Genomic DNA, 72,089 nt, shown 5'->3' on the forward strand with positions numbered 1-72,089 from the left:
TGGAGAAATATGTCATGGGGGAACAGAAATTCTATGAAAAGGGCGCAGAATTTTCTAAAATTACTAAAAAAAAACAATGAAAAAAAACATGGAAAAGTTTTTTCAATTGAAAGCAAGGAGTAGCATTGAAACTTAAAAGAAACAGAGATTATTACGCATATGAGGGGTTCTAAAAAACTTTAGCATAAAGAGCGAGGTATTTAGGAGGAGATAAATACCTCGCTCTTTATGCTATAGTATTTTTAGTAATTTCAACTATTTATTCTACGGCCGTTCGGATTCAGTGGTCATTCTTAAAGAATTGGGACAAAACTTAAGATTTAGTGTAAAGAGCGAGGTATTAACGAGGGGACAAACCCCCTAATATACACAATAAAAATTTAAGAATATAAACGTTTGTTACGTAAGCTAATTCTTAAGTTACGTATATTTTTTACTAATAAAAACATTCGTTAAAAATTAAAATTTATAGTTGCCTTTTTATGTAACCGAAAAATTGCTGGGCATCTAGACTTTCCCCACCTCTTATTTCTCAAAATCGTCTGATCAAAACTAAGAGAAAGCCATTTAGCCAAAAAAAAGAATTAATATACAAGTTTCATTTTAATAATTTATGTGTGGAGAGCCAAAATCAAACATGCATTAATTCAAAAACGTTCAGAAATTACATAAAAAAACTAGTTTTTTTAACTGAAAGTAAGGAGCGACATTAAAAATTAAAACGAACAGAAATTACTCCGTATATGAAATGGGTTGTCCCCTCCGCAATCCCTCGCTCTTTACGCTAAAGTTTGACTCTTTGCCACAATTCTGCTTTTTAAAACAATTAAAAGCTTTAGCGTAAAGAGAGAGGGATTGCGGAGGGGACAACCCATTTCATATACGGAGTAATTTCTGTTCGTTTTAAGTTTTAATGCCGCTCCTTACTTTCAATTAAAAAAACAAGTTTTTTTATGTAACAAACAGTTCGTGGTAACGAACTGTAGTAAGGAGCGACCCGGCTCAATAGTAAACGAAACTCTAAATTAAGGAATTTTGATGCTAAAATATACATCAAAAGAATCGGATTTTCATGCTGATTTTAAATATATAAGTTTAATCAAATTTGGTCTTTGTCATCAAAAGTTACGAGCCTGAGAAAATTTGTCTTATTTTAGAAAATAGGGGGAAACACCCCCTAAAAGTCACAGAATCTTAACGAAAATCACACCATCGTATTCAGCGTATCAGAGAATCGTATAGAAAAATTTTCAAGCTCCTATCTATAAAAATGCGGAATTTCGTATTTTTTGCCAGAAGACAAATCATGGGTGCGTGTTTATTTGTTTTTTTTTTGTTTTTTTTTTCTTTTCCCCAGGGGTCATCGTATCGACCAAGTGGTCCTAGAATATTGCAAGAGGGCTCATTCTGACGGAAATGAAAAGTTCTAGTGCCCTTTTTAAGTGACCAAAAAAATTGGAGGGCACCTAGGCCCCCTCCCACGCTCATTTTTCTCCAAAGTCAACAAATCAAAATTTTGAGATAGCCATTTTGTTTCGCATAGTCAAAAACCATAATAACTATGTCTTTGGGAATGACTTAATCCCCCACAGTCCCTGGGGGAAGGGCTGCAAGTTACAAACTTCGACCAGTGTTTACATATAATAATGGTTATTGGGAAGTGTACTTTCGTTTTCAGGGGATTTGTTTTGGTTTTGGGGGTGGGGTTGAGGGGAGGGGCCTATGTGGGAGGATTTTTCCTTGGAGAAATATGTCATGGGGGAACAGAAATTCAATGAAAAAGGCGCAGGATTTTCGAAGATTACTATAAAAAAACAATGAAAAAATAAACACGGAAAAGTTTTTTCAATTGAAAGTAAGGAGTAGCATTGAAACTTAAAAACGAACAGAGATTATTACGCATATGAGGGGTTCTAAAAATACTTTAGCATAAAGAGCGAGGTATTTAGGAGGAGATAAATACCTCGCTCTTTATGCTAAAGTATTTTTAGTAATTTCAACTATTTATTCTACGGCCTTTCTGATTCAGGGGTCATTCTTAAAGAACCGGCACAAAACTTACGATTTAGTGTAAAGAGCGAGGTATTAACGAGGGTAAAAACCCCCTCATATACATAATAAAAATTTAAGAATATAAAAGTTTGTTACGTAAGTTAATTCTTAAGTTACGTATATTTTTTACTAATAAAAAAATTCGTTAAAAATTAAAATTTATAGTTGCCTTTTTGTGTAACCGAAAAATTGCATGGCAACTAGGCCTCCTTCCCCATCCCTTATTTCTCAAAATCGTCTGATCAGAACTAAGAGAAAGCCATTTAGCCAAAAAAGGAATTAAAATGTAAATTTCATTTTAATAATTTATGTGTGGAGAGCCAAAATCAAACATGCATTAATTCAAAAACGTTCAGAAATTACATAAAAAAAAACTAGTTTTTCTAACTGAAAGCAAGGAGCGACATTAAAACTTAAAACGAACAGAAATTACTCCGTATATGAAATGGGTTGTCCCCTCCGCAATCCCTCGCTCTTTACGCTAAAGTTTGACTCTTTACCACAATTCTGCTTTTTAAAACAATTAATAGCTTTAGCATAAAGAGCGAGGGATTGCGGAGGGGACAATCGATTTCATATACGGAGTAATTTCTGTTCGTTTTAAGTTTTAATGTCGCTCCTTGCTTTCAGTTAGAAAAACTAGTTTCTTTTATGTAATCTAGCAAAGAGATGAATTGGACTATTTCTTTTTTGTACACTTCACTAATTTGAAAAAAAAAGTTCAGTGTAAATATTGGTTTGACCTTACTTTCTCAACTTTGAAAAATTTAATTTAAACAGCCGCATCATTTTTAAACTTCTTATTGAGACCATTTGAGCTAGAAGCTTGATTTTTCTTCTTTATTTTGTACTGCTACTAAAGGAGTTACAGCTAAAGGGATTAGAAAGATATAGAAACCGAAGAGTTTTTTCCACGTTATAAGACTTGAAGTAATGTTGCAAAAAATAAAGAAACCGTAGTTTATTCATCTTTCATATGAAGCTCATCTATTGATATTTACGTTTTAACGCAGTGGTGGGTATATTACCTTTTGTTGAAATAAGAATCAGGCAAGGATTTGGAATGTGTATTACCGGACCTCCTGTCAGTGAAATCCCTCTTCATAGGCTCTGAGGGAGGAGGGAGGCAATACCTGTGGTAAACAAAAAGACATAAAAATATAAATAAAAACAGGAAAATAAGATATTTCCATTGAAATTTCTTTTTTTTGTTTTATTTTTCCTTGGAGTCAACCCAAAAATAGAAGCAAGTTTTGCAAAATAAAAAACAAAATATGAATCCTGGATTTATTATAGATAGCAAATTCTCAACCTTTGTTTTCAAATGTTTGTTTCATTATCTAAGTAAACAAGACAAAAAGTATAAACTGATTTTTTCCATTAATTTAGCATATTATTGCTTTGATCGACTTGCAATGTACAGGTTCTATTTGCTAACAATTCTTAACTTGGCGTTATCTCTCCCATTTGGTAAGCCTTTCAGTTACTTTTAGAACCTCAGGTGACTTGAATTCTAGTTTTACTTTTGAGAGCTCTTTTCTTTTTACGATACCACTTCAAATGCCGCCACTAGTGGCAGTTATAATACTGCTATTTGTAAGATAAAAGAAAAAATACAACAACTTCCTAGTTGTAGTTCAGGCAAGATAACTCTATATAGATAGCTATATAGTTCTACTAGGAATCAATACTTATTATTATTATGTCAGTGGCCATCCAATCAAGAAGTGATATTCTAGCCACTAGCCACATAATAGGAGCTAGTGGCATAGTTGGAGATGTTTCCCTACCCCTAGTCTAACATTTAAAATACACATTTGTTGATAAACAAATGTAGTAAATAATTCAAACACCTAAGGAGCCTTTTGAGCCACGCAACAATCCGAAATACCCAGTTTTATTTTGCAATTTAAATGCTTTGTATTTATCGTGTTGTAACTTTATTAATTAAACGACTCGTCATGAGAACTTGTCTTGGTGACATATTAGCTTGGAAACCAACTTTCATGGACGAGTTAGTCTTAACACATTGATAGAACAAAGGCCGTGAGGAATTTACTTCTTTGGACAAAGTTTTGTAGATAAGTTTTGGTGACTAGAATGATGATGATAGCATAGAAAAATCAGAAAGATGATTATTGCAATGATAACTATTTTAACGGTATTATTTTTCACGTTATTGAAGCGAAAGATCAATATGAGAAGGTATTACTTAGTATAAGTAAAGTAGATCTACGTTGCTTGGGCAACATGAGGTGTTGCGGCAACCTTTGTTCGGCTTCGCCGAGTAAAGTGTTGCGAGAGCAACACTTTGGTTTTGTTTCCTCGCTTCGATTAGACGCTGAAGTTGTTAATCCGTAAGGATCTTAAAATAAACTAGCAAAAGTTCCAAACCCCTCATCGCTGAAGATGATTGTAGCCTAACAGCCGATTATTACTTACAAGTCCCCTACATGTCTTACCACTGGAACCAAATTGGTCTTACCATCAAATACAACGGAAACAAAAAATAGGTACACCAACTAGTAAGAGTTGCGAACCCCTCATTGCCGAGGATGATTATGAGCTAACAGCCGACTGTTGCTTACAACTCCCCTATATGTCTCACAATTGGTATCGGCCTATTTTTGGTTTCAGTGTGTACCTTACTACTGAAGTTGTCAACCCCTTTAAACTTTCAAACTGGTATATCTCATGAAGGAATTTTTGTACAAAAAAATGGATTACATATACTTTAATCAGCTCATCAAAAGCTTTCGACTGCCGTCGAAAAAAAAATCTATCTGTCTTAGTTCAAAAGTTGACTTTTTTGCCGTAGGCCAACTTTCTAACGTCATCACTTAGAAAGGAGCAAAGGATAAACTCTAATTTCTTTAGCAATGAGAGAACTTTTAAGGTTTAAGAGGCACATCTGATACCATTTCTCTACCGCAATCCCAAGTGCGAAAAACTGAATGATAAACTCAGCCGAAATCACGGCAGCACTTTCGGACCCGTGGGAAAATGCCGCTTTTTTGCTTCTCTAAATTTTTCTATTTATCACTCAAAGAAGATATATTGGCTGTGGGGCAGGGTAACTGTCGCATATATTTAACACTTATAGATTTTAGTCCATCTTCAATTTGAAACTGGTGCCTGCCTGCTTGCCTGCTAGAACGGAGCTTTCCACTCGAAAGCAGAAACATGGTTTGATGAAACGAAAGCTTGGCTGCATAACTTCAGATAGTCCTCTCTGACATAGGCTATACAACTCCTCTTCACTTCACACACTATAGGCTCTGGCTCAAGGACAAGCAAAAACCATCCTTTTTGGCCCCAGGCAAGAGTTCTACGAAGCTTTCCAAAATGTAAAGTCATATTCATCAATCCGGCCTAAGGTCCACACTTTCCGTAAAAACCGCAGAGGTTAGACCCTTACCACTTTCTAGGAATAAGCTGAAATCGGGGTGCTAGGAACAAAAAAAAAAAAAAAACCACGACAAAACCAAAGTGTTGCTCTCGCAACACAAATACTAACACAAAAAATATCTATTAATCACAACAGTGGTTTGACTATTCGTCGCCATCCTCAATGGGACGATCTGGTAGACTAGAACCAATTCAGGACGATGAAGAGAAGTGTCTTACTAGTATACATGAGCTAGAAGCAATCGTGACATGTAATTGAAAAACGTTTCAGTTGGTCTTTCTTAAAATTAATTAAAAAACGTTTTTCAAAAAGAGCTTTTCCGAGAAACGTAAGGAGCCGTATTAAACTTGAAATCAGCAGAAACTAGACCTACGTTGCCTGGGCAACGTGAAGTGTTGCGGCAACCTTTGTCCGGCTTTGCCGATTAAAGTTTTGCGAGAGCAACACTTTGGTTTTGTTTCTTCGCTATCGGTTAAATGCTGAAGTTGTCAAAACTATCAAAGCTTTCAAAACGGCATATTCAGAGAAGAACACAATCAGTAATCACATGATCAAATTCTTCAGCGTTGAAAAAACAACAGCAAAAGAATATCGGAAAAAGGGACTAAATTGAGTCTGCAGCCAGTTGAACTTTATCCTTTTCAATCGTAGACATCGTGACGGATGGAAACTTGGAACATTATCTTATATAATCTAGTTGGTATTATAAAGCTATCGGTAACTTTTCAGGATCAAATACCATAGATGTGCACCAATTTGCACAAATTTGTAGCCCCTCATGAACCTCCTCTAGCAACCCATTCTTGCTTACAAGTCCCTCTTCCGTGAGAGACAAAGAATAACACAATCAGTAATCAGATGATCAAAGGCTATTCCTCAGGGTTGAAAAAAAAAAAATATTGGAAGAAGGGACTAAATTGACTTTGCAGCCAGTTGAACTTTATCCTTTTCAATTGTAGACATCGTGACGGATGGAAACTTGGAACATTATCTTATGTAATCTAGTTGGTATTATAAAGCTATCTGTAACTTTTCAGGATCAAAATACCATCAGGGACCCATAAATTTCCTGTAATGACTCGCCATCCAGGATTGCTTATTATTGGATGGCGAGTCATTACAGGAAATTTATGGATCCCTGATTCCATAGATGTGTACCAATTTGCACAAATTTGTAGCCCCTCGTGAGCCTCCTCTAGCAACCGATTCTTACTTACAAGTCCCTCTCCCGGGATATACATCCAAGTTCACCGGAAACAAATAATGGGTACACCAACTAGCAAAAGTTCCAAACCCCTTGTCGCTGAAGTCATTGTAGCCTAACAGCCGATTATTACTTACAACTCCCCTACATGTCTTACAATCGGGAACCAAGTTGTTCTTACCATCAATTACACCAGAAACAGATAATAGGTACACCAATCAGCAAAAGTTGCAAATCCCTCATTGCCAAAGATGATTATAAGCTAATAATCGACTGTTGCTTGGAAGTCCCCTACATATCTCACAATTGGTATCGGCCTATTTTTGGTTCAAGTGTGTACCTTACCACTGAAGTTGTCAACCCCTTGAAACTTTCAAACTGGTGTATGTCATGAAGGAATTTTTGTAACAAAAAATGGATGACATATACTTTGATCAGCTCATCAAGATCTATCGATTGTCATTGAAAAAAAAATTCTATCTGTCTTAGTTCAAAAGTTGACTTTTTTGCCGGAGGCCAACTTTCTAACACCACCACTTAGAAAGGAGCAAAGGTTAAGCTCTATTTTCTTTAGCAATGAGAGAACTTTTAAAGTTTAAGAGGTATATCTGATACCACTTCTCTATTGCAATCCCAAGTAGAAAAAAAAGAATGGTAAAGTCAGCTGAAATCACGAACAGAAATGGCTAGAAACAATAGATGGCAGCACTTTCGGACCCGTGGGAAAATCGCACTTTTTTGTTCCGTAAAAACCGCACAGGTTAGACCCTTACCAGTTTCCAGGAATAAGCTGAGATCAGCGGCAAAGGAAAAAAAAAAAAAAAAAAAAAAAAAAAAACCTGGACAAAACCAAAGTGTTGCTCTCGCAACACAATAAATTTATATAATAATTTAAACAAAGAACGTTCTGATATTACTGCTAAGAAACAAATCAAACACAAAACGGAAAGAAATCAAATTAAATGATTATAGCAAAAATAAAGATAACAGGTACCAATACAGATTAATAAATACATCTTGAAACCAGTAATAATTGAATTGAATATTCAAGTCAAACTTAAACGAAGAAATATCACAACAAACAGGAGATTGGCTACTGCCCTACCCTAACCGTAAGAGTCTAAAGCCTGTTGCGTCATTTGTGTTTTATTGGAAACTATATGTGTCTTGAACAGCGTGCTTTTGTTTTTTAAAATATCGACAACAAACAAACAAAATATCACTATAATAATCAAGATGACTGGTCAGAACTAATGAACATACACTGAAAATTTATAATTTAGCTTGCTTCACCCTATTTCTGAGATGCAAGAATCCAGTTATTTAAAAATTTCTTTGTTTATTTAGGAGGAAAGTTCAATTCGAAGCAGTATCCTTGGGAACAGGGACCATATCTACAAGGAGATATCAAATTGACTGAAGAGCAGGCAAAGAACGGACTCATTAATGAACGTTACAGATGGGTTGATGCTACGGTTCCTTATGTCATAAGTGGTGACTTTAGTAAGTCCTTTAATCTCAAATACATCTAGAGATAGCATCGCTTTTAAAGTAAATACTTTTCAAATGATCTTAAGGGCCTATATAAACATGACAAGCGTGTACATATATTTTTTTTCGAGCGGGGAGGGGGGGGCTGTGAGTCAAATCAAAAAAATTATTTACTAGGTAATATGAAAAATAGTGCTTAAGGATTTGGGGGGTTTTCAGAACTTGGGGGTTCAGGCCACTATCTCCCGCGTCTCTACGCACGTCTTTGGCACATAGATAATACCAAAACGTAAAATACCTTATGTATTAATTGTAATAGACATATTGATGCAAAAACTTCTTGTAACAATCTGCTTTTCTAAATAAAGTATAATTATTAACAATTAACTATAGTCACCTAATATGTTGAGCCATTTTTTGATAAAAAATTTTGGTATTAATAGATACCAAACAGTTTGCGGATGCGAACAGTAAGTAAGGAGTGAACCGGCTCAATAGTAACCGAAACTCTAAAATACAGAATTTTGATACCAATAGATATGTCAAAAGTTTTATGTTCAACATAAAACGGGGTTTTATGTTGTTTTCAAATATGTAAGTTTCAATAAGTTTAATGCTACCCGTCAAAGGTTACAAGGCTGAGAAATATTGCCTGATTTTTGAACAAGAGGAAAACCCCCACAAAAAGTAATAGAATCTTACAGAAAATAACATCATAAGATTCAAGGTAAGAAAGATCACAACAGAAGAAAGATCACGGGCGGTGTTTAATTGTTTATTTTTTTGCTTGTTTTTCCCAGGGGTAGTCGTATCGACCCCGTGATCCTAGAATATCGTGATAGGGCTCATTTGAACGGAAATCAAAAGTTCTAGCGTCCTTTTTAAGTGACCGAAAAATTGGAGGGCAGCTAGGCTCCCTCCAAAGCTCTTTTTTCTCAAATTCGTCCCATCAAAATTTTGAGATAACCATTTCGTTTAGCATAATTAAAAGGCCCAATAACTGTGCCTTTGGGGATATCATGACCCTCCCACAGCCCCTTGGGAAAGGTCTTCAAGTTAAAAAGTTTTAGTATTGTTTACGTATAGTATTTGTTATTGGGAAGTATGCATATATTTTTCAGGGTGGGGGGAATTATCCGCTGGTGGGATTTTTCACGGGGATAATTTTCCATTGGGAGGGAGGTTTCCAGAGGTGAATATTTCACGGGAAATTTTTACACCGGGGGAATTTGTCAGAATTCCTATACGAAATCCTGCTTATGTCTTGTTTTTTCTTTCCGTCTCAATTTTACACGTGGAGATGTTAAGGGTAATTGTACGTGGTGATTTTTTGCCAGGATTGAATTGTCTAGAGAATAAACCCTTTGGAATCAGGGATTTTTCTGTGGAGGAGTAGCCATACCTCCTGGCAATATTTAAAAACGATCAGAAATTAAATTCAAAAAACAAGTTTTTTCAACTAAAAGTAAGGAGCACAACTAAAGCTTAAAATGAACAGAAATTAATACGCAAATGATGGGGTTACTCCTCCACAACACCTCTTTCGATACACCTCTGTCCCGATCCTTGCATATTAGTTAAATGTATTTGATTCATAAATAAAGTGAACTGAACTGAACTGAATCCTTTAATAACGACTCCTGTCCCCTCCGCAATCCCTCGCTCTTTATGCTAAAGTTCGACTCTTTGCCACAATTCTACTTTTTAAAACAATTAAAAGCTTTAGCGTAAAGAGTGAGGGATTGTGGAGGGGACAACCCATTTCACATACGGAGTAATTTCTGTTCGTTTTAAGATCTAATGTCGCTCCTTACTTTCAGTTAAAAAAACTAGTTTTTTTTTATTTAATCGTAGTAAGGAGTGACCCGGCTCTATAGTAAACGAAGCTCTAAAAATGGAATTTTGATACTAATAGATACATCAAAAGAATCAAATTTTTATGCTGATTTTAAAAATATAAGCTTCATCAAATTTTATCTTAACTATCAAAAGTTACGAGCCTGAGAAAATTTGCCTTTTTTTGAAGAATATGGGGAAACACCCCCTAAAAGTCACAGAATCTTAACAAAAATCACTCCATCGCATTCAGCGTATCAGAAAACCCTACTGTAGAAGTTTCAAGCTCCTTTATACAAAAATACGGAATTTCGTAATTTTTGCCAGAAGGCCGATCACTGGTGTGTCTTTATTTGTTTGTTTGTTTGTTTGTTTGTTTTTTCCTTTTCCCAGGGGTGATCGTATCAACCCATTGGTCCTGGAATGTCACAAGAGGGCTCATTCTAACGGAAATTAAAAGTTTTAGTGCCCTTTTTAAGTGACCAAAAAAATTAGAGGGCGTCTATCCCCCTCCCACGCTCATTTTTTTCCAAAAGTCGACCGATCAAAACTTCGAGATAGGCATTTCGTTCAACATAGTTGAAAAACCTAATAAATATGTCTTTGGGGACGACTTACTCCCTCACAGTCCCCGGGGGAGTGGCTGCAAGTTACAGACTTTGACAAGTGTTTACATATAGTAATGGTTTTGGGAAGTGTACATACATTTCAGGGGGAGTTTTTTTTTTGGGGGGGGGGAGATGGGTTTTCAGGGGAGGTGGTTACGTGGGAAGATCTTTCCATGGGGGAATTTGTCTTGGGAGAAGAGAATTTCCATAAATGGGGTGCAGGATTTTCTAGCATTATGTAAAAAAAAAACAATGAAAAAATAAATATGAAAAAGTTTTTTCAACTGAAAGTAAGGACCAGCATTAAAACTTAAAACAAACAGAAATTATTTTGCATATGAGTTGTTCGTCTTTTCCTGAATACCTCGCTCTTTACGGTGAAGTAATTTTAGTAATTTCAACTATTTAATCTACTGCCTTTGTGATTCAGGGGTCATTCTTAAAGAATTGGGACAAAATTTAAACTTTAGTGTAAACAGCAAGGTATTAACGAGGGGCAAACCCTCTCATATGCGTAATAAAAATATACGAATATAGAAGTTCGTTACGCAAGTTAATTCGTAAGTTACGTACACTCTTTACTAATAAAAACGTTAAAAATTAGAAGTTCTAGTTGCCTTTTTAAGTAACCAAAATATTGGAGGGTAACTAGGCCTCCTTCCCCACCCCTTTTTTCTCAAAATCGTCAGATAAAAACTAAGAGGAAGCCATTGAGCCAAAAAAAATTAAAAAATATCCAAATTTCGTTTTAATTATTCATTTGCGGAGAGCCAAAATCAAAATATACATTAATTCAAAAATGTTCAGAAATTAAATAAAAAAAAAGTTTTTTTTAACTGAAAGTTAGGAGCGACATTAAAACTTAAAACGAACAAAAATAAAATCAAAGTAGAAAGGACACTAGTCCTTCAAATCAAAATGAAGGAATTTGACCTTTTCCTTAGATTCTTAGACCCAACCTTTCTAATTTCTTAGACATGTCAATAGCTACCACACACAATCAATGTTCACATTCTGAACCTTGAACCTACACCATGCATTTATTGAAGAGTCAGGTGGGACACAACTATTTCAAACTTTGGTGTGAAGGAGAACTTGATCACAGAGGTAGAGCTATCAATGAGGTAGAACTACCAATGACCTATCAATGAAGAAACAAGACAGCCATGACGTTCCTTGGCATTGTTGCATGTTTTGAATTGACTAGAATTTGTAGAAATAATACAGGAGGATCTGCACCGAAAACTGATTACCGACAAGAATCCTCAAGTAGTCAGGAGGATATTCATGCAAATCCCAGCAGATATTTTCGACCCAAATATTTCCAAAGATCTGTCACCAGATTCTTGGATGGCTTTTCTAATATATCCGTCACTAAAATAAGATAGAAAGGACGACCTGTAGGGGTTTAATTGGCTGTACGGGTGTCAATATTAAAGTTTCACCAAACAGCACTGTTTTTCGAATTTGAATAGTGACAAATTAAATAGATAAATTTAAATAGTGACAAAGATTTCTTTTCACTGTAACTATAATCATGTAAGGTTTATTGAGTAAAGGACTGTGACTCGAAAGAAATGTACTTGTCTGGGAAAACCATTTAAATATACTTTCAAGTAAAAAATTGGCTGTAATAGGGACTAAGGTTCAATAAAGATCTGTTTGCAGAATCAAACCACAAGTTAGATATTTTCCAAATAAAGCAGACAAAATTTGAGAAATTGTTTTTATTATAAATCAATAACTTTAAAATGAATATAAAAACTTGCAAACTAAATCCACAGAATTTAAACTGTCTATTTTATAGTTATCTGGGAAGTGAAGAAATAGCAAAACTTGGGAAAGATATTTATTCTTTTGTTTTCTCATTAAGAAAAAACATTTTCTGACATCCCGACTCACTGTGCAGCGACTTCAAATTTTTTCTTTCTTAAATATCAAAAAGGAAAAAAGAGTAGTATCGGAGCACGACTTCTTATACAGTATTCTTCATAAGCTAAGTCTCATAATAAATTTTGAATTTGAAGGCTTGTCAACTGGAATGACACTTGCGGCATCATAAAGTAAACACGGATGGTTAAGAAAAGAGTAAAGATGCATAGACAGGCTTTTTGTTTCAAAATGCATTATTGAATACTATACGACTTAGGAATTCTGGGTATGTGGTGGTAAGCTCTGGAAGACCACTCAGGGATTGGCGTGCCTACCCGCAGAGTTTAAGAGTGATAGGTACGCCAAGGTGTCAACTTCTTCCCCTATTGGGGTCTCCACCACCCTTGCTGAGGTTAATCATGAATCTTATGAAGGCTCCTTATCTGATGAGGCAAATTCTGTCTTTGGATTTATTTTGTCCGCTGTTTGGACCAACTACCCATTGAGTCGGTATTTACGTAGTTTTCAAACAGAAAAACAGCTTCGAATCGGACTTCATTCCAGTAGACGACCAAACACGACCATTCTTGCGGATACGTTTACTGTTACCCACTGCAATGTACTTGGTTTCTGGTCCAAGTTGGATCACCTTCTGGATATGATGAATGAGATCTACACTTCTGTAATGTGTGCTCCCAAGACCAACTGAATTCTGGTGTCATTGATAGTGCAGTCAACATTCCTGGTTACACTCTGCTATGACTGTATTACAAAAACCAGATACACTCGACTTTTAGTGGAGGTGGGTTTGCTATATACCTTAAAATAACATCCCATTTTTGTCACTATCGATTCCTACAAATAAGGAGGTACTTTGGGTGAAAGTAAACCTACCAAAAAATTGTTTGTTATTGGTATAAGTCTATAAGTCTATTAGTACAGTTAGTAACCCGCCAAAGATGAAAATCACCAAAAATCTGGAAGATTGATTGGCATTTGTGAAGCAAAACTTCCCTAAATCAGGTGTAATAATCCAAGGGGATCTTTGCATTCATCATAGACACTTGCGGATAAGTTTTACGACTGATACAGAAGGCGTAGCTCGGCTAGATCTGGGTCTAGCTTATTGCCTAGAGCAGCTTGTTGAATTTGACACTTATATTGGCCCTAATGGATCATCCCGGCTTGATTTCTTCTTAAGTCATTATTCAGATTCCTTTGGTGTCGAAAGCTATCCTTTTGCCAGCAATCATGTGGCAGTTATGGCTCATGGAAATCTCAAAATACCTCCACCTGTAAAGGACGAGTGGATCATCAGGCAGTATAACTGCACAGACTTGGATGGTCTGCAAAAGATAAAGAAGGGGCAATTTACTAAAAAAGGATTAAAGAGGCCATTGAATAATTCGTCCCATCAAAAACGGTAAAAGTCCTCTCTCGAGATAAGCCTTGGTTCAATGCTGATTGTGGAATGGCAACACCAGAAAGTAGGCTCATAGAAATGGCGTTTGACTGAATCCGAAGAGGACATGGCTGTTTTGTTAGCGCTTGGAACGAGTCTGTTAAAGCTGCACGTCAAGCTAGAGCTGATTACAAACACAAGCTTGTAGAAAAACTGAAAAGTTCCCTGCAAAACGGTGATAGAGGGTTGTCAAAGAAGCTCTACCGTTATCTGAACGAACATCCATCCCTCGCTTCATTTTGAAGGGAGAATGCCCAGTCAGGCCAAGAAAAGGCAAATGCTCCTGCACAACCTTTTCAAAGGTCTCCTAACTTAATGATGCCAGAGCCTCCCCTCCCCCTTTCCACCACAAACAGATACGAAATTCACCGTTGTTAACATAACTATTAGTAAGATGCTCTAAACACTAAGCCAGCTGGATGTCACTAAAACTTAATGACCTGATACGATTCCCAGTCTTACCCTCAAAAGATGTGCCCCTAAACTCGCTGGTCCTCTTTCCTCTCTGTATAGAAAATGCTTTGCAGCAGGATCGATCATGAAAGCCTGGAAAATTGCTCATGAGGTCCCTGTTCCAAAGGCTGAGTACTACCTCACTAATGTAGGATCATATCGTCCAATAAGTCTGCTGTCCTGTGTAGGTAAAGCTTATGAAAACATCATTAATAAGATCCTTTACCAATACCTTGAGTCACATTTGTGGTCGGCAGATACTCAATAAAGTTTTCACAGAAAACGGTTTACACTGGACTGTTTGACTGCGCAGTATCAAGAGTGAGTTGAGCTCCTTTCTTAGGGTCACAATATTCGCCTTCTCTCCTTGTACATCGTCAAATCCTTTGATCGTGTATGGTACAAGGGACTTTTTTGTAAACTGAAAGCCTATTGACTTGATGGTCGACTATTTGAGGTGCTTGCTGACTTTCCTCGTCAATGTTCATTGCGAGTTATCTTCGGGGGCTTCATACATAAAAAAAACACCCAGTCTTATCAGGAGTACCCCAAGGAACTATTCTTGGGCAAACTCTTTTCTTGGTGTTCATAAGCAACCTAGAGTATAACCCTGTGAAGAAACCACGATAACACAACAACGAAAACATCAGTTGCAAAGGAAAAAGATCCCAGTGAGCCCTACAAGGAGATTCAGACTGACCTGGAGAGAATTGAGGCGTGTGTAGATTTATTGCTTGTCAATTTTAACGTATCGAAAATGAAAGAGCTCCTAATTTCTAGGGCGTGTAATATGAGGGCTCATCATGATTTCGTCTTCAAAAGAGTGTGGTTATAACACGAGTTGATACACTACGCCTACTTGGAGTTAAATTCTCTATCTCTAATGGACTGAGTATCTCAGTAAATTTAGATCCTCTTACTCAAAGAAGCTAGGAGTTATTCTAAGATGCAAAAGTCTCATTCCTGATGAGTCTATTCGGGCACTATTCATTTCGTGCATCAGACCAGTCATGGAGTATGCATGTCTTTTCTTTGCTGGTGCACCAAAAAGCCATATCGCTCCACTCCAGCGGATTCAAAATCGAGCAGTTCGTACAGCAGCATCTGGCAACAAGAAAGCTAAAACCTTATAGTTTATCCAGGAACGCTTCGACGTGGCGTTCATGTCGGTTTTAGACAAATACATGTATAACCTCCATCAGAGGAGCTACCGAGGCTTGTTTCCTGATAGAACAAAGTCCTTACGATCAACTCGCCTAAGTAAAGCTGGTCAGGTCTCCCTTGAGCAGGGATCTCCACGGAAGGAATATCGTATACAAATTTCACCCGGCGGTTGGTCACCACATGGAAGAGCTTGCCGGCAGAGTTAATCCCGGAAAATCCTTCCCTTGGCGCGTTCAAGAGAAGGTATAACAAACACATCAGTGTTGAAAAATGAGGTAAGTACCAGAACTAGCGGCATATCATCAGGTCTGTGATGGAGCTTTTTTTACTTAGCTAGAACTTAGCTCTGTAATGAATTACTGATGTGTTACTGGTGTAATGTATCCCTTGATGTGTAAGGTGGGAGAATCCTTAAGACGGTTGAATTTAATAAAAAAAAGAACACAAGAGTGGGATGGTAAAGGTTTACAAAATACCGTTTTGGCCATAAAATGAAAGGTATCCATCAGATGGTTACAACCAGACTGCTTACCATTATTAATCATCAGATTTCTTGCTGCTTACCAGACTACTTAGCAAACAAGCACAGCTGCTTACCGTTATTGCCCAAGAATATAGAAAGATGTTCTAGTGCTGCAATTATAATGGTTTTAGAATTAGTAAAATTAAATTAAATAAGTATAAGTGACCCCGTGGAATTTCGCTATGTCTCTATGTAAATTCAAAAACAACCATACCCCTAGGAGCCTGGATAATCATGAAACTCTTAATCAAAGGAGTACTATGACAATTTCCTGCAGTAAGCTATTTAAAACGAGGAATCAATATTTCATCAGGGTTGTTCGTTCTGTACACGAACTATTGGAAAAATTCTATCGAAGACACTGGAGCAGCTCCAACTTGCTTGAAAAATTGAAACTTACCTTTCCTTTTGATCGCTGATGACAATTTTCTTGCGGTCTTAACTATGGATTTTCTTATATCAAACCTTTCAAAATATGTCAAGTACTCTTGAAAACTATCTCGTTAACAGCGAAACTTTTCTCTGAATAATGTCTTATCCACATAAGAGTATAATCTTGAGTTCAAAACAAACAAATTGAATAATGTTGTTACTGGTTTTTAAAACTATTTTGGCTTTTAAACTTTTTATCAGCTTTTACAATTATAAAATTGAAATTAAGTTTATGAATGTTCCGAATTTTTTTCTCAGTTGCTATGATGTTCTCATTGAAGTAATTCTAATAGCTTCTTTTCCCTACGTGGATCTATTGCGACAATTTTATTTTATTAATATTGGTGGCGGTTTTGTTTGTTTTTAGTTTAGCATTTTTTTTTTGCTTCTCTTGTGCTGAGGAAGCAGTTTGAATACAGGCGAAATATCCGTGTTGTTTTAGTCTTCCATCTCTTCTCTCTACTGGCCGCAATCTCGTTTGTTGTATTTTCATTGAGTTTTACCTCTCTTTGTTGTTTCTTGTCAGGGTTTGTCATTTCGGCTTAAGAACTTTCAGCCTAGCAAAAAACTAGTTTTACAGTGTCACTATAAAGTTATGATTTGGAGAAATAATCCCTAAGACATATTAGCAGCCATCATCGTACTTTAAAGGTTGAGATCAGCAGCAATGACTCGTTTTAACCATCTCTGCTGGGTTTTTTTCTTAGTGCCGCTCTTTGCAGATGGCTAGATAAGTTCTGTCATAGGAAAAATCCCCCAAACTCATTGGCACTTGGATCAGATGTGCAGATGGCATCGCAAGCCATAGCCATTGGCTAAGTTAAAAAAAAGAGAAACACTATTGATCGTGACCAGCGTTAGCATACGTAAACTTCATCATAAAAGCAGTAGAATTTATTGTTTGATAATAATAGGAATAAGATGGAAATTAAACAAAAAAAAGGATAAAGTCAAAAGACAAACAAACCCATTCAAATAGCTCTTAAGACTTGCCTTCGAAAGTAGAATACAAGAGAATAAAGGGAAATATAAAGAAAAATGACAAGGGGAAATGAAAAACAGATTCTAAAAACTAAGTATCCTCATTAAAAATACAATCGGTGTTAAGGTATGATAAAGTAACCTATTTGAGAATAGACTGGGGAAGAAAAAAAAAAGAAAAGAAAAGAAACTTGGTTGCAGATAATGAAGCTAATCAAATAGAAGCAGTAATACAAAAAACTTTACCTTTTTTAGCATCTGAACAACTGGCCATAATTGAGGCATCATTTTTCAATTTTTTTTTTGTTCCAATACTCTCTCTTTGTGCTATTTTGATGGGGTGACTTTGGAAAAAATGAGCGTAGGAGGGGCCCTTGGTGCCCTCCAATTTATTTGGTTACTTATAAAGGGCACTAGAACTTTTAATTTTCGTTAGAATGACAGCCTAGGACCACTGGGTCGGTACGATCACCCCTTGAAAAAAAAACACACACACACAGGCATCATTTTTCAAAAATTAATTAAAAAATACAAAAATTGTCTTATTTAGCCCCTCAGCAGCTGGCCATAATTGAGGCGTCATTTGAAGAATACCACACCAAAACATGCGTTAAATTTGTACCTCGAACCGATGAGACGGATTACATCGATATTCAAAGTGAGCAGACAGGATGCTGGTCATACGTAAGTTATGCTTCAAAAATACTTTAATTGTAACTTTTATTTTTCCCTAACCAATATAGTTATTGGCAGAGGCTTTCTCCATTTTGGTAGGAACACGATAATTTTTGTTCATCTTATGTGGCTTTTTCAAAAATAAGCGTTAGCTAGCAAAAAAGGGGATTTTTGGGACTTCTCAGTACTTTCACACTTTTCAGTACTGTTCATTTAAAACAAGATTTTCTATTTTCTTAATAATACTTGGCTCCTAATCTCTGTCAAAACATAAAATAATGATTTCCTCAAATGTTGGAAATTAGTCGTGACTAATAATTTCCTAACTAAGCATGAGCACTGTTTGGTTTTTCGGAAGAAACAGAAAAAAATAAACAGGATTTGAATGAAAAAGAACAGAAACAGAACAGGTCAATCAAAAACAGATGACCTGTTTCTGTTCTGTTTTTTGGTAAAAACAGAAAACAGCTATTTCCGTTCAAAAAACAGCTGTTTAAACAGCTGCTTGTTTGAACACTTAAAGATTAAGGAAAGAAACGTGACGGTGAAAAAAAAGTTTTGGCTGATTATCACAAAGATAATAATAGCATCATTTGTTCAAGTCTGTGCTTCCCAACGTAGGGAGCAAGCCCCACTTGTGAGGCATGGTAACATTTTGGTGGGTCATGGGCAGTACGGGCATCCTTTGGTCAAATATATTTTAGACTCTTTATTTTGAAAAAGTGTTTTTCATGTGAATGACATCACATTCAAATGCATTTAAAGCTAAAAAAAGATACATTATAGTACTGCAGTGATGTTACACATTGTATAAAAGGTGTTGTATTCTGACAATATTTCTCATAAGTATAAAACATGCGTAGGGGACGGGCCCAAAAAAGATACCAAGTTAACAGCCTTTTAAGCTTCCTTCAGGTGAATTCATGTAAAATTTCAAATAAGCAAAACTTAAATATCACGAGGGAGAACTAGGATTTTAGAAATGCCTAGGTGGGGCATGGCCAAAAATCGATTGAGAACCACTGGTCCAAGTTTTTAAGCTTATCACTTAAAAAAATTCGTGTCAAATAATGGGCAGTCAAAAATGCCGGTTCACTGGACACACTAGTAGCTAAGTAGGTACGCTAAGATGCCTTAGAGCGATATCTGGCAGTTTTGGGAATATTTCTTCATTTTGAGTCCAGAAAATAAATGGACCTCCAATCTGAAGATATTAGATTTCAGTCTCTCATTAGCTTCTCGTCTGAGTTGCCACTTTTTAAGGATAATACTTTTCTCTAAAAGTAACACTTTTGAGGAAGCGTAGTGCTACTGCATCAATTTTTACGCAAAAAAAGAACAGTTTTTTTAATAAAGAGGCTAAAAACTTTCTGTGCATACAAACATGATCATTCTTTTTTTCTTTTTGGTTGTTTTCTTCCATTTTCCTGTTCCTTATACGCTATTAGGCTTAAACAGCATCTCCTCGAACTTCCCGGTAATGTATACTAGTTATTAGAGACAGTTCGATAATAAAATAATTGCCTATGCTTCCCAACGTAGGGAGCAAGCCCCACTTGTGAGGTATGGTAATATTTTGGTGGGTTATGGGTAGTACCGGCACCCTTTGGTCGACTATATTTTAGACTCTTAATTTTGAAAAAGCATTTTTCATGTGAATGACATCACATTCAAACGCATTTAAAGATAAAAAAAGATACATTATAGTACTGCAGTGATGTTACACATTGTATAGAAGGTGTTGTATTCTGACAATATTTCTCATAAGTATAAAACATGCGTAGGGGACGGGCCCAAAAAAGATACCAAGTTAACAGCCTTTTAAGCTTCCTTCAGGTGAATTCATGTAACATTTTAAATAAGCAAAACTTAAATATCACGATGGGGAACTGGGATTTTGAGGCCGGTTTGTTGATGATGATATTTCTGTTTGGGATCATGGAGAGATAGTACTTAACACTTTTTTGACTTATCCTAACACTTCGGATTCTAACCTTCAGTTCACCTTAGAACTAGAAGATAATCATAAAATGCCCTTTCTAGACCTCTTGACCTCAATAAATCTCTCAGTCTTGAGTTTTTGATTTATAAAAAGCCTACACATCATTACTCTTCAAACCACCCTCCTTGCGTAAAAAGAGGAGTAGTTATATCTTCGGTGGCTCATGTAATAAGAATATGCTTAGAATCTCATATAGTCCCAGAACTGAATAATCTGAAGGACATTTTGTTTTACAATGTTTGTACCATAAAGTTACTGGAATCCATCATAGAAAAAAGACGAAAGAAAGGCAGAAAAGGATACACCAGCTCCACAACCCCCAACATATATCATCCCTTTGGTGGGTGATAAGAAAATCTTTGACGTTTGACCCATATTTTACCAAATTAAGTGAAAAACTGCAAAGAATTCTGAAAAAAACATAACCTAAATACCACCTTTAAAATTCTAATGAAATACAGAGTTTTTTTTTTTTTTTTTTTTTTTTTTACAGCGGTAAAGATAAAAGCAGTCCCATTTTGGGTAGTGGTGCTCATAGGGTTCCCTGTTTTGTTGTTGTTGTTTCTATGTTGGAAGAACCCACCAGCAGTTGGGGCAGAGGTTGTGGGAACACAGGTCCTCGATCGACAAAGCTATGGGACTACGCCAAAGGCATGAGACTTTTTATTCCGCCTTGGCTTAACATTTCTATGGTAAAGCATACCATTTCATTTTATTTGACAAAACCTCCATTAATGCTCGTTAAAGGTCTCATGCAAGTTTTCAGGGAGGCAGTTGAGAAAAACAAAAAAAATCTCATTCATAGAAAGGTAGCTCTCAAAAGAGACACTGGAGAAACCTATTTAAGCCCCATTCATAATGAACTAATTTATTCTGGTCGTTTTTGAATAAATCAACAAAACATATTTTGCAATTTAACAGAATACGTGATATTATCTTACCCAGGGAGCGATTGGCTTTTAAAAATACTTTACATAAATTGAAAAATTGAATTGACATACATTCTGTATGTTATTTTTATTCAATTATCCTTTCACCGTTACTTTTAGAGGGTCTTCAAATCTTAGTTTTGTGTTTTTTTTAATTGTTTTATATATATATATATAATCTTTGGATTTTTACGTGTATTTTTTTAATATTGTGCGCTGAGGATAGTGAAGCGGAGGTCTTGACTTAAATATTTTGCATTTTTGCATTGTAATCTATGTTTTTGACTCTTGTATTATCTTTGTCTCTCACCTGTTAATGTTTTTTTCTCGTTTTGCCATTATTCACACAGTGTGGTCTCAGATATTATTTAAAAGACAAGTTTTTTCAACTGAAAATAAGGAGCAACATTAAAACTCAAAGGAGCAGCAATTTTTCCGCATAGGAGGGGGTTTTCCCCTCCTCAATACCTTGCTCTTCACGCTAAAGTTCTTAGCACTTATAAATAAAAGCTTCCCATTGTAACTAAATAAGCCCTGTGTTTCAGAAGTTTAGCGCCAAGAGCAAGGTATTGAAGGGGGTGGGGTAGCCCCTTCATATACATAATAATTTTTGTTTATTTTGAGTTTTATTGTTGCTCCTTACTTTCAGTAGAGAAAATTTATTTAATATTTGATTGTTTTCCATATAATACCGGTTAATCTGGCTCACCCTCGATAAGAAATTCCCTCCCCTAATGGGAAATTCCTCCTTGAAAAGTTTATCCCCCATAAAATACACCCTCATCCCAAAATTCCTTCCAAATAATCCCATCCTCGCTGAAATCCCCCCTGTTAAATTTCTCGCAGAAGATTCAGCCTGAAAAATTCTCCTTAGCATGATTTCATTTGAAAAAGACTTTAAGTTTCAATCGTTTTTTCGATCACTCTTAAAATTCCCCTTTCTGTGGAAATTATTTCCTGGAGATCCAAACACGCTAACAGTTCCCCTCAGACAACTCCCCCAGAACATTTCCACATGCAGAATTGAATAGACAAAGAGAAAGTAAGACAATTAAAAAAAGTGTATAGGAATTCTATCAAATCTCCTCAGTGTAAAATTTGTCCTGAAATGTTCACCTCTGGAACGTTCCCCCATATAGAAAAGTATTCCAATGGAAACTTAACCCGAGCACAAAATAACCCCCCCCCCCTCTCCCTGAAAAATATCATTATACTTCCTAATCACAAATTCTATGCGTAAACAGCGGACAAATTTATAACGAATTTGGGGAAAAAATGGGTGTGAGGTGGCTAGTTGCCGTCCAATTTTTTCGGTCAAACCAATCTTTTTTTGGCACTAGAACATTTAATTTTTGTTTCAAATGAGCCCCCATCTGATCTTCTAGAACCATTGGTTCGATGTGATCACCCATAGAAAAAAAAACACACATTAATGAGCCTTCTTCTGACTAAAAATACAAATTCAACATTTTTGCAGATCGAAGATTGAAACATCTTCAGCAGTGTTTTCTATTACGCTGAATCTGACAGTTTGATTTTTATCAAGATTCTTTGACTTTTAGGGGGTGTTCCCCCCTTTTTTGAAAATCAGGCAAATTTTTTCAGGCTCGTAGCTCTTTATGGGTAACGCTGAACTTAATGAATCTTATACGTTTAAGTGGGTATATGAGCTTGATATTGCTAACACTTCAAACTTTTGTTTTAAGAACACGAGTGGGCATGCTTTTTTATTATGGTGGCCTGTTTTCGTGGTTCATTCCCAAAGGAAGAGCAGAGCCCCCTTCCCTCCGAAAACTCTTTATCTAACACTATTTCAAAGGTGTAAATATGAAAAAAAAGCACTTTTCACCCCTACTTGGATTCTTATAAATTTGCACTACTGTAATTATGCAAATCAATACAAAATGAAAATCACGCTCCTTTATAATAAAAGCGTGTAACCACGCTTCTTTATAATTTAAAATTTTGGTTTAAATCCCTATTTTCTAAATTCTGAAATTCACGAATATTTCATTCTCGTAGCACTAAAATAAAATCAGAAACGGAACAAAAAACAGCTACAAAAAAAAAAAAAAAACAGAAACAGGGTAAAATAGCTATTATAAAAACAGAAACAGAACAGAACAGACAAATAAAAAAAAAGATCATCGGTTTCTGTTCTGTTTCTATTTTTTTGTATGAACAGAACAGAAGCAAGTGCTTTGAAAACAGAACACAAACAGAAAACAGAAACACTGTCAATGCTTATTCCTAACGCAAGGAAGGGCGCAACCTGATTGGCGGGTGGTCAACGTACTCTGAAACCAAGATGTTTGGGAACCAATAATGTGCCCACAAAGCATGATATTTTCTTGTTTTTGTTTTTTTAATTTACCTCTCGTGTTTTTGGTTTTTATTTTTGGTTTATACATTCTGTTTTGAAAAAGAAAAGAAAAGAGCAATGCAGAAATTTAAAGAACAGTATACTGCAGTTAAGGCGTTATTGCAGCGCTAAGTCACCAGAAACAGACAAAATGTTAGACTTTGCTTTTACATCTCACTATACTTGAAGCGCTTGCGTTGGCCCCATCTACCCATGAAACACCAGAAGTTTTCATAGGAGACACAAAGACAAAACACACACAAAAAACAAATGTTTTATGATGGACTTTGAAAACAGTATATGAAAATTGTTTTACGTGATTTTACTTAATAACTAATTATTTATTTTTTTTTCTCTTTCTCTAAAATATAAGCTGAGAAAACAGATCCCTAAGTATTTCACTGCAGCCCTGTGGTTAGAAAAACTGATGTCTGAATTTTAAAATACTATTCAAAGAGAGAACTAGCGCTTAAGTCGGCATATTTGCATTTTACATTTCACACCCGCTCGCTTGACTTTGCAACTAGGGCATCCAGCTCACGTATGTAGGCATGTTTCGTTTTGCTTTTGTTCTTTTTAGTGATAATTTTAAGCATTTTGAACCTATAAATTTCTCATTAGTTCTTGTCTAGCTTAAAAATTTTGAATTTTCTTTCACAGATCGGTCGGATTGGGAATGTTCAAGTGGTGAATCTTCAAACCGGAAGCTGTGTCTTATATACTGGGACTCCAATCCACGAGCTTATGCACGCCATTGGTTTCTATCATGAGCAGTCTCGATGGGATAGAGACGACTATGTAACAATTTTAGAGGAAAACATTGAGGCAGGTATATCAAAAACTGGATGAGCTTAGAATCCATACCTAGCTCTTTTATAGGCCCTGCTACATATAGTACAATGTATCTCCCTATTATTTTGTATTAAGGAACCTATGAACAATTTTAGGGGGGGGGGGTCTGCAGATTTCTATGTAAGCTTTTGTTTTGTCATCTACTTCCTACCTTCTCCAAGACTAAATTCCACAAAATTTTAATGCAATTAATACATTGATGAATTTCAATGATTATGGCTGCTTTTTCTTTTTTTATTCAGTGTCTTCTCTCTTCTTGTAGAGTTCACTTCAAAAGGTTAGATCTTGTCTTTTTTTTCTTTCTTTTTCTGAGCACTGAGGACGACTTGGCGGAGGTCTTCGTCAAAATATTTACTTAGTTTTCGTTTTCATACTTTGCTACTGGCTGATAAAATCCTCGTTTTTTTCTCACCTAGTTGATTTTATTTTTCATTTATTATATCCTTTCTTTTCTTTGTTTCATACGCCATGTATAGCCAGTGTGGTCTTAGAATATAATGGTGGGGGGGGGTTGAGTCATCCCAAGAGACATAGTAACTGGACCTTTCAACTATGGCAAAGAAAATGGTTATCACAAAATTTTGATCGGATGACTTTGGGGAAAAAAGGTTACGGGCAGTTGCCCTCCAATTTTTTTTATCACTTAAAATGATCACTACAACTATTTGTTTTCTTTCAAATGAGCTCTCTCCCGATCATCCTGGAGCATTGATCTTACAGAATCTACCTAGAAAAAAAACGGACGATTTTGGGATAAAAGAGCCGTGGGAGGGGCCTAGTTGCCCTCTAATTTTCTTGGTCGCTTGAAAAGGGCACTAGAATTTTTTTCCGTGATAATGAGCCCTCTACCGATGCTCTAGGCCCAATGGGTCGGTACGATCACCCTTGGGGAAAAACAACAAATAAGCACGCATCCCTGATTTTTTTTTTTCTAACAAAAAGTACATAGTTCCACTCTTTTGCAGTTGTTAGCTTGAAACCTCTACAGTACAGTTCTCTGATACGCTGAATCTGACGATTAAATTTTCATTAAGATTCCTGGATTTTTTTTTTGTGTCTGTGGGGGGGCCGGGGATCCCCGCTTTTCAATAATCACACAAATTCTCTCAGGTGCTTAGCGTTTTATGGGTCAAATTAAACTTAACAAATTTTATATACCTACAAAATTGCAAAAGTCTGTAGCCATTACTATTTCCTTTCCTACACCAAATTTACCTACGCTAGGATGCCATCTATCACTATTTCTACCAGCCTGGGTGTTAAAATCTCCTAGTAAAAACACCATATTTCTACCTGGTACTCTGTCTATTTGCTCTTGTAACTGTAAATAAAATTTATCTGAGTCACTAGTATCTCCATCAGTTTGCCCTGCGAATATGACTATAATAATGATAATTAATAATTTATTTGTTACCCGCTTGTTTTGACAATTTAAGCGGAGTAAAAACGTTAAGGAAAGAAAAACAAAATAACACAAACAACACAATCAACACATTCTAATCAAAGGGTGGTAAGGACCCAAGCGTTGACAGGCCTCAGCACCTAATCTAGCATAGCATGTCTGCCAGGAAAGGGCACTTGTTTGGTTAGTCTTACCACTCGAAAAGAATTAATGGTACTAATCAGGACTCCCAAAGAGTACTTCTTTGAAAAACAAAGCACTACCTTCCAAAAATTTTCGTGCATGTTGCACTTCACACAACACTTGCACGTGATTCCACAAATGATTTCTTTGGGTTTTCACAGAGTAATAGCTTTGTATATTTTACATGTGTTTGAAATAAGTTTCTGATCTTCATTTCTTCTGAGTTGTTGCAAAACGGTCTATTATCATCAAAGTGTTGCTTAGGGTTGGCCAGCCGAGGTTAGTTGTAAATTACGCCGATCATACGTTCCAATGCTCTGAACCTAACACAAATAAAGATGCGTCCGTTTAGCGTCCCGGCATTTCACCATAACATAATTTTGTCATCGTTCTTTTTTTTTGCCATAGATTCTGTCATTACCAAGACTGTCGTAGGACAACACGGCATCGGTTCTTTCTGCCAGCAACAATCTGTAATTGTTTTCTTTTGTCATTGGATAAACTGTTATTGTTTTTCTTGTCATCAGAAAAACCCTCATAATTTTTCTATCGGACAAATTGTCACCGTTTTGGTCCCACTTGACGAATGGTCACTGACTTTCATTGCCATCAAAAACAGCAACGTCGTTTTATACTTCATCGAATAAATCGTCATTAATTTTTCTTGCTATAAAGAAATGCTATTGTTTTATTTATCCTTGTAAAAACTGTCATGGCTACACCAACCATTTTCCCCATTGAATCGATGGCATGTTTCTGACAACCCTTGTGGGTTTGCTAATAATGCGTTTTTAAGACAATCAATACCTTAAGGAATCACCCGAATCACCCTAATCTCGTCTATTACAAGTATTTTTAGTTTGTGTGGCCAAACTATTGAGAATTAGTTGGGCGGTCTTGCCCTAACTTTTATAGCTTAGATAAGAGATCAGAATAAACAACAAACAAGAGCTAAGAGCTCATATGGCACTTGTGATGAGGCAAGAAGAGCTAATAGCCAAGAGCTCATATGGTATGAGCTCTAACAAAATTCTAAGAATCATTAGATTGATTTAAAGGAAAATCAGAGGCTTAATGCCGGTCAGGATTTAAAATAAGAGCTCTGAGCTCAAATAACGGCGCTAGAAAATCGCATCGAAATTCTAGAATACCGCAACGACGATTTGGAACAGGAAAGAAGATCGAACGTTCTTCTAATCCATGGACTGTCTCAGCTAGGTGGAGAAACGCTGCCCAATAGCGTTCTAGAGCTATTCAATGCTAAGATGGAGATCCGTGTGCTTGCTAGTGACATCAAGTCAACTGAGCGCTTACCAGCGGAAAATGTTATGCCGCCTGTTCTCGTCACTTTTCATTCATCTGAGTGTGCAAAGCGCGTGTTCATGAACAAAAAGAAGCTCGCCCGATCGAAAGTATTTATATCTGAGTATTTAACGCCAAAACGTAAGCAACTGCTGAATCTGGCACGCGACAAATTTGGAGCTCGGAATGTTTGGACTGATGGTGGCCGTGTGCTAGCCAAACCGGAAAACAGTTCAGCCATCTTGAAAATTAGGTCTCTGAATGACCTGATCAGTGACCAGTACTGACATGTTGAATCCATCCTCAGTTCTTTCGTTTATTTGGGGTTGGCTGCTTGTTTCGCTAATCTCGTGTCAAAAACTTTTTTGTTTGTTTCGTCATTAAGATATCAAAGATTTCGCACTATTGAGCATACTAGTGTATTATCATGAATAGTATGACTGACAGGCTTTCAAACTTAGAAAGTAATCGGCTGTCTGTTGACCAATTATTATCCATCCCTATTGCAAATGATGGTTTAAGTGAAGGAAATAATACTCAAGCTATGAAAGCTAGTAATTTTTTGGATAGTCAGTCGCTGAAGAAATGGTCGGTCAAAGAAGATACTATTTTTGCATTTTGGAATTGCCAAGGCCTTAGGACTGCATACCCTACACTGTGTAACATATTAAGTGATATGCAAGAAACACCGTTAGTAATAGGACTATGTGAGACATTTGTATCGAATAGGGATACTTTTTCAGTGTGGGATTTCCAGTTTCCAGGATATGTTAGTGAAAGAAAAGAACGACAGGTTATGGAGCGAGGCGGTCTGGCTTTGTTGATAAAGGAAGGAGTTTCGTATTGGGTAAGGGAGGATCTCACACTTTGGCTTGAAGGAAGACTTGAGACTCTTTTTATTGAAATAGAAGATAAATCTGATAAAAATGTAGTTGTTGGTTTAGTTTATAAGACACCGTCATTTAATGAGGATGTTTTTATTGAGGAAATGGAGCATTTAATGGAGAAATTTAGTAATGATCATAAATATAAAGTAGTAATGGGGGATTTCAATAATGACCTCCTTAAAAGTACAAGCCGCCTAGATTTTCTTAACTCTATGATTTCATCATTCCAGTACCCCTGGTAACTATTCCTACACGAGTAACTGATAAGTCTGCGACTCTTATCGATAATATATTTGTGGATGGAAAGCTGCTTGAAAGTTCGTATGCTGATGTTCTACTCACGGATGGATCCGACCATCTTTTTCTTCTTAGTAAAGTAAAAAAATCTTACAGGATTATAAATGAGAGTGGTCAAATAAATAAAACATATTTTCGTGATTTAAGAAATGATAATTTAAAAAAATTTGAGAGAGAAATGGATGATGCAGATTTTACTCCAGTTTTTGAAGAAGATAACCCGTCGGTTGCGTATGATATTTTTGTTGCAATATTTACAAAGATATTGAATGATACGTGTCCTCTAAGAAGACTTAAAAGAGGTAGTACGAAATTCCCTAAGAAACCATGGATTACACAGGGCATTCTAAATTCTATAAGTCGGAAAAATGAATTGTATAAAATATACCTAGGGGAACCATCTGTCATTAATTTTCAGCAGTTTAAAAATTACCGGAATACTTTAAACGGATTAAAACGGAAAGCTGAAAAAATGTATTTACAAAATGAATTTATAAACCATAAATGTGATATGAAAAAAACATGGAAAACGGTAAATTCACTCCTGGGTCAAAAGGGTAAAATAGAAGTTATTAATAAATTACAAACAGAGAGGGGGAATTTGACTACCCCAAATGATGTTGCGAATTATTTATGTGATTATTTTTCTAGTGAGGGAGCGAAACTTTGTGACGATGCTCGGAAAAGAATTAAGCGGCCTCCCAAAATAGTTCAGTCGGAAATTCCAGTAGAAAATCAGCTGGTTTTTAATGCTTGTAGCATAAGTGAAGTGAGTACAATTATCAGTAAAATCCAATCAAACTCAAGTGGTGTAGACGGGATTTCTCTTAAGATTGCTAAATCAGTTAAATCAGTTTTAACACCAGTTGTATGCAATTTGATTAATAAGTCTATGGAAAAAGGAATTTTCCCGGAAGTTTTGAAGGTGGCTAAAATAATACCATTGTACAAAGGAGGTAAAAGAGACGACCCTTCAAACAAAAGACCCATTTCTATCCTCCCTTTTTTTTCAAAAATATATGAAAAGGTGATAGGATCCAGGCTAACTGATTACGTTGAAAATAATACAATTCTTATAAATACTCAATTTGGTTTTAGAAAAAAAAGTCCACAGAAATGGCAACCATTAAACTTGTTGACTGGGTAAATACGTCGTTTGAAGCGGGTCTGATTCCAGCTGCTTTATTCCTGGATTTGAAAAAGGCTTTTGATACGATTGACCATAAACAGTTATTACTTGAGCTGGAAAAAATCGGTGTTACCGGAAAGAGTTTGTCTTGGTTTGAATCTTATTTAAGTGACCGAAAGCAGGTTGTGGTGAATGGGTATTTTACTTCTAAAGCTAGTACGATAACTTGCGGAGTACCCCAGGGCTCTATACTAGGTCCTCTTTTATTTTTAATATTTATTGATCGGATTAAGTATTATTTGTCAGAGGCTGGTATAATCCTTTTTGCAGACGATACTATTTTACTTGTAGCTGCTCCATCAGTTGATCTACTTTTTGATAAAATGATAAAGGCAATGACCGAGTTTATTGAGTGGCCAGATTTCAATCTTTTGACATTAAATTATAATAAAACTAACTACATTCTATTTTCTTGGATATCTAGTATTGAAACTAATTTAGAATTAATAATAAACGGAAATCAAATAAAAAGAGTAAAGGTAACAAAGTATTTAGGTTTTATGATTGATGAAAATCTATCATGGAAAACACATTCAAATATTATAGCTTCAAAGTTGTCCAGATCTCTGGGGGTGCTTCGCCGAGTTAAAAACCTAGTATCCTATAAAATTCTTCGGTTACTTTATTTTGCTATTTTTTACCCGTATATTTGCTATGGTTGCTCTTTATGGGCTAGTAATTTTGTATCATGTTATAAAAAATTCAAAGAATCCAAAATAAAGCCGTTAAACTTTTATCACCTAAAACTTTATTTACTCATAATATTAATGAACTTTATACTAAGAATCAACTTTTTGATATTTCAAAAACAAGAGACTACCAAGTTAGTATTTTCACATATAAATTTATTAATAATATACTTCCCTCTTCTTTCGAAAATTTTTTCTCCATTAATTGTGATCTTCATAGCCACAATACACGAGGGGCATCAAATCTGGTACACCCATTTAGAAATACGGCTAGAGCTTCTTTCGTGATTAGAAATTTTACCCCCTCTGTATGGGATATTATTCCAATTGAAACAAGAAATTCGAGTCATTTGGCTTCCTTCAAAGCTGTTGTTAAGAGATTCTTCCTTGCAAAAGAATAGTATGGTAATGATGCAAAAGTATAGTAATAATGCGTGAGTGTCATAAGTAGAATCTTTGTATGTAGTAATATGTAGAGTAGAGATGACTGCCACCTGCTGCCAACAAGCCCAAAAGGGCTTTCTTAGCAGGTGCAGCAAAATGTTTTGTATACATGTTTTTGAAATAAATTAATCTAATCTAAAATCTAATCTGAGTCACAATGTCCTTCTAAATATCTAAATTCATTAAGATCCGATCACCCACTCGTAAGTCATAAATACCTAATTTTTCTAATCTTTCCTCTTCCTTTAGCCCCCCCAGATGGTCGAATCTGGATAAACAACTTTATCAAGTCAATTTGTGTAGCTCCCTGACACGCCTACCAATTTTCATCGTCCTAGCACGTCCAGAAGCACCAAACTCGCCAAATCACTGAACCCCTCCCCCCAACTCCCCCAAAGAGAGCGAATCCAGTACGGTTATGTCAATCACGTATCAAGGACATTTGCTTATTCTATCCACCAAGCTTCATCCTGATTCCTCCAGTCCAAGTGTTTTCCAAGATTTTCCCCTCCAACTTCCCCCAATGTCACAGGATCTGGTCGGAATTTAAAATTAGAGCTTTAAAGCACAAGATCCTTTTAAATATCAAATTTCATTAAGATCTGGTCACCCTTTCATAAGTTACAAATACCTCAATTTTCAAAATTACCCCCCTCCCCCCAACTCCACCAAAGAGAGCAGATCCGGTGCGGTTATGCCAGTCATGTATCTTAGACAGGTTTTTATTCTTCCCATCCAGTTTCATCCTGATCTCTCCGCTTTAAGTATTTTCTAAGATTTCTGGTCCCCTCAGCTGCCCCCCCCCTCAATGACGCTGGATCCGGTTGAGATTTAAAATAAGAGACCTGAGTTACGAGGTCTTGCTAAATATGAAGTTTCATGAAGATCCGATCACTCCTTCGTAAGTTAAAAATATGTCATTTGGTCTAATTTTTCAGAATTAACCCCCCTCCCCAATAGAAAGGATCCGTTCTAATTATGTAAATCAGTTATCTAAGACTTCTGCTTATTTTTTCCACCAAGTTTCATCCCGATCCCTCCAATCTAAGCGTTTTCCATGATTTTAGGTTCCCCCACCCCAAACTCCCCCCAGTGTCACCAGATCCTGTCGGGATTTAAAATAAGAGGTTTGAGACACGAAATCCTTCTAAATATCAAATTTTATTGAGATCTGATCACCTGTTCGTATGTTAAAAATACCTCATTTTTTTAATTTTTCAGAATTACCCCCCCCCCCCCAACTACCACAAAGAGAGCGGATCCTTTCCAGTTTCCCCTCCCCCCAGATTTCAGGTTTCGCCTCCCAGCTCCCCCCAATGTCACAAGATCCGGTCGGGATTTAAAGTAAGAGCTCTGAGACACAATATCCTTCTAAATATCAAATGTCATTGAGATCCGATCACCCGTTCGTAAGTTAGAAATACCTCATTTTTCTAATTTTTCAGAATCAACCCCCCCCAACTACCCCAAAGAAAGTTAATCCGTTCCGGTTATGTCAATCATGTATCTAGGACTTGTGCTTATTTTTCCCACCAAGTTTCATCCCAATCCCTCCACTCAAAGTGTTTTCCAAGATTTTAGGTTTCCCCCTCCCAACTCCCCCACCAATGTCACCGGATCCGGTCGGATCCCCTTCCAAACATCAGATTTCATTAAGATCTGATCAACCGTTCGTAAGTTAAAATTACTTCAATTTTTCTATTTTTTCTGAATTAACTGACCCCCCACTCCCCCCAGATGGTCAAATTGGGAAAAAACGATTTCTAATTTAATCTAATCCGGTCCCTGATACGCCTGCCAAATTTCATCGTCCTAGCTTACCTGAAAGTGCCTAAAGTAGCAAAACCTTGACCGACAGACAGACAGAACGACAGACAGACATACCGACAGACCGACAGAATTTGCGATTGCCATATGTCACTTGGTTAATACCAAGTGCCATTAAAAACTAAAAGCCGACACCTACCTCCCCCGGAATCTTAAAAAAAATCATTTAACTTCTCCGGTTTTGTGCCAGAGATTGAGATATTCAGATATAATGAAACTCGCATCATTAGAAAGTGTAAATTTTGTTTTTTCGATTGAACGGAGCAGAAATTTATTTTTTAAATTCAGGAATAAATTTACAGCTTTTTAAGTTTCCTGTTGTGTTAAATACCTTGTTTGAAGTCTTTGCAAACACAGAATATAAATTATTTATGCTGTAGACACATTGATTAGGCAGCGTTTCGTATAACAATTAGCAAAAGATTACAAGTTTACTTTGCTTTAAACTAACCTCTCGTTAGCTTTTCGGACTGTTGACACATCTAAGATCCCATATCAGTTTATGCCCAAATTGCTTCAGAATCTTCCTGTAGTGATGAGAAAATTTGCCAAAGGACCCTTTGTCTTTGATGCTGTTAGCCGACGCTGAGGATCGCAAAATGACATTTTTGGTATCGAACATCCTTAATGAGTTTCAACGTCTTCTTTTTATCTCTATTTCTTTTACTATTATTTCTATTTGTTTTATCTCTACTTCTTTTTAACCATTTCTCTTGGCTAAGGCGTGGTCTTTGTGAGGACTTTTTCTGCTGGTCCTTAGACTGACTTGACTTTCCTATAAGGCGTTGGGAATTCACAGGCTAAAGTCAAAGGACTCAGAGAAAATTTATGGACATTAATCGATTGAATTGTACTTATGGAGGGGAGGGGGAGCCAATTTAAAAGATGATATTCTGATGCTTGCTATATAGCTCTCTAGAAAAAGGAGAAACACGAGAGGCTAGTAAACATTGTTATTAGTTACATTGTTATTACAAACATTGTTATACACGAGAGGCCTTTCAAACATTGTTATTAGATACCTAGAATACAAGGATAACAAGGAATTAGCGAAGCATGTTGTTGCTTGTTGTTCTCTTCTTAAGGAGAATTAAATAAAAAAACAACAACATATTTTTCAACTGAAAGTAAGGGATACCATTAAAACTTTAAACGAGCAGAAATTATTACGTATATGAGGGGTTCACCTTCTCGTCAACACCTCGCTTTTTACGTTAAAGTTCGAATTTTGTTCCAATTCTTTAAGAATGGCCCCTGAATCACAAAGGCCGTTTATTTAAAATAAATAGCTCTTTTGAAAGTACTCAAAAAAGTTTAGCGTAAAGAGCGAGGTATTAATGAGGGTACGAACCCCCTCATAAACGTAAGAATTTCTGTTCGTTTTAAGTTTTAATGTTGCTCTTTACTTTCAGTTGAGAAAACTAGTATTTTCACTTGTTTCTTCACTTGTTTTTATTTAATTTCTGATGATTTTTTGAATAACGCCTTCCCCCGAACCTTTACTAGAAAAATCCCTCGAAAACGTCTGTATACTTCTCAATAACCGATACTATATGTAAATAATGGGCAAAGCTTATAACTTGCAGCTCTTCCCCGGGGACTGTTGGGGATTAAGTCATCCTCCAAGCTATAGTTATTAGATTTTTCACTATGCTGTACAAAATAGCTATCTCAAAATTTGATTCGTTGACTTTGAAAAAAATGAGCGTGGGAGGGGGCCTAATTGCCCTCCAGGTTCTTGGTCATTTACAAAGGCACTAAAACTTTTAATTTTCGTTCGAATGAGCCTTCTTGTGATATTCTAGGAACAGTGGGTCGATACGATCAACCCTGGGAAAAAAAACAAGCAAAAAAAAAACAACAAAAAAACACGCCTCCGTGATACTTCTTCTGGCAAAAAATACAAAATTCCCCATTTTCGCAGCTAGGAGCTTGAAACGTCTACAGTACGGTTCTCTGATGCGCTGAATTTGATGGTGTGATTTTCATTAAGATCCCTTGAGACTCATTAAGAATCATTAAGATTCTTTTAGGGGTTTTTTCCCCTTTTTACGAAAATAAGGCAAATTTTCTCAGTCTCGTAACTTTTGATGAGTAAGACTAAACTTAATGAAACTTGTAGATTTAAAATCAACATAAGAATACAAATCTTTTAATGTACATATCTATTGGTACCAAAATTCCGTTTTTTAGAATTTTGGTTACTATTTAACCGGGTTGCTCCTTACTTACGGTTGGTTACCACAAACAGTTTGATATATACATGATAAATGAAAATTCCCTAGATGATGATGATAGTGAAGTGACAAGCTCACCAGTAGATGGAATAGAAACTTCGCAAAAATCAATGGTTCCTGGATGTTGAGGTTGGTACATTGCAATTATCAAGCAGTCATGAAGAGATTTTAGAAATCCAGACATGCTGGCTAGATGATACTCTCATCGACGCCAACAAGAATTTATTGAGGGAAAAACATCGTCATGGCCTTATAAGCACTACGTTAGCCTTGGCTGATAAGTTCAATACTAAAAATTAGATTGATTGAATCAAATACGCGACTATATCGTCAGAAAACATTGGTTTGCTTCAACAATGTCAACGGTATTGTGGAGATATATCACAGTTTGAAGTTTTCCAAGTTGAATGATGGTACAAGGCAGCTGTTTACTCTATATAATGTTTTTAATGAATAATCTAATATCAAGGTTGCTTCTGTGCAAAGTCAAAAATGGGAGTGACTGAATTTGCAGTCCCTGCAGTCACCCCCACTGCAATTCTAGTGGGCTATCCCATAGGCAAAGCTCACATAAAATGAAAAATCTCAGTCGCCTATTTGCCTGTAAATCCTGTGGACGCATGGTCGGTCGTAAATCAGAAAACATTAGTTTGCTTCAACAAATGTCAACTGTATTGTGGAGATCTATCACAGTTTGAAGTTTACCAGGTAGAATGATGGTACAAGGCAGCTGTTTGCTCCATATAATGTTTTTAATGAACAATCTAATATCAAGGTTGCTTCTATGCAAAGTCAAAAATGAGAGTGACTGAATTTGCAGTCCCTGCAGTCACCCCCACTGCAATTCTAGTGGGCTTTCCCATAGGCAAAGCTCACATAATATGAAAAAATCTCAGTCGCCTATTTGCCTGTAAATCCTGTGGACGCATGGTCGGTCGTAAATCAGAAAACATTAGTTTGCTTCAACAAATGTCAACTGTATTGTGGAGATCTATCACACTTTGAAGTTTACCGAGTTGAATGATGGTACAAGGCAGCTGTTTGCTCCATATAATGGTTTTAATGAATAATCTAATATCCAGGTTGCTTCTGTGCAAAGTCAAAAATGGGAGTGACTGAATTTGCAGTCACTGCGATTGTCCCATCGCAATTCCAGTGGGCTTTCCCATAGGCAAAGCTCACATAATATGAAAAATCTCAGTCGCCCATTTGCCTGCAAATCCTGTGGACGCATGGTCGGTCGTAAATCTTTGAATCATTTTTGGTCTCTAGTAGTCTTCCAATGGCTCCCAGAATGGATAGAATATTTGAATTACAACTAATCTATAAGTATCTACCTTGGTTCTGCCCTCTACGATAGACTATAAATAGATGATAGACTATTTTCAAGAATTGAAAATAATAATTTTTTATTCAACTCTGAAAAAGTTATGCCAGCTTTGCCTCTCACGGAGACTATTTGTCTTGACTTTACTACAATTAGTCCAGTTTCTCAAGTCTTTTATCACTTCCATCAAGTTGATAATTCAAATTTGAATGGTTCTTGTAGGCAAAACGGGGAACTAGTACATTTTCAAACATTTTGAGTTTTGCCTATTGGGAAAGTCCAGCAGAATCGCAACGGAATTGCAAATGCAATTGTAATTTGCTATTGCCTTTGCAGCATCTTTGGTCTACAAAAAAGCGACCCCACTAAAGAAACGTAGTAACAACATAAGTTGAGAAAATGCCTATCTAAGGTATTTAAGGAGGAGGCATTTATCCATTTCCGTCCCTTAAAAGAAGAGGGAAGCAAAAGGATGGAAAATACATACCATTGTAAATCGGATCATTATGTAAACAAATAATCTGATGTGTTGAACAAATAATGTCTTGAATAATCCAGATGCTTGAACCGCGGTTAACGGCTATAAAATAATCCAAATAAATAAATCCCAGCAAAACTCAACTCCTTCACTCAATATGTAGTTTAGTTTAAATACAAATTAAAGGCTTGAAGTCAAAGATAGTACTCCATGTGAGCTTGACTTCAAAAGTAAGTTTAGTATAAACGAATAAGCATAGATAGATAAATAGATGGATACATGTTTATTTACAACAAGAATTAAACCATATTAACAAACAGTGCAAATGCCTAATGGCATACTTAAGCGCGCTGTATATCACCAAAAAAAAAAGACAAACGAAAAAACCGTCATTACTTCAGCTTAAACTAATGTGCACTTCTTACGGAAATCAAACTTCAGCACTCACAACGGAAAATATTACGGGAGACCAGGAACATGATTTCTTAATAGCTTCAGAAATTGAATTCTATCATTGCAATTTCTCAGAGCTATTGGGATTAAATTCCAAACTTTCGGACCAGTATGACCCAAACTAAATGTCGCTCGCACCGTTGGCCAAATTTCAAAAGAAAAATCAGAACTATGAGATGTTGGGTAATTGTGGAATTGTGAATTTGTCGGGAATAATCTTGGGAAATTTAGTGACAGTTGTCCAAAAATATAATTGTGGCAAATATTAGAAATGACAATAAAATGATGTTGATGAACAGAAAAGAAACCAGAAGAGCCATAAAGATGGCTAACTGAGGATCTATTATTAATATTAAAAATTGATCTAAGGGATTTATTTTGTAGAATTTCAAGAGGTTTAAACGTTGAAGGAAAAGTTGATGCCCAAACAGAAACACAATAAAGAAAATATGGATTAACAAAAGAAAAATATATTGTCTTTAAAATATCCCTTGGGAAAAAATGGCGTAAACGAGAAAGAATGCCGATATTTTGCGAGATTTTAGAGACATTATTTTCACATGTTCGCGGAAAGACAGATTTTCATCCAAAATAATTCCAAGATATTTAAATTGATCAACACGTTTTAGTACCCTATCATTTATATAAAGAGAAAACTGTTCCGTTTTCTGAGAACCAGATCGAGAAAACAGCATATATTGACATTTCTTCTCATTTAACGAAAGTAAATTTCTGGCGTACCAATCCCCTGCAGATAAAAGTGTGTTATTAAGATTATGAAAAATTATGGATAAATCAGGTTGGGATGCAAAAACAACAACATTATCTGCAAACATTACAATTTTACAAAGCGGCAATACATCGGGAAAATCATTTATAAACAGAAGGAATAAGGTTGGTCCAAGGACAGATCCCTGAGGGCCCCCACAACTTGTCAAAAAACTTTCTGAACGGATACCATTAATTTTATCATGACATTCAAGTTTTCTACCTGTAAGATAAGTTTAAAAAAAATTTAAGGATTTTGAAGCAAAACCATATTTTTGGAGTTTCATTAACAACAGACGATGGTCAACTTTGTCAAAGGCCTTGGCGACATCAAGAAATACCGCCAACGCATACTGATCACTGTCGATTGCATCATTTATCTCAAGCAGAAGTGGATGAATCGTCAACTCCGTTGATTTCCCTTTAATGAAACCAAACTGAGAAGGATGAAAAATATTTTCCCCAATTAAATAATTATGGAGTGGATAGTTCACTATCTTTTCCAAAAGTTTACTAAACACTGATAAAAGTGATATACCTCTATAATTTGAAGGATCACTATTAATTCCGCCTTTATGTAGTGCAATAACATTAGCTTTCTTCAACAAATCAGGAAAAACTCCCTGCACAAATGACAAGTTATATATGTGTGCAAGTAATGGGGCAACATCAGTAGCTACCTGCTTTAATATTCGAGTAAAAAAAAAAAACAAAGTCATCAGACGAAGAGCTATTTTTAAGCTTCACGATAATTGTTTTCACATGTTGGGGCTTCGTTTCAGAAAAATCAAAAGGGTTTTCAGTTTGATGATCATTATCAAAAGAAATGGTAGGGTCATTTAACAATGGAGAAAAAAAAATCCGATATAAGCTATTTTCCTACTGAATAAAATAATCTCCCAAAATATTCAGGATTTCTTTACGGTCAGTTACCTTCCTTCCACCAACTTCCAGGCAATTAACACTAGATCTAGATTTATGGCTAGGTCGAATTCTTTCATTAATCAACTGCCAAATTTTTTCATATCTGACTTATACTGAATAAACTTATCTTTATAATATATTCTCTTTGCATATCTAACAATCGAATTTAACTTATTTCTATATGCTCTATATTCTTCAAAAGAGGCATCACTTGGAATTTTTAAATACCTCTTATATTTTATATTCTTATACTTAATTGAAATAAAAAATCCATCGGTAATCCAATTTTGTTTGAATATTTCCCATGCATAAACTTAGTTGTAGTAGCCTCCTCTCTGAGCCGTGTCATATCAGAAATAAATTTAGAAAATGCAACATTAACATCATTTGAACCGTAAAGTAGACTCCAATCGTTACTATTAATTAGTTCACGTAGTAGCTTAAAATCTCATATTGTTTATGTGAAGTATTATCTCTAGCATTCCAAACGTGTATTAACTCTCCCTAAATCCAGAAGAACACTCACCGGGAGAAGGTCTGACATATCAGATAAAATTACAGAGGCTTTCAGTGCTTTAACTGAATTAATAGTGTTTACGCAACGGGTACAAACGATAACATTTATAGTACAAAGTCTCCCCCCTTTCACTGGCTCAGATCAAAGTATTCCTCCCTCCACCTCTTTCCCCCAAATTTCTCCCTCTGATATTATAAATAAAATCCAAAAGCTCAAAAAATCAAGTACTAGCCCATTAGACATCCCAATTGACTTGATTAAAGCCTTTTCAGACACAATTGCTGGACCTTTATCTGATATTTTTAACCAAATTACAAAATCTGGTAAATTCCCAAGTTGCTGGAAACTAGGTTTTATAACACCCATCCCAAAGAAATCTTCCAGTCTGACTATAACCAACATGCGTCCTATTCCACTCACTCCAGTTTTTTCTAAGCTTTACGAAGGGTTCCTTTGTGACTGGCTTAAAATTAAAATTATACCATGCATTGACATCCGACAGTTTGGTAATTTAAGAAAAACCTCCACCACCCATTACCTTGTACACTTGATTCACACGATCCTAAGTGAACTAGAGAAACCAAATGTTTGGCTAAACCTGGTTTTAGTCGATCTCCAAAAAGCGTTTGACTTAGTTGACCACACTATCCTAATTCGTTTACTACATGATAACTTTGACATTGACCCACTCTTAGTAAATATTGTTATATCGTTCCTTTCAGACAGATCACAAGTTGTAAAATACAAAAATACCTTCTCTAACCCCCTCCCTAGGTACTGTGGAATACCTCAAGGAACCTTATTGGGACCACTATTATTTCTTGTCATGATTAACGAAATTGGCAAGGAATTCCCTCAAAGATGGAAATATTTTGATGACTTGTCGATCCTTGAAGTATGTCATAGGAATATTAAAAGTGACCCCGTTGAAATCCTAACCAAATGTTCGGATGAATCCAAGAATCTAAATGTGACAGTAAATCCCACTAAATCACAGATAATGACAATAAACTTCTTCAAATCTACTCCTGCTTTTTGCGATCCGATCCCAAGCGAAATGCTAGTGAAACATGTTAAGCTTCTTGGTGTCACAATTTCTAATGATCTTAAGTGGGAAACACATGTATCCAACATTGATAAACAAGCAAATGTTTCACTATCCATTTTTAAGCTACTAAACAAATTTTATTGTCCTAAGATACATTCCCTCCGTGTTTACTTATCCTTTATCAGGCCGTGATTGGAATATGCATGTCCGGTCTGGCATTCGCAACTTTCAAATGAACTTAGTGACAAAATCGATTCGGTCCAAAAGCGTTCGCTCAGGATCATTTACAAAGAAGGCTAAATTCCATACTCCTTCCTCCTTAAAGCTGCGCGCATTACCACCTTAAAAGAAAGGAGGGAAAAAATTTGCCTGCTTTTCGCTAAATCAGTCATTTCCAATCCCCGTACTGAGGACTTACTCCCTGATTTTCACAATCCCATTAGACTCCGACTCCCCCGGTCAGCCTCCTTAGCAATCCCAACTTAATCTCCGATCCATGCTGTTACAGAAAGGTTTCGCAAAAGTTTTATACCCTTTATTCTGGGACACCTTAATAATAACTCGTGATTAATTGCCAAATTCCCCTTTTCCTCTATTGCCGTTTTTATTCTTTTTTTATTTACTGCAATGTTTTTGTAATTTAATTGTTAAGTTGCCCTTTATCTTTGATGATTTTGCTTTTTTAATCCCTTTTAATTTTAAGTGTTTGACTTAATGTACTATTTTGATTTTTTTTTTTTCTTAGCTTTTAGTGACATATAAAGCGAATTCGGCTCTTTAGAGCTTGTGATAGCCTTTTGCAAATAAATATTATCTTATCTTATCTTATAACATAAAACAATGAGGTAGTTTCGTAATAATTAGTGTCACCTATGGTATTTTAATCCTGGAAAGTTACGGATAGCTTTATAATACCAACTAGATTATATAAGATATTGTTCCAAGTTTTCATCCGTCACGACGTCTATGATTGAAAAGGATAAAGTTCAACTGGCTGCAAAGTCAATTTAGTCCCTTCTTTCGATATTATTTTGTAATTATTGTTTTTTCAACGCTGAGGAATAGCCTTTGGTCATGTGATTTCTGATCGATAGCGAGGAAACAAAACCAAAGTATTGCTCTCGCAACACTTTATTCGGCGAAGCCGGACAAAGGTTGCCGCAACACTTCACGTTGCCTGGGCAACGTAGGCATAGTATTGTTGTCCAAATTAACTTTAATAGTGAAACCTAATGTCCGGCCCCAGTGTTGATTGCGTTCTTGTTTTAAAAACTTAACTTAACTCCGTTTTAAAAACTTCGATAGGCTGACAACTTCATCATTTAACCGATAGTGAAGAAACAAGCACAAACAAGAATGTAAAACAATGAGATAGTTTCGTAATAATTAATAGAATGTCATCTAAGGTATTCTGATCCTGAAAAGTTAAGGATAGCTTTATAATACCAACTAGATTATATAAGATATTGTTCCGAGTTTTCATCCGTCACGATGTCTACGATTGAAAAGGATAAAGTTCAACTGGCTGCAGAGTCAATTTAGTCACTTCTTTTGATACTATTTTGTTGTTGTTTTTTCAACGCTGGGAAATAGCCTTTGATCATGTGATTACTGATCGATAACGAAGAAGCAAAACCAAAGTGTTGCTCTCGCAACACTTTATTCGGCGAAGCCGGACAAAGGTTGCCGCAACACTTCACGTTGCCTGGGCAACGTAGGTTTAGTATTGTTGTCCAAATTAACTTTAATAGTGAAAACTAATGTCCGGCCCCAGTGTTGCTATAAGGTAAAGACATAATACTTTTCATGAATACGTGCAGATCACTAAAAGAAGGAATCCCGGCTGCAGCCTTGATGATTGCCATTAAGTTACAGAACACCAGAATTGTTATTATCCTTCACCCAGCTCTTTCATCAATAGTCGTAGCCGCATCCTATGTCCTCTTAGAACCAAAACTTTTATCCCACTGCAAAGTCTCTGAATAGAAAGAAAGAAAGAAAGAAAAAGTTTACTTGAGCCCTACGGCTATACACAACATGATTTAATGATACAACACTGCATAGAACACACACTCAATATAAAACAATACTTATTTTCATTCACTCAGGCTCGACTGAGCCTCTCCCGCCTTTTCTACATATCGTGCCATTTTGCATATGGTTCCAGGCTTCAAAGACCTCAGGATATCAGGAAAAGAGTGATGCGGAAAAGAGTAATTATACAAGAAATTTATCAGGAGAAATCAGTTTGCAGTGATGGCAAGTCAAAGATTCGAAGTAGTGGATGTTCAGTTTTGGCTTTATTTCAAGCGCAACTAGAGAACTTTGTCACAGCTACCTGCCTTTTTTAAGTTCTTGACTTTCTATCTGACTTGTTGCTAAGAGCTCAAATTTGGCTTTAAAATGTATCTCCGTTTCTGTTTTTTGAAGTTTGTAGGCTTGAAAAAACCAGTTCAAAGACTGAACAGATGGCTAAAGGCATGTCTTTGATGCAATTCTTCACAAATTGGACCAGCTTGTCCCGTACACTTCTGAAGATTCTGTTAGCTTTTACTTTTGTGCTTTATTAGCACATTTGTGCACACTCTGTACAATGTTATTGATCAGCAAGGTTAGATCTGCAAGCACAAATTCAAAATGTTTATGCATTATATGTTTATGGAACAATGTATTTATTCCACATGATTGTGTCTTGCAGTGAGTACTCCTGCAGTTAAAAACCATTATAACGAATGATTCAGTGTGTATAACTTTGTTCCATCGGAGGTTGCATAGGAAGCTGGAACCAAGAGAACAAGAAGTGTAATTAAACTTCTTTTTTTTTAATTTATCTAGTTTGGTCACATCACATTTAAAAATATGTTTGAAACTCCTGCCAGGTGTGAGATTGTGAAGAAGAATGCACGATTCTGAAGATCCTCTAACAGTCGATGCAAAATAAAGCAAAAAATTTACGACGACACAAATTAGTTTTGAGTTTATTTGAAAAATATTTATAAAAGTACAATTTTAGGTATAAAATACTACTTTCAGAAAATAGTATTAAAAAGTATTACTATCCTGGAAAGTATTCAAGATGTACTACTTTGATCAAAAAGTGCTAACAGTAGCACTTTAGTACTCATCAGCTTCTATAAGCATATTAGTGAGAATATAATAGACTTGCTTGCGACTGATCCATTTTGAAGCCGAAATGCTTATCGGGAGAGCAATATTAAATTAAGATATCATCAATAACAAAACTTTCTATTAGTTTGCACCGGGAATTTGATTCTTTGTTTTTTTTAGTAACAAATTGAAAGTTTTTGTGCCCTTTTTAAGAGTCAAAATGATTAGAGGATAACTAGCCCCTCCCCCCACGCCCTCTTCTCCCCAAATGTAGATACAAATTTTGAGATAGCCATTTTTTTTCAAAATGTCCCAAACATCATATAATAAGGCCTTTGGGGTTGACACAACCTCCCAGAGCCTGGGTAATGGTTATACGTAATATCCCAGGGGCATGCAAGGTTTTTATGGAAGGGGTGGCTGTGTAAAATTTAGAGGAGGCTTATTAAACTGAAAAATGGAAGTTTTGGTTCTGTTTTCAGAGTCAAAAGTGATTGGAGGGTGACTAGCCCCCCCCCTTATGCCCTCTTTTCCACTAACATATCTGCTAAAAATTGCAAGATAGCCATTTTGTTCAAAATATTCCAAATAACATATAACGATCCAGAAATAAATTCAGTAGATATAAATTCCTTTTATAATTAAAATTCAAAACGACTAGAAATTTGAAGTTTAGAGCGATGTGGGTACAATGTGTTATTTTTTTTTTTTTTTTTATTATTATTTTTTTTTTTGGCAAGGCACTTCGTATAATGGAATTGTCGTATAAACTTTGAAAAGAGCTCATTTGACAGGAAATTGAAAGTTCTAGTGTATTTTTTAAGACTCAAAATTGATTAGAGGTCGGTCCAACTTTTCTGGCGTTCTGGAACGTCGCTTGATACTGTGATTGAACCTTATAACATACGCAAGAAGTACTCTGAATAATGTTAACCCTCATGCCAATCATGCCTATCAAAAGGAATTCTCGTTCGAGGATGACCCTTAAGTTTGAACAAGTAGTTTTTTACTGTTTATATTTTTTCTTTAGTTTTGTGTTTTCACGCTAAATTATTCTGTATGGATGTAATGAATTGATTTTTTGTTTGTTTTCATTATATTTGATGTTAACTGGCCACCTTTACAGAGGTTTACAAAGCGTCTTTTGGTTAAAAGCACAAGTGGTAAAAACAGTTCCAATTTCCGAGGTGTCAAGATGGACATATTATGGACGTATTATTAAGAAATGTGGACATAATTTGGCTAAAAATGACACATTTTTGGACCTTCAGGGGGAAATATTCATGGACCAAAAAGTTGGCAGTTCTGGATAGCTATCATTGTGTTTGGAAAGAGCTTTAGGTGGTAAATTGATCAATGTGTCTACATTTTGGGTTGCAAATTAATGCCAATCTTAGGTTTAGGGGGTTTATTTGAATGAATTTGTTTTGAACAAGATTTGGGTCTAACTGGAGTTGAATTGCATTGCATTCAATAGGGGTTGAGTTAAATGGGAGTGAGATAAACAGGACTGATTTGAATGAGGGCTGAGAACCCTCATTGAACCCGGAGAAAAAAGAGCCCTAAGAACCCGGGTCCAGCATGAGAGTAAGCTTAGGGGATAGGTCTGCAAACAAAGGCTGAAGCAACTTTTTTTTTCCCAGAATCTAGTTTAATTGGACTCAGTCGAATGGTATTGATTCGAATGAGGGTGACATTAAACGAAGGTCGAGCTGCACAGGGTTAAATTAAACGGGGTTAGTTTCAATGGGGTTGAGATAGATGGAGATGATTTGATTTGGGATTGGCTTATAGAGGGTTGAGTTGCATGCGGTTGGATTAAACGGGGCTTGAGTGGAAGCAGACGGGTTGAGGTTGTTTGAATTGAATAAAGGCTGTGTTAAACAGGGGCTGATTTGCATTTGTTATAATTGAATAGGGGTTGCTTTTGAGCATCGGGGATTTAGCTAAAGGGAATGTAGTTGAGTAGGGTGGAGTTACTCGCGTACCTGTTTTTCTAAGATACTAACGTTTACTCTAAAAACACAGCTATTTAGTATGATATCGTGCTATTTTGTCCGATTTAACGTCATATAGATATGATGAATAATATACAAACGTGGTATTTGATGCTTGCAAGTATAGACACTCCCAAGTTCTTTATTTATGGTTCTACAAATGAGGTATTATTCAAAATTCAAACTAACTATCTGTTTTGAAAGCCAAACAGGCCAAACTAAAAAATGACAGTATTAAAATGTACCTCAAAATTTGAGCAATATAATGATTTAGCAATGCAAAAAGAAATCAATTATATCAACCCTAATTGTTATCACTTATAATTTACATTTTCAGATAAGCTCCATAACTTCAACAAATATGATGAGGATCGTATTACTGCTTTTGGACAACCATACGACTGGGGCAGTGTTATGCATTACTCGGAATACGCCTTCAGTAACAATGGAGAACCTACTATAGTTTCAAAGGTAATTTCGTTGTCTTCATTACCAATGGGGCCAATTAAAGAACATTTTTTTTGGAAGGGGACAAAAACATTTTTCAAAATGAAAGAAGGAATAATTTTTCAAAAAAAAATTTCAAAATGAAAATTCCAAAAACAGGCAATTTTCCCTAGAAATACAAGAAAAAAATATTTTTTTCAAAATCTAGGGTTAAGCTAGTAGACTGTTTACAGAAACGATTAGAGGTATGATGTTCCTCGTATGCAAGAAAAACTATGCAATTTAATTTTTTTCAGGGAGATTGGCCTCTTTTCCACACTTATGTGGAAATTTCCCACACTTTTGTGGAAAAATTAAAGATTTTTATCCATGGAGAAGTTTACATTAAATTGTTTAAAGAGCAAAAACCTGGTAATTGGAAAAATATTTGTATATATTTTGAAAGGGGAACCTTAAAAAAGAAAACCAAAAGTTTGAAGCTTAGTAGAAATCGTTGTTAGACATCGGACTTACTTCAACAGTCTAAATATCTTTGAAAACATAATGAAAAGGCATTAATTTGTGCAAAGAGCAAAAAACTGGTAATTGCAAAAATATTTGTATATAATTTAAGGGATTAAAACAATTCAAATACCTTAACAAAAAAAAAAGTTTGAAGCTTAGTAAATATCGTTGTTAAAAATCGGATTTGCTTGAATAATCAAATATCTTTGAAATGACTTCTGTATTTAAAGACATTAAATTGCTTAAACAGCAAAACACTAGTAATTATAAAAATATTTGTGTATATTTTAACAAGGGATCACAATAATGCAAAAACCTTAAAAGAGAAAACCAAAAGTTTGGAGCTTAGTAGATATTGTTGTTAGAAACCAGACTTGCTTTAATCATCAAATATCGTGGAAAAGACCTTAGTATGAAAAACCAGCAGATAGTCTGCAGTTAGAAGACAAGTGACGATCAGAATCTATTTATATATAGAGGCCTGCCACATAGATGTACAGAATCTATGTGGCATATAGAATCTATATATCGAAGAGGGCCGTAGCCCGGCGGCACTACAGCAATACATATATATATATATATATATATATATATATATATATATATATATATATATATATATATATATATATATATATATATATATATATATATAAACTAGCTGTTGGGGTGGCGCTTCGCGCCACCCCAACACCTAGTTGGAGGGGGCGCTTCGCGCCCCCCCCCCAAGCCCCCCCGCGTACGTAAGTCGCTACGCGCCATTGTAGTTGTGTCCCTATGTCCCACCTGTAAATATATATATATATATATATATATATATATATATATATATATATATATATATATATGTTTTTAACTACGTAAAACTTGCGAATATACAACATTCTTTGCTGTCCCATTGTCTGTGCATATAAATAGATTGTCAGGTTTACCGACTCTTGAACATGCAACATATAATGGTCCATGGGAAAACAATCCGTATTCAGATCTATACCTCATGATTCTAATGATCGCCCTTGAGCTTTGTTGATGGTGACTGCTAATCGACCATTCCCTCTGTCGCCGTCGTCATTTATGTATCCCCTGTGCCCCCCGGGGTCCCCGTTGTAGTTGTGTCCCTGTGTCCCGGTCGTCATTTATATTCCCTGTGTCCCGGTCGTCATTTATGTCCCGGTGTCCCAGTCTGTGATTTATCTTTGAGTGTCCCGGGCGTCATTTATATTCCTTGTGTCCCGGTCGTCATTTGTGTCCCGGTGTCCCGGTCTGTATATACATTCGTTTTTGAATTGGTCTTTTTTTAGTTTTTAGTTTTTTACCTTTTTTTTAGTTTTTTTTAGTTATACCTCATGATTCTAATGATTGTCCTTGAGCTTTGTTGATGGTGATTGCTAATCGAACATTCCCTGTGTCCCCGTCGTCATTTATATATCCCCCTGTGCCCCCCGGCGTCTCCGTTGTAGTTGTGTCCCTGTGTCCCGGTCGTCATTTATATTCCCTGTGTCCCGGTCGTCATTTTTTTTTTATTAGTTTTTAGTTTTCTTTTCTTTTTAGTTTTTTTGTAGTTTTTACCTTTTTTTTAGTTTTTTTTTACTTATGTCCTGGTCGTCATTTATACTCCCTGTGTCCCGGTGCTTTGTTGATGGTGATTGCTAATCAGACATTCCTTGTGTCCCGGTCGCTTTCTCTTTGAGTGTCCCGGTCGTCATTTATATTCCCTATGTGGCCGTGTCCCAGTCGTCATTTGTGTCCTGATGTCCCGGTCGTCATTTGTGTCCCGATGTCCCGGTCGTCATTTGTGTCCCGATGTCCCGGTCTGTAATTTCGTCAGTCGAAAACATGACGTCAGTTGACATACAAACATGACGTCACTCGACAGACACACACACACAGACAACTTATTTTTATATATATAGATATATATATATATATATATATATATATATATATATATATATATATATATATATATATATATATATATATATAAACTTACGATAAATTCCCCTTCGGAAAAAAACTTACCTACAGTTTGAAACCTGCATTCTCTGCCCATATTCATACTCGCATGTTTCTCCTTGTTCTACCACACACCAAAGAACAGCCTCAATAATTCACTGTGAATTCCAAATAATACAAAAAAGATTTATTTTGAAAAGGTTTAGAAAAACAATTGAACCAAACAAAGTTTTAGTCTGGACAGTGCTTAATTCCAGTCCAACTTGAGAAAGTTGTAATGCAAAAAGTGCAACATTTTTGCATTATGTTATTTCAGTTTGACATCATAAATGTTCCCGACCGTGTTGAAAACTTTTTCGCTTGGGACACAAGAAGGTGGCTAGCAGAGATATTTCCGAGCAAATTGTGCCAGTCTCTTGAAACAGCTGCTGTTATTTCGCCACCAGTTTTTGATCAATATTATTTACTGACTCTTCTTCCTCATATGTTAAACTTGCAAAAATGTTATCAAAAAGGCAGCCAATCAAACTTACTCTGCATATTCTCCTTTGTTTGAATACAGGGATGCAGCTAAGATTTAAAGTTTGGAGGAGGGAATTAAAGAATGTGTCGACGAAATCGCACATTATGCTGACAAATGCCAACGCTTAAGCGAAATTTCCATGGTAAATAGGTAAATTTTCGAAGGTCGGCATTAAAACTTAAAACAAACTTAAATTACTCCGTATATGAAATGGGTTTTCTCCTCCGCAATCCCTCGCTGTTTACGCTAAAGTTTGACTCTTTGCCACAATTCAAATTTTTTAAAAAAATAACAACTTTAGCGTAAAGAGCTAGGGATTGTGGAGGGCAAAACCCATTTCATATACGGAGTAATTTCTGTTTGTTTTAAGTTTTAATGTCGCTCCTTACTTTCAGTTAAAATAACTATTTTTTTTATTTAATTGTTTAAAGAGGCGATACGCTTACAGAGATCACAAGCTGTAAAAGAAATAAATTTTGTGTTGTTGCAGAGGAAAGGAACCCGTGGTTTCATTATAAACATTTGCTTTGGTTTTGTTCTAAAGTTATTTAGAACATTTTAAATGACTTTTATGGGGCGTTTCCTCCTATTTTCTAAAATAAGGCGAATTTTATCAGGGTCTTAACTTTTGATGGGTAAGACTAAACTTGATGAAGCTTACATATTTAAAATCGGCATTAAAATAGATAGATAGATAGATAGATAGATAGTGTATTTCAAAAACTCGTGGGCCATATACACACAAAAATATAAACAAATAACAAACAAGCAAGGAAATTAACAACAGTACGAACACGCACAAAAAAACAGAATTTAATGCAAAAAGTACCTAGTCTAACTACAAAAGAAATAATCATATAAAACTTTTTCTTCTTATTAAAGATTAATCTATTTATACTCCCACTCGAAAAATTGTGGTCGGGTTACTATTTTGTAGAATACCCGGAAGCATCAAATTAAACCCATGCAAATAAAATTCCCGTAAATCCAAGAGCACCGGGCATTTCCGGAGAAAATGATCCAAGTCTTCATCATCATCTTTACAAAGGGGACAAACATACTGCCTATCAGGACTAACTATCATTTTATTTTTGTCGAATGTTTTTTGCCTGTTCTGGATTGGAAGACAATTTGCCCTAAGCTGAATCCAACGACGTAAAATCATAGCCGGTAAATTAAATTTAAAATAAACTTCCTCCTCAAAACTAGGTTTTGCCTGATTATAATGTTGTAGGGTTGTAGAATTAAAAACCAGCCCTTGCCAATGCTGAATTTCCTGACTCTCTAATATAAATCGTACCTGGCTTTCTAAATTTGTTGGTACATCACGAGAGCAAAGACCATTATTCCATAAATAAGGCATTCCTACTTTTTCTAGTAATGATTTAATTTGGGATGGCCACGAGGTTTTTTAAACCACATTTCCACATCTCTTCATATGCCACTCTTACTAGTCTATCTTCATTACTCTTAGTTAACTTCAACCAGAATCTAAGCATTAAAATATACCTACGTAGCTTTAAAGAAAACAGGCTCATATCACCTTTCAGAATCTGTGAATGAGTTGTCTGATGTAGACCAAACACTCTTTTATAATACCGGAGCTGAAGGGACTCCAGTTGCTGCACCGTTTCTCCACCCCATATCTCTGCTCCATCTTCTATCACGGGTAAAATTTTCGTGTTAAATGTTCTTTTATGCATTTTTAGGTTTTTGATCCCCATTATCGTCGGGTTTCTAAATATAGCTGACATGGCCACCCTACCTCTCAAATTATTTCATCAACATGACTCCTTAGGCTTCCATTTTCCGATAAGATAAAGCCTAAATATTTTATTCTTTTACTTATAAATAGTTCCTTATTATTAAATTTAAATGTATATTTTTCATCGTCCCCAACCTTCCTTTTTTTAAAAATAACAACTTCGCTCTTTTCAGTATTCAGCCTTAACTTTTTTATATGCAAATATTCTTCTATGAGATTCAAAAGAGTCTGTAGATCTTGCGGTTTATTAGCCACCAAAGCAATATCATCTGCAAATAATAAGAGCGATAGTTTTTGAGTCCCTAGGCTAACTTTCGGAGCCCATCTATTCTCTAGAAAATTAACAACATCATTAATAAAAATATTAAACAACTTAGGTGAAAGGGTGCTGGCCTGTTTTACTCCCCGCTTAATATCAAAAAACTTCGAAAACCTATTGCCAACTTGAATGATTCCACTCACACAAGTATACATGCTCACTATCAATCTAACAAATGAATGGGGAAGGCCAATATTTAGCATGGCATCCTTCAATAACTCTCTGTCGACACTATCAAAAGCCTTATGGAGATCCAGAAATCCCACATAAAGACAAGTTTTACCTTTTCCATGTTTATCTATTAATGCCTTTAAAATAAACACACTATCTGTCGTCCCATACCCTGTCCTGAAACTTCCTTGTTCCTCATGTATTAAATTATTTTATTTAACCAATTGGAAAGCCTGGTATCTAATATTTTCTCCAAAACCTTACTTAAAGCAGGGACAAGTGCTATTAAACGATAATTTTCATGAGCCTTCGGGTTTCCTCTCTTAAAAAGTGGTATAAACAATGATGTCTTCCAAGCGCTTGGCCATTGCCCTGACCTTAACACCTTATTACAAAGAAGAACAATTATCGGCATCAAAATGGAAAGAAAATTCTTAAATAACAATATTCGTATACCATCAACACCCGCAGCAGTACCACCTTTTAAATTCTTAAATATCGACTTAATCTCTTGGCCATTCACATCACCCACTAAATCGTAATCATGTTCTCTCATGGGATAAATAACCATCTCTGGGGTATGCGCTACCTCCTGAAGATCTGCACAAACACCTTCTAAATTATTTAGGTAATCAGGCCATGAATCAGCTTCCGGAACAGCCTGGGTATTAACATTTCTCCTTCCACTATCATTCTTTATATAGCCCCAAAACTTTTTAAAATCTTTATTTCTAAAATCATCAGCAATATCCAATTTCTTCTTATTCTCGTACTCTTTTTTTTTCTTTTTATTAAACTTTTATATTCTCTTCTTTTATCTTTATATTTAGCCAATTTTAGACTTTGATCTTCCGCGCTATCAAATTCATTCAAACGATTTAATAAATATTTTGCTTCTGCTTTCATTAACTTGCAATCCAAGTCAAAATATCCCTCATTCTTTTATAATTTTTTAGTCAGGCCACATGATTCTGCACTACTGCCCATTATTTCATTTAACAGCATAATTACACTATGTGCATCTTTTTCATTGTCTTCTAACGCTTTCAACTTATTTTTTACATGCGAGTCCAAGAGCTCCCTTCTAAATGCCTCAATATCTTTACCTGTTAAATCATTTCTAATTCGTTTTTCTAAACCTATTTTTCTATAATCCGCATTATAGAAATTTTTTACTCGTGAACCGTGGCTCACAAACTACCCAATCTTCACCACAAGCATAATAGCTCCATGATCAGATCCAACTAAATCTAATACTCCCATATTTATTGATTAAGGTACAAATTGCGTAATTAAAATATGATTCTTGTGATGTAACTATTGGTATCAAAATTCCGTTTTTTAGAGTTTCGGTTAGTATTGAGCCGGGTCCTTCCTTACTACAGTTCGTTACCACGAACTGTTTGATCTTCACCTTGCAAAATCTAGAAAACCAGAAAAGTAATGTGGAAGCGACAGGCGCACCTGAGTAAATCAAAAGACAGGAGCTACAAATTATCTTTAACATCTTGAAGGTGACTAGGGTGATAAAGTTGAAACTTTCAGGCAGTGTTAGGATGGAGTCAACTAGATTTACAATTTTGAGAGAATGAGAGGGGTAGGCAAATAAAAATTAGATATTAAAAATAAAACAAATCCTAGTTTACGATTAAAGACTTGGCAGGCTTCTATATATGGATTCTCACTGTCGCTTATCTCCAAACCGTAGACAATTTGAACCTTTTCTTCGTGACCTGAAGAAAACAATCACCCTGAGAAAAATGCGCCACCTGGTAAAAATGCAGCCACCCTGGGAAAAATACGAATTCTTTCATAAAGTTGTGACTTATTTAGATTGTTCTTGTGGCTAGGAATGTCAATTTGCTTGTTTAAAGAAGAAAAAACTATGCAGCCAATTTTGAGGCCGGAGATCGGCATGACGACGCGACAGGCTTTTATATATTGATTCTCATTGTCACTTATATTGTAACTGAAAACAATACGAGTCTCTTCTTAATGTCATGGCGTCATCATAAGTTCCAAATCAAGTGAATATGATAGTGAAAACTGAAAAATGAGCCATATATTGTCATAGAGGCAAAGATATACTAAAGAAAACTGACCTGTTCCTCTGGATACTTGAATTATGCAGGTCTATCTTAGTTTTGACCAGGGATATAGCGCCAGCATTTTATTGGTGGAGGAGAATTTTATTCGAGCGCTACTGAAGAAAAGTTACCATTTACCGAAGACACTACTAGGTTAAATTCAAAATATTACACAATACCTAATAAACATTAAAGACACATTAAATAAACATAAAATTAAGTAGCCTACTGGTGATCAAGCTTATACCAAAATTATCAGCAACAAGTCACTGCAGGCGACAGTCGTATATTTTAGAAAAGCTTTGCGTGGGCTGAGGTGAATTTCGAATACATCTGGCTTTTCTTTTGGCAGGGTTCACCCGTAATATTGCAGAACCTATCCCCCCTCCCGCATCCCCAACCTCCCATCCCAGTATAGGATGCTCAATCTTATAGTTTAACCAAGCACCATTCTAACAGCCCCGTGGTTCGTGCTATTCAGTAGCACGCAATTTTGACTCTAAGATTAAATTTCTTGTGCTAAACTTTTAATATGCGTGATTCATTGACATTTTATTTATGAGTTTTTATTAAATTGATTTAGTAGTGGGTTCATTGCTTTATCTGAATAAATAGCAATGAAACAAGCGGGCCTTATAAATCAAAAGCAAATATACAGGATAGTTCAAAATTTTGTTACATATAATTCCAAGTCTAATTTTATATTGTAACATGAATCTTATGATATTTCAAAATTAGACGAACGTACATGGAAAAAAAATGCTATAATACTGGTATTATATATCGCTTAATCCAGAAATAAAACTGACCTGTTTCTCGACTTGGAACTCAGGAAAAAAAATAACGCTTAATCCTGGAATAAAAAAAATCAATGTTTTGGCGCTGTATTACACAGGCTTGTTACGAGATTTGAAGTCGTCTATGTTTTCCTATATTAAATTCCTTTATCACTTTATCAAGGTCAATTTGTACTTCTCTTTCAATTGCCAGCAGCGCAAATGAAGATAATCTTTCTTGCCCCGTCGTGTTGCGGCAGTACGTCTTCAACCATCGAAAGCAAGAAAAAGATCTTTCAAACTACACAGAATACATAGGAATAGTAAAATAGAGTTGAAATACATCAAATATTGTAGGAAACACACATTTCAAGGATTTCCCAGCAAAAACAGATGCTCTTTCTAGAATGTTTTTGTTTTATATATCCTCAACTTCGTAAAAACACTGTAGCTCAGATATGCAGCGTTCAAAATTAAGCTTATAGTATTCACAAAGCTTACACTGTCTTTGTTCATTTTGTTTGCACCTAGCATTATGCTTAAGTTGTTCAAAGTGACAAAACTGTTTTTTTCTAGCCTACTTTCAACCTCTGTAGTTAGAGCATCGATAACAGATTACAGTCCTGTACTTTTGAAAAGCACTTGTGCTGTCTCATATTAAGCTAATGTACCCCCTCCTAATTTCACTGGAATTTTAAGCTTTTGGGGCTATTCAAGACCTCTAAAACCACAATTATTAGCTAATTCTGAGCTGTGATTAAGGAATTTGAAAAAAAAGCTATTCTGATCGTAAGGACTGTAGTTCTTCGACAGTACTGATCATAAACTTTTTACCACTTCATAAGTCACACTTGTGGACTGTAACGTTTTCGACAGTATGACACATTACATTGAAACTCTTCTTAGAAGGAGTAGGTCAAAAACAAAGCTAAAATCTTCCATACTTTTTTTCAAAGCATTGGCTTGTCCTCCAACGTCATGATCAATCTCTAAAATTTCTTCTAAAGCTGCAAGAGTTTTTCCAAAGTTGTCCAGTAGTGCACACACTGGTTCAATGCGACAAGTTCATCTGCTGTGGCTCCCCAATGAAAGGACTTGGAACTCTTCTGAATCCTCTCAAAAACTAGTTGGCTTTTGGTTGAACTTTTAATGAAATTATAGATACTTTGAAGGACAAAGAATGCATTTCTAATTGAAGCCATTGAATGGAAGCAGCTGACAATGCATAGATTCAGTACGTGTGTGCAGCAATGAATATACATTGCAGTTAGGCTCTCCTGAAGCATTCTGGCTGCCATACATTTGTAAGGTCCTCTCATGTTTGAAGCTTTATCGTAGCACTGACCCTATACATTTTTAATATCCAGGCCTAGTGAAAGAAATTAGTGCTGCTAATGTTTTGCCACCGATTTTTCAGCATGATAGAAACCAACAAACGATTTTTGAACTTCTAAATTTTCATTAACATATCTGAAGACCACCGCAACTTGCTCATGTTTTGCTGTCTTGAGTTTCCCTCCTTACTACAGTTCGTTACCACGAACTGTTTGATACCAGCGAATATTTTTGCTTCTTTTACCTGTTTAAACTATTTGTTGTTTTATTTGATCTCCGATAATAGATAATAATTTATTCTGGATAGTCGGTGAAATATATGGAAAATTCTTTTTAAGTTCAATGAAGAGCTGTTGAATCACATTACTGTCTTTTGAGCGAAGTTTCCATGAGCACAAAAAAAATTCCCTCTCTTTTTCGAATCCATAATTTCGTCACAGGCTCGTAAGGTGATGCCTTGTCTACCGCAAAGTAACAATGGCCCGCAAATGGATTTTCGATACAGTCGATTTTGTTGCACTTCTTTAGAATATTTAATGTATACTTTTTCAGCAACAGAACCAGTTCTGTTCGATTCTCTAAGAGAGACAAGTTTAACAGCACTATCCATGTGTGAGTTACACTTCTGATGGCTTTCAAATGCCTAGACGGCTTTTTTCATATTAGAGAACCCATTCACTGTGAAAGCATCGTCTGCTTTACATTTTGGAGTAGAGCAGAAAAATGCACGCCAGGTAAAACAATACGCTTTTTCTTTTGCTGGGCTATACTCTAACCGAGGGAATATGCTGTACCATTCTATTCTGAATTTTCTCCTGTTAGTCGAAGGGAAAATCAAGTCTCTTTGTTGAAAGGAGCCATCACAAATATGAGCCAAAGCTGAGGCTGGACCATTAATTGGATCTCGTTTGTTTATTAATTTGGTCAAAGTTGAGCTGATTTCACAGCTTAGATTTGATTCACTTTCGTTTTTATATTGCTTTAACAAGACGTAGATGGTGAATCATAGTTCTTTTCAATACATTCTTCTTGGTGTTCCAAAGTCCCTTACTTTTTTACAGTTGGTTCTGAACTAAAGAAAGAAAGTAAGGAGATCTGCCGTTTCTTGGTTTAATTAGCCTGTAAAAACCAAATAGGTTGATATAAATTATATTTTTATTATGTTGTAAAACAATTCAAAGTTGACAGCTGGACAGAGGGGGTTTTTAACTTAGCTGGTGAAGGAACCGAAAGTTTGGTCATCTGACATCGCTGACCTTACGAACAAGCTTTGTCTGAAGTCATAATTTTATTGAAGATATAGCATCCCGATTCTGGGATCACATTTACATGCACTCTTCCACCTGATGGGGAGTAGAGGGGATGGGGGGGGGGGGGGTAAAAACGTTTAAAAAAGTGAAAATGGTTTCTTCCTTCCCTAAGTCTTCAATAGTACATTTTCTTCAAGAGGTAGTAAAGAAAAGCTACTGTTTAGCAATGACGGAACTCAGTTAATTTCAAAAACTTTATACACTACATAAATAAACAAGACACACATATCAACTAAAATAAAATGCTGACGTTCAGCTTTTACTAAAATTGTCAGCTATGATTTGCTAGAGACAAGAGTAGCATGCTGTATACAAGCTTTGAGGTGAGCGATGGTGAATTTCGTATAAAATCGACCTTTTTTGCCAACTTTACTTTAATATTAAAGTGCTTATCTCCCTTCCACTTCCTTCAGCTCCCGTGCACATCACTGAATATTAATTCTGACAGTTGAACCAAGCGCTATTTCAATAGCCCCGTGCATCGCATCACTCAGTTGTATGTGATTTAAAAATAGTTTCTGAGCAAATCCACCCTTTAAATTGCAATTGCTGAAACATTATACAGGAAAACTATAACACACCTCCTTGAACAACAAGAAAAAATAATTTTGTTGCAGAGGCAGGAGCAATATGTCCTCTTTATTTCTTCGTTGCTCTCGAGGCACTGGAACATGGCTAATTCTAATATCTTATATTTTTTTATAAATTAGACTCGATAAAGCGGTCATGAACTACCATATGGTACTCTGAAAGTGCAATTAGGGTGACATTTCTGGAATCAAAAGGCCGGGCTGGATCAAGGACATCATAAAGAGCTAATTCCTCCTTTATAAACTAACCTTCTCATAAATTCAACTTAATAAGGCAATCATAAAGTGTCATATAATACACACAACGTCTGCTTTTGTTACAAAAAAACTTGCTTTTCTTTATTCAATATTTATCTTTAATATCTTAAATATTTAATATCTTTTTTATTTAATTTCACGGATTGAAACAAGAGCGACGCATGACAAAATGTGTGGGAAATATATGATTTGGGCTATATATTTGCATACTGGAGGGGAGGGGGGCTCTGGGTAAACTATAGTGGAGTTGCAGTCAAAATGTGTAACTACAATTTTTCTACGCATTATGAAGTAAGTCCAAGTATTGTTTTTAACACATTTCCTTCTCAACCGCCTCAATTCTATACTTAAGCAAATCTAAGGAGGGGGGACTTTTGTTTCTTCTTTTTTCGATGAAAATACCAAAAAAAAATTATTTTTGAAATCAAGGGATGGAGGAAGATCCAGGAGGCAAATTCCCCCCCCCCCCCCTCCGTGATTGGCATCACTGGAACTAGTTTAAATAACAACAAAAGGCTAATACCATTCAATACTCTGGATTTTAGGTTCTTAGATCTCTGTAGGTCTGAATTCCTTTGACACTGCCCTATGGGATAGCCTAGACCAAGTAACGAATAATTGCTTAATCTAGCTTAAAACGTAAAATTAACATACCATAATCTAATTCAGATATTGAAAGCAGTCGAACTTGTTTCTCACTATAATGTATTTGAAGTACTAGACCTGCCAAAAAGAGCAAAATTCTCCCTGTTTGGTTATGCTGAGCCCGCATAAGAAGTAGATAAACTATTTCCTTGGTGATAAGACTTCAAAGGGGGTATATTTGCGTAAATTTTAATTAGGAAGCGCAAGGGACCACTATTTTTGTGTCTTTTTACGTTAAATACAAGCTGGAATTAACTAAAAAAATACCTGGTCGAAGTAAAGAGCAAATTTGAAGCTTAAAACGAGCAAGAGTTTTAACGGCGCCACTGGTTTGACAAGATTCTTTACTGAAACTAAATTTCAGCTGTGGGGGCAAAATCGAATCTAGGGTGGCAACATTGGGACTTCAGTGGGTGTCCCCCCCCCCTTCATAAGAAATTATACTCCTTTCTAAGTCCCTCCTATAAATTCAAACATCAGCAAGTTCCAAATGGCACTAAAAATGGCACTTTTCATGTCATGTCCCAAGTGGAAAAGCTGGTGCTAGTGGGCATAAAGTCATTTTTAGAGTGATGTTTAATGCTCATTAGAAAGCTAATTACTCATAATTACGTGATTTTTATCAGTTCTACCATCTGTAAGTGTGATATAGCACTAAAAACAGAACTTTTGATGTCACTTCGTAAATAGAAAAGCCTTGAAGTATAAAACGATATCATCATTGTAATAAATATGGTTCAAAACCCTTAACTGGAGGTTTGCAAGAACACTTCCTGTATTTTTCTCCTCCAAGCCCCCTTAATAAGCTACGCAATGAAGGTGCAATCTCTAATATATCAAATTAGATTATTAGAGGTGTGGTTCCGTTCGTACAGCGTTCGACATCCAATTACAGTGGCTTGCGTTTGACTCTTGATTTATTTTTTCAAGCATGGTTTTCACCCTTCTATACGATCATTTTCAGATAATTTCACTGTTTTTGTAAATGTGATGCACTCATTTGTTAACGCATGTCCCAGGGAGGTATTTGGTCAAGCATTTTCATTTAAAAGAGAATAGATGTCATCTAGTCCATGGTTTGCAACAACATTCTGAGTAGATCACTAAATCCATACCCCAAAGAGTAGCTTAATTTTGTCAAAATCCTGTGGGGTGGGAGGATCAACGTTGGAGCCAATTTGCCCAGATCTACTAAAAAAAATGACCTGTTTCAGTGGATGCTTGAATTGTACAGGCTTATCTTAGTTTTGAAAACATTTTTGGAGACGCTAAATTTCAGCTGGGAGAAGAGGGAGGGGGGTAACTGAGGTCTGGATGAAAACTGAGATCTGGGAGGGGGAGCTGTTCCTCTGCCCTATAGAAACATACACTTCTGATCCCAACCCCCTGCCTCCCAGTGGCTGGAGAAGTGTAGGCATGTGGTTTTGGAACCACTCAAACTTGTACATTAAAAGAAGTATTATTTATTGTTGCACTTACTTATTCAAATTATTTACTTGACAATTCCACCGTAATGTTCTCTCCATGCGTAAGATTGTGCATCCGAAAATAAGAAAGACAAATGAAAATAGTTCTCTAGGAGAATTCAGGTAGTTCTTCACAAAATTCTTGAAATGAAAACAAAGTTAGTTTATAATACCATATATCGTACTTAGACAAGAAATGATCTTTTTTTGAAATTTACATTCATTTCTGAGTGACGATTGGCTTTTTATTTAGAAACAGGACAAATTAATCCCTAAGCCTAAAGGCAGATTTCTGTTGAGCCAACAAAATGTTTTGCAAGATTGTATTTTACTAATAAAGATAATAATCCAATAGCAATTGGTTGTTGATTGCCTCGTTGACAATCTAGCTGACATCAAACTAAAAACAGGATATTTTCAAGAAGTTAGGGAAGCTATGAAAAAGACAATCAGAGGTGAGGAGGAGCTATCAGAGCTCCATCTTCCCAGTGCTGTTTGGCACTGTGATGAATTATCAGTTGTTGTAAAAGTGGTCAGTTGATATTACAATTAAAAAATTTATGTTTGTACATTTATATATGCATGTGTAATAATATATTGTGCATACTTTTTTTTAGCCCGAGGGGATACCTCTTGGTAACGATGAAGGCTTAACTGATGTCGATGCTGCAAAGATAAACGCCATGTATAACTGCTAAAAATTTTGTGTTCTGTCAAGGATTAAAGTTTGTGTATAACAGTATATCTTATTTACTTCTTATTAATATATCGCGTATATCTTTTTAATATCAGAAATAGCAGGAAACCTACCACCCACCAGACCTATTGCTGCAAGGAATTTGCCAACGAAAAGAAATAAAATCTCAAACTAGGGAATTTAAAGACATTTTCCTTCAAAGTTTTTCAAAACGTTTCATGACATTTCAAGACGTTTTAAAGACATTTTCTCTTTTTTCTTTTTGAGATTTCATTTTCTTTTAAGACGGTTTTTTCAGGGAGTCTTTGCATTCCAAAGTTTTTATGTCTATATTAGGAATCGAAAGGGATCCCTCTCAATACAATGGAGCGTTAACCAGTTGGAGTATGAAAACCTTTCTAGTATTTTGAGTCGGGTAAAACTTTCTACATAATAAACTGTTTCCCAATAGGGGAATTCACTGTCTCGCATACTAGAATGATTGAATGGATTGCATGTCCCTATATGGCTGCCATAATTGACACGCAGGGGGGGGGGGATCGATTGCTATAATTTGTTTAAATTTAAAGTGCACCTACTTGTTAAGTAATGCTTTAGAGAGTATTATCGGATAATATTGCGGGCTGCTCTTAGCGAATTTTTTATTAATAGAGTCTTTTACTCTATTGAAACTTGAATGTGCTAACAGAGATGAAATAAAAGCGAGAGTATCCTTATGGGTTGAATATGCTACACCTTTACGTACGTTCCAAAGTCTTTCTTTTCTTCTTCACTACAAAGAATATTGCACTTATATTAAAGTCATTCTTGAACGAACATACCTATGAACATAGGCTACAAGATGCTTAAATTGCTTAAATGATTGCGCATCGAAGTTTTATCCCGGAACAAGAAATCTAAAGAATGAAGTCTTATTATTGGACATACAAGTTTTATTACTAAAACAAATTTGCAGCCATTATTAAAACACAGAAAAAGTCGTTAAAACTCAGCAAACGAGAAAAATGTGAAAAAAACTTATAAAGGATAAAATAGAAGCCAAAAGAAACATGAATTAAAGAAAGGCGGGGCACCTAGCAAGTAATTGTAGAGGGGAAGGGCAAATTTAAGCCACATTAAGAGGCATTTTAGAAAGTTCATAATGAAAATACATCGTTTGTATTGCCCTATTAGACGCACCAGCAAGAAAATGAGAGACATTTGGCATTTGTTTATTTCTGAGAGGTTTTAATCAAGATGCCACGTTTTTTGAGCCAAGACTATGCATACTTCAAGCAACTGTACCACAGTATGACTGGCCTTCTGGCACACTCTAGCACCCTCTCATAATTCCTAAGACATTTTCTAGATATTTTCTTGTAAAAACCATTCGTTAAATTCATTGCTTCATATGTTCACAGCCACCCCTCCATGATAAACCATGTCAATTCACTCCACCGTGACACCCTATTAATGGCCTTCTATCACTCTCTAGCACCCCCTCATCATTTTTAAGACATTTTCCAGATATTTTTTAAATCACGAATTTGATCCATTAGTTCATGCTTATATTGATTTTTCTCCCCGTGAAACTGGTATTGTTCGTGAAACTTGTTGCATGCTAATTTTTCTTCATTAAACTTAACTTATCTTGACATTTTTCTTAGTAAAAGTTGTCTTGATTTATGGATTTATTATTTCGTAAAACTTAATTTATCAGGATATTTTTCTTCGTTAAACTTTTATCTTGTTGGTTTTCTTCGTCATGAAACATGATGCTGACGTTTCTCTCGTGAAACTTGTTCCACGTGGATTATTTCTTCAGGAAACTTGATGTATCTTGATTTATGTCTTTGAAAAACTTGTTATATTTTTATTTCTTCTTCACAAAACTTCTTGTATGTCGATTTTTCTCTTCGTGAAACATATTCAATGATTTTTAACTCTCATTGTGAAACCAGTTTTTTTCTTGGAGCTTGTTGTTTGCTGATTTTGCCCATGAAACTTAATTTATCTTGATATTTTCTTCGTGAAACTTGTTGTATATTCTTATATCCTTTCTTAAAACTTAATTTGTCATGATATTTTTCGTCGAGAAGCTTGTTGCATGTTGGTTTTTTCTTTGTAAAAAATGATGCATGCTGATTTTTGTTCTTGAAACTTATTGTATGTGATTATTTCTTCGAGAAACTTAATGTGTCTTGATTTATATCTTCGAGAAACTGATTATATTTTTAATTTATTGTTCATGAAAGTTGTTGCATGTTTGTTTTCTCTTCATTAAGCTTGTACGCCTCTTTCTTACATGCTACTAGCTTAGGGTAACCTAAGCAACCTAACTTACACACAGTAGGTAAAAAATAGGCGTAGAAGTTTCTCGAAGAGAAAAGTCAACATGCAACAAGTTCATGAAGAAGAAATAAAAATATAACAAGTTTTTCGAAGATATATATCAAAATGCATTCACTTTCTTGAAGAATTAATTGACATGCAACAAGTTTCACGATAAAAATCAGCATGCATCATGTTTCACGAAGAAAAAACAAATATGCAATAAGTTTCAGGAAGAAAAATATCATGATAAATTAAGTTTCACCAAAGAATACATCAACACACAGCAAGTTTCACGAATCAATAATTTTAACGAAGAAAATCAGCATGCATCTTGGTTCAGGAAGAAAAAAAGAACATGTGATAAGCTTCACGAATAGAAATATCATGATAAATCAAGTTTCAAAGAGGAGAAATTAAACTTACAGCAAGTTTCACGAAGACAAATATCAAGATAAATTAATTTTAATTAATAAAAAACCTGGATGCTACCAGTCCCACGAACAAAACCGGTTTCACGATGAAAAAATCAATATAAAAGTTTCACAAAGAGAAAATAAGCATACAACAAGTTTCATGAAGAAGAAATAAAAATATAACCAGTTTCTTGAAGATGTAAATCAAGATACATTAAGTTTCTTGAAGAAATAATCCACATGCAACAGGTTTCACGAACAAAACAACATGCAACAAGTTTCATGATGAAAAATATCATCATAAATTAAGTTTCACAAAAGGATAAAAAATATATAACAAGTGTCACGAAGACAGATATCAAGTTAATTAAGTTCTACGAAGAAAAAGTAGGACGCAACAAGTTCCACAACAAAACTGGTTTCATGATGAAAAATCAGGGCACATATTTCACAAAGAGAAAGATCAACCTGCAAGAAGTTTTATGAAGAAGAAATAAAAATACAACCAGTTTCTTGAAGATATATATCAAGATACCTTAAGTTTCTTGAAGAAATAATCCACATGCAATAAGTATCACGAATAAAATCAGCGTGCACCATGTTTCACGAAGAAATAACCAGCATTCAAAAAGTTTCACAAGGAAAAATATCATGATAAATTAGGCTTAACGAAAAAATAAATCAAGATACACCAACTTTCACGAAGAAAATCATCAAGATAAATTGAGTTTCACGAATAAAAAATCAATATGCAACAAGTTCAACGAACAAAATTGGTTTCACGAGAAAAAAAATCGATGTATATGTTTCACGAAGAGAAAAATCAACATACAAAATGTTTCACGAAAACAAAATGAGAATATGACAAGTTTTTTGAAGACATAAAATCAAGATACATCAAGCTTCTGGAAGAAATAATCCACATGCAACAAGTTTCACGAAGAAAAATTAGCATGCATCATAGAAAAAACTAACATGCAATAAGTTTCATGAACAAAAATAATATGATAAATTAAGTTTCACGAAAGAATAAATCAATATACAACAAGTTTCACAAAGATAAATATCAAGACAAATTAAGTTTCACGAACAAGAAAATCAACACGCAACAAGTTACACCAACAAAACTGGTTTCACGAGGAAAAAAATTCAATGTGTGGGTTTCACAAAGAGAAAAATTAGCATGCAACAAGTTTCATGAAGAAGAAATAAAATATAACCAGTTTGTCGAAGATATAAATCAAGATACATATAGTTTCTTGAAGAAAAATCCACATGCAACAAGTTTCACGACCAAAAATCAGCATGCAACATGTTTCAAATAGATACAACCAACATGCAATAATTTTTATGATAAAAATATCATTATAAATTAAGTTTCACGAAAGGATACAAGAATATATGACAAGTTTCACAAAGAAAAATATCAAGATTAATATAGTTACACGAACAAAAATCAACACACAACAGGTTCCATGAACAAAATCGGTTTCACGATGAGAAAAAAAAAATCAGCGTACATGTTTCATGAAGAGAAAAATCAACATGCAAGATATTATTTGAAAAAATAAATAAAAAGAAAACAAGTTTCTCGAAGACCTAAATCAAGATGCATTGTTTTTCACGAACAAATAATCCAACAAGAATCAGCATGCAATATGTTGCACGAAGAAAAAAACCAACATATGACAAGTTTCATGAAGACAAATATCATGATAAATTAAGTGTCTCGAAAACATAAATCAAAATGCAACAACTTTCACGAAGACAAATATCAAGACAAATTGAGTTTCACGAATAAATCAGCACGTAGCAAGTTTCACGAAAAAAAACGGTTTAACGAGGAGAACGATCAATATACAAGTTTAACGGTGAGGAAAATCAACACTTGAGAAGTTTCAAGAAGAAACACATCATGATAAATTAAGTTTCATGAAAGAAATAATCAAAATACAGCTAGTTTCACGAACAATACCATTTTCACGAGGAGAAAATTCAGTGTACAAGTTTCAAGAGGAGAAAAATCAGCAGGCATCAAGTTTCATGAAGAATAAATAAAAATATAGCAATTTTTTCGACAACATAAGTCCAGATATATTAACTCCCTTGAAGAGATAATCTACCTGCAACAATTTTCAGGAACAAAAATCCTCATGCATCATGTTTAAGGAAGAAAAAACCAACATGGAACAAGTTTCAAGACGAAAGATTTTGAAGAAGAATCATGATAAATTAAGTTTCACGAACAAAAATCCGCTTGCAACACGTTCCACGAACAAATCCGGTTTCACGAGATAAAAAAACCATTGTAAATACTTGACGAATAAAAAATTCAACAAGCAACAAGTTTCATGACGAGGTAATGAAAATATAGGAAGTTTCTCGAAGACATAAATCAAGATACATTAAGCTATTTGAAGAAATAATCCGCATGCAACAAGTTTCAAGAACAAAAATCAGCATGCATCATGTTTCACAAAGAAAAAGCCAACATGCAACATGTATCACGACCAAAAAGTAATAGACATCATTTCTCAAACAAAATTAAAAAATCAAAATACATTAAGTTTCACGAACAAAAAACAATCAACATTCAATTAGACATATTAAGTTTCTTGAAAAAATAATCCACGTGCCATAAGTTTCACGTGCCATGAACATGCTCATAAGTTTGTTGAATTTAATTGCTATTTTTGTGTTTTTATAAAACCTGTAAATTTGTTTTTAGCAATGAAGCTTGTATTTACAATAAAAAAAGCTTCATTCTTTAGATTTCTTGTTCCAGGATAAAACTTCGATACGTAATCAATTACACAATTTAAGTATCTTATAGCCTATGTTCATAGGTATGCTCACTCAAGAATGACTCTAATAATAGTGTAAAATTCTGTGCAGGGAAGAAGAAAAATAAGACTTTTGAACGTATAGGTAGGTGTGCCATATTATAGCCGTAATAATACTCGAACTTTTATGTCATCTCTGATAGCACATTCAAGTTGCAACAGAGTAAAATAATCTATTAGTAAAAAATGCACTAAGAACAACCCGCAATACTATTTGAAAATACTCTCTAAAGCATTACTTAACAAGCAGGGTCCTGTGGTGGTGCAGTAGATTTAACCTTAGCTTAGTAATACGGGACCCAGAGATCGAATCACGCTGCAAGAATGCACTGCAGGGCCGACGCAGGGACCTTAGTAGTCAAGAAGCGTCGTTAATTCTTAAATACTTAACAAGCAGCTGCACTTCACATTTAACCAAATTTTAGTGATTGATTTCCACCTTGAGTGTCAATTATTGCAGCCATATGGGAAAATTTTATCCTTTTAATCATTCTAGTATATGAGACAGTGAATTCCCTGATTGGAAAACCATTAATTATGTAGAAAGTATTACCCGAATCAAAATCTTAGAAAGGTTTTCATAGTCCAATTGGTTGATGCTTCATTCCATTGAGGGACTGATCCCTTACGAATCCTAATGTGGAAATAAAGTCTTTGCAATAAAAGGTTCCTTGAGAAAAACGTCTTGAAAGAAAATGAAGTCTCAAAAGAAAAACAACACATTGAAAGAAAAAAATGCCTTGAAGGAAAATGAAAACTCTTAATGTATTATATATCATACCACGTGTGTGTCCTTCTCAGTTATAAGTGGCGATTCCCAAAGGGTTATAAAAAACAGTTTACGTTTGAATGTGTCATCCTTAAGACTGGTAAACATTTCCGATTAAGCAAGCATTAAATAAATCATGAAAGAAAAACGTCTCCAAGAAAAATGTCTTAAAACGTCTTGAAATGTTCTTAAACGTCTTGAAAAACTTCTTAAAGAATAATTTCTTAAACAAATATCTTGAAAAGTCTTGAAACATCTTGAAAACGTATCCAAGAAATATATATAAAAAGACGCCTTGAAATATCTTGAAACGTCTTGAAAAACAAGTTAAAGAAAAAAATTCTTAAAAAGCGTCTTGACACATCTTTAAAAGTTTTGAAAAACGTTTTGAAAAAAATATTTTAAAAAATGTTTGATGTCTTGAAACGTCTTGGAAGAGGTCTTCAAGAAAAAACGTCTTGACACATCTTTAAAAGCTTTGAAAAACGCTTTGAAAAAAATATTTTTAAAAATGTTTGATATGTTTTGAAACGTCTTGGAAAAGGTCTTCAAGAAAAAACGTCTTAAAAACGTCTTGAAATATCTTGAAACATCTTGATAAACGCCTTGAAGAAAAACATCTTAAAAAACGTCTTGAAATATCCGGAAACGTCTTGAAAAAGTCTTGAAGAAAAATGTTAAAAAAAATGTCTTGATATGTCTTGAAACGTCCTGAAAAAAATGTCTTGAAGAAAAATGTCTTAAAAAATGTCTTGAAATGTCTTGAAACGTCTCAAAAAAAACTTCTTGAAGAAAAATATCTTAATAAATTTCCCCTACTTGACTAGTGGACTCTGACACGTCCTATTACGTAACAATAAAAAAACTATGATGTAACAACCAAACCCTATTACATAAAAATCAAAGTAAACATTCCTCATTACATAATTAACACCTGTATCTCTTAGAAAACATCCCCTATGACGTAACATCCAAAGAAATCCTGATTTGGCGCGGACACTGAAGGTTTTTAACACTCAAAGAAACTATGATGTAACAAGCAAAGCCCGTTATGTAACAACTGAAGAAATCATGATTTGGCGGAACTCTCATAGGGTATTAAAGCAATTAACCCATGCTTCGCTTAGAAAACATTTCCTATAACATGACATGCACCTACTGGTTGACATGGAATAATTGGATAGGGATGCGTTTAAAAGCAGGCATAGGGCTGCGTTTAAAAGAAGGAATAGGGCTGCGTTTAAATCGATTGGGCCTTAACTACTGGCATAACTTACAACCCTTGCCCTGATGGCTTTGAGGGGTGGCGGTGGCATCTCCAAATACATCATTACTGAGCCTTTCTACTACGTGAAACAAAATGCCTATCTATAAATTTTGATTGGATGTCTTTGAGAAAATGATGGGTGTGGGTGGCTGGCTGCTCTTCAATCCCTTTTGAATTCAAAAAGGATATTAGAATCAAATCCAATCAAATGAGCCTTTTTAGAAGTTTCTGTTTCCTTCTATATTAAGTGTCATGGTCTAAAACAAACAGATAAAAAAAATACATCGTGCCACGTCGCTCTTTACTTTGGCAGCGCTATTTTACTGCCTATGATATGAATATATATATATATATATATATATATATATATATATATATATATATATATATATATATATATATATATATATATATATATATATATATATATATATATATATATATATATATATATATCTATATATATATATATATATATATATATATATATAAAATATATATATCTATGTATATAAAAATAAGTTGTCTGTGTGTCTGTCGAGTGACGTCACTGTCAGCATATGACGTCTGAATTATTTCATCACATACCAATTCAAAAACGAATGTATTCAAGCCGAAGTAGCTCAGTTATATAGCTACCTGTGTTGGCGCAGTGGGTTTGACCTTAGCGTGGTAATACAGAACCCAGAGATCGAACCATGCTGCAGGAATGCACTACAGGGCCGACGCAGGGACCTTAGTATTCAAAAACTAAAAAGAAAAAACAAAAAACTGATAAAAAAACTAAAAACTGAAAAAGAAAAAAAAAACAAAAAAAGGAAAAAACTGACAAATGAAGGAGAATAAGAAAACTAAAAAAAATAAAATCTATATCTATATATATATAAAAATAAGTTGTCTGTCTGTGTGTCTGTCTGTGGATCAGGTGACGTCATGTTTCTGTGTCCACTGACGTCATGAAATTAGTTGTCGTCATTTTTGCTTTGACGGTGACGTCATTCAAGATATTTAAGACATATGTTCACGTAGAAATCTATTAATGTTTAAGTTTACAATGACTGATGAACTTACCATGGCAAAAGCCGATGAAGATGCTCAAAGAGTCTATGCCAAAAAACTTGCTGCTGATAGAGAAAGTCAGAAAAGAAAGCGTGCCGAGGAATCAAAAGAACAGCAAGGAAACATGCTTGAGGCTAAAGAACGCAAAACCGCGCAGTTAGATGAAGATCCACCTGGACAGCGAGAGTCAAAACATATCAAAACTGAAAATGATAGCGATGATGATTGGGTTTGGGATTTTGACTTGGATAAGGTCATCAATGCCTACCAGATTTTAGTTAAAAAAACAAAGGTTCGGCGATATGTATTTCATAGTGAAGCTGAAAAATAAAGAAGAAAAAGAAAACTGAAAAAAGAAAAAATGTAAAAAACTAAAAAATACTAAAAAGAAAAACACTCAAAGAGAAATTACAGACCGGGACACAAATGACGACCGGGACAGAGGGAATATAAATAACGACCGGGACACTCAAAGAGAAATTACAGACTGGGATACCGGGACACAAATGACGACCGGGACACAGGGAATATAAATGACGACCAGGACACAGGTATTTAAGAATATCGTTCAAAGACAAATTTTTAATTGTAAGAAGACCGTTGAAAGAGAAATTTCTAATTGTAAAATGACTGAAGAACCTACAATGGCAACGGTACCACCATCGAAGTAGATAACCAGTGGGTTGTTCCATATTCCCCATTATTATGAAAAACATTTAATGCCCACATAAACGTTGAATACTGTAACTCCGTAAAGGCAATCAAATACATATGTAAATACGTCAACAAAGGCAGTGACATGGCAGTTTTTGGCTTGCAGCCCAAAATCAAAGATTTCGACGAAATCGTACAATATCAGGCTGGAAGATACATAAGCAGTAATGAAGCTGTTTGGCGAATTCTTTCATTTCCGATACATGAACGTAGTCCAGCTGTTGTTCACTTAGCGGTACATTTACAGAATGGTCAACGTGTTTATTTCTCGGAAACCAACGTGCAACAAAGAGCCCTGAATCCACCGGATACAAAATTAACAGCTTTTTTTTCGCTTTGCAAAAATGATTCTTTTGCAAAAAAACTGCTGTATACTGAAGTGCCTTCGTATTACACGTGGAATACTAAAAATAAAGTATTTGAACGTCGAAAACAGGGTAAGTCAGTCGACGGCCAACCTACCATCTTCAAAGATACCACGATAGGAAGACTCTACACCGGTCACCCCAATCAACATGAATGCTTCTTTCTACGCCTGCTTTTGGTGAATGTACCCGGTCCGACATCCTTTGAGTATTTGTGAACTGTAAACGGTACTATACATGACACTTACCGTAGTGCATGCCAAGCTCTGAATTTATTGGAGAATGACCAACACTGGGATAGCTGCATCAATGACGCGTGCGAAACGTCAACCCCAAGTGAAATTCGTGCATTGTTTGGCATCATTTTAACAACTTGCTCTCCATCAGCTCCTACAGAGTTATGGGGAAAATATAAGTCAAAAATGTCCGTAGATATACTCCATCGAAAACAGTTAGAGACGTCAGATATGACTTTTGATTTTACATCAGAAATTTATAACTACACTTTAGTTATTATAGAAGATTTGTGCGTACGTATGGCAAACAAACCTCTTCAGGATTTGGGAATGCCTTCATCTAACCGTATCGCTGCTGTTTCGACATGTGTAGAATTGGATCGTGAACAAAGTTACAGTACGAGTGATCTATTGTCGTATGTACAAAATAACATTTCCAAGTTAACGTCGGAACAAAAAGACATTTATGATACGATACTCAATTTCAGGACGTATGCAACTACTTGCTGATTTCTGTAATTTAGTGACGTCCAAAAATGAATTGATTGAAAAAGTATTTCCGAATATTCTAAAAAATTATAAAAATAATAAATGGCTAAGTGAAAGAGCGATTCTCGCACCCAAAAATATAGACGTCCACGAAATCAACAATATTGTTTTGACCAAGATTCGAGACCAGGCAGTCCTTTACAAGTCAATCGACACAGTTTTGGAACCAAATGAAGCGGTTAAGTATGCATGTTTGTTTGTTTGTAAAAAGAGCGTTTGTATATGACGTCATTATTAGTACATACGGCTTTGTATATGCACAGACAATGGGAAAGCCAAGAATGTTGTATATTCGCAATTTTTACGTAGTTTAACTCCTGCAGACGAAATGAATGCTTGCCTGAAAAATTCTAATTTATGGGCACACGTAAAAATATTAAAATTAACTACAAATATGCGTGTCCGATTGCAAAACGATGACTCTGGTCAAACATTTTCAGATCAATTGCTGGCAATTGGAAACGGAAAGCTCCCAGTAGTGGGAAAGCCAAAAATGTTGTATATTCGCAATTTTTACGTAGTTTGAAACACATATATAAATCTATCTATATTCACAGGTTGTACACAGGGACACAACTACAATGGCGCGTAACTAATATGGCGCGTAACGACTTACGCGCGCGGGGGGGCCTGGGTGGGGCGCGAAGCGCCCCACCAACTAGGTGTTGGGGTGGCGCGAAGCGCCACCCCAACAGCTAGTATATATATATATATATATAAATAAGTTGTCTGTGTGTCTGTCGAGTGACTTCACTGTCCGCATATGACCGTCTGAATTATTTCATTACATACCAATTCGAAAACGAATGTATTCAAGCCGAAGTAGCTCAGTTATATAACTACCTGTGTTGGCGCAGTGGGTTTGACCTTAGCGTGGTAATACGGGACCCAGAGATCGAACCATGCTGCAGGAATGCACTACAGGGCCGACGCAGGGACCTTAGTAGTCAAAAACTAAAAAGAAAAACAACTAAAAACTAATAAAAAAAAACTAAGAACCGAAAAAGAAAAAAAAACTAAAAAAAGGAAAAAAACTGACAAATAAAGGAGAAAAAGAAAACTAAAAAAATAAAAATAAAAAAAAAATAAAAAAAGTAAATGTATTCAAGCCGAAGTAGCTGAGTTGGTAAAGCGTTATTTTCCAGGTTCTAGGTCCGAAAGGTTCCAGGTTCAAACCTTGGCTTTAGCATTAATACAAAAGATGAAACAGGTAAAAACTACTAAAAAAACTAAAAAAGCTAAAAAACTAAAAAAAAAAACTAAAAAAAAGGTAAAAAACTGAAAAATAAAGGAGAAAAAGAAAACTAAAAAAAATTAAAATAAAAAAA

General features: G+C 35.4%; 1 protein-coding gene across 1 annotated transcript; it reads left to right on the forward strand.

The window, feature by feature from the left end:
- Positions 1-3,413: 3,413 nt before the first annotated feature.
- On the forward strand, positions 3,414-60,278 carry LOC136027532 (zinc metalloproteinase nas-7-like). Its single transcript, XM_065704883.1, has 6 exons — positions 3,414-3,522; positions 8,013-8,168; positions 18,038-18,171; positions 24,116-24,284; positions 45,722-45,855; positions 60,154-60,278. The coding sequence occupies exons 1-6, from the start codon at positions 3,468-3,470 to the stop codon at positions 60,232-60,234; spliced, it is 729 nt and encodes a 242-aa protein (XP_065560955.1). The 5' UTR covers positions 3,414-3,467; the 3' UTR covers positions 60,235-60,278.
- The last annotated feature ends 11,811 nt before the right edge of the window (positions 60,279-72,089 follow it).

This window comes from Artemia franciscana, chromosome 5, assembly GCF_032884065.1.
Source record: "Artemia franciscana chromosome 5, ASM3288406v1, whole genome shotgun sequence".
In the NCBI taxonomy this organism is placed as follows: domain Eukaryota; kingdom Metazoa; phylum Arthropoda; class Branchiopoda; order Anostraca; family Artemiidae; genus Artemia; species Artemia franciscana.

Bases quoted from the DNA above. Each gene is read 5' to 3' on its own strand.
- LOC136027532 (XM_065704883.1), top strand. From the start codon at position 3,468: ATGTACAGGTTCTATTTGCTAACAATTCTTAACTTGGCGTTATCTCTC. The intron at 3,523-8,012 runs GTAAGCCTTTCA...TTGTTTATTTAG, and splicing joins GGCGTTATCTCTCCCATTTG to GAGGAAAGTTCAATTCGAAG. The intron at 45,856-60,153 runs GTAATTTCGTTG...ACTTTTTTTTAG, and splicing joins AACCTACTATAGTTTCAAAG to CCCGAGGGGATACCTCTTGG.